This window comes from Bacillus rossius, chromosome 3 (genome assembly GCF_032445375.1).
Source record: "Bacillus rossius redtenbacheri isolate Brsri chromosome 3, Brsri_v3, whole genome shotgun sequence".
NCBI lineage: Eukaryota > Metazoa > Arthropoda > Insecta > Phasmatodea > Bacillidae > Bacillus > Bacillus rossius.
This window is the reverse complement of record NC_086332.1, coordinates 48,572,948-48,633,895: the sequence shown is the minus strand read 5'-3', so window position 1 is coordinate 48,633,895 and position 60,948 is coordinate 48,572,948. Positions and strand designations below refer to the sequence as shown.

The 60,948-nt window shown below is 39.6% G+C and overlaps 1 protein-coding gene across 5 annotated transcripts; it reads right to left on the bottom strand.

The window, feature by feature from the left end:
• Nucleotides 1–1,000: 1,000 nt before the first annotated feature.
• LOC134530636 (serine/threonine-protein kinase haspin homolog) lies at nucleotides 1,001–50,103 on the bottom strand. Of its 5 annotated transcripts, none has more exons than XM_063365649.1 (12): nucleotides 49,680–50,103; nucleotides 48,212–48,524; nucleotides 44,139–44,242; nucleotides 38,179–39,687; nucleotides 37,063–37,260; nucleotides 35,859–35,988; nucleotides 30,111–30,290; nucleotides 26,163–26,296; nucleotides 24,735–24,868; nucleotides 11,749–11,901; nucleotides 7,571–7,722; nucleotides 1,001–1,422 (listed from the first exon to the last, which is right to left on the bottom strand). In XM_063365649.1, the coding sequence occupies exons 2-12, from the start codon at nucleotides 48,520–48,522 to the stop codon at nucleotides 1,221–1,223; spliced, it is 3,207 nt and encodes a 1,068-aa protein (XP_063221719.1). In that variant the 5' UTR covers nucleotides 48,523–48,524; nucleotides 49,680–50,103; the 3' UTR covers nucleotides 1,001–1,220. The 5 variants fall into 5 exon arrangements, with proteins under 5 accessions (XP_063221719.1, XP_063221720.1, XP_063221723.1 ...); XM_063365650.1 differs by having other exon boundaries at nucleotides 37,075–37,260; XM_063365653.1 differs by lacking the exons at nucleotides 35,859–35,988; nucleotides 37,063–37,260; nucleotides 38,179–39,687; ... (1 more) ...; nucleotides 48,212–48,524; nucleotides 49,680–50,103 and adding an exon at nucleotides 31,976–32,236.
• Between the last annotated feature and the right edge of the window lie 10,845 nt (nucleotides 50,104–60,948).

Sequence of the window (60,948 nt, the reverse complement as noted above, 5' to 3'; positions counted from 1 at the left end):
CCTTGCTCTAGTTATTCTTCTAATGTCAATTTCCATCATACGATGATGTAGCAATATTTGTTAGCAAATTCTTCTTTGTCACATACGTTTTGGCTTATTTAATCACTTAATCCAGTTTGGTACCCCAATTACTGGTTATATAATTTAAATATGAATTGTTAAGAAACTCTTATAAAGCATAGCTTCCAAGTTTTGTTCTGACTAAAACATTCAAATAGAATTTCTAACTGTTGATTAAGTCACGATGACTGACTTCTTCTCTGAAGGCTATTCGCAAATTCCTCCTTGAAGACAGCAGTCAGTCACCTATATGGTGACCGTGTATACCTGCCGGCCAATCACAGCCATCATTACTTACTAGCATCAATTATACTACTGCCATACAAAACACAAATGACGTAATTTTCATGTACCGTTACAGCAATAACATATTCTATAATCAAAATGGTACTTTTATGAAGGTTCACTACTAAACATACTACATATAATAAATTAAAAACTTAATTTATGAATTTATGATCAAAAGAAATTAGACTTCCTATTGGTCTCCTAGTGTAACAACAAATCCTTGATAAACAAAGAGTAAACCTGAAGTTAATATATGCTATACCAAGCAAAATAGTTAGCGAAGCATACAGAACAAAACACTTAAAACATAATACAATGCTTCAACGATAAAATAAATGTATTAAAATGGTACCATAAATAGTTGTGTGATAGAAGTATTTTACCCTTAAAAATAATTTGCTGTGTTTTTACACTTTGACAAAAATGTGTTTCATAATTCAATTTAATTCAGGGTGCACCCTTGTTATACAATGTACCCACACATGGGATAGTAGTGAAATCATATTTTTAAAACACTTATGTTTCAAGTGATCACCTATTATTAATTGTATGGATACTTTATTAATGAAACAAAATTCATGTTTAATTTTTAAAAGGAACTAGTCCTAATTTTAATAAATCTAGAAACTCCTGATTGTAAAAAAAAACTCCATTTTAATCGGACGAAAATCGTACTTCTATTTCAAAGGTTAAGCTGTAGGGAAAGAATCATCCAGCTTAAGAATTGATCTAACAAATTATTCATATTTACATAAATTTACAAAACAGATTAAAACTAACACTGTGATACAAGATAAAATTTTTTTGTTGAACACAAAAGTTGCACTGACAGTTTTTCGACAATATTTGTATGCAGGTAGGCATCCTGGATACTACAAGTTGAGACATGTCTCCATAAAGTCGGCCGCACTGCTGTACAGCAGGCAGCAGTCGTACAAGTACTGCAGCTTCCTCTTGGCGTCCGAGTGCACTTTAGTCCTGGCCCGTACGTAGCGGGCCAGCTTTATCAGTTTGTCTGCCAGGTAGTGCAGCCATTGTATGTTTGTCTTAGGTTCAAACCTTTTCCAGTCATCTCTGAAACAAGCAAAATTTTTGTTTACAATACTAACAGATTTTTTTTTAAGTTAAGTTCTAGAAAGTTATTTAAAAAACAGTACTATTACTGCTCATAGTCACTGGGTATGCATTTATACATGGGGAAATGGTTTACTGTTGGGTAAAATATTTTACAAAAAAAAAAAAGTATACTCTGGTTAGTGTGTTTCAAAATTGCAATAATGATTTTGACACTCAACACATCAAACTGCACATGTCATTATAGACAACTACATTTTTGTGGTGAAAACTAATGGAAAATAATATGATCTTCATTTGATTCATATACCAGGAGGGATTTAAGAGGGAGGAAGGGACACTCCTCTCCTATCGGATTGTGTGAATATCAGTTTGAACTAAATTGAAAAAGAAATATCAAAATATTCTTGAGTATGAAAAACAAATTTGAATAGCAAGCAGTTTTTTTTTATTTGTATGACCCTTTAACAGTCATACTTGAACAAATACTTTCACTGTACATGGTTTGTGCAATGACAACACAATGAATATTTCAAGTTAATGGGTATAAATACTGAAAAATAACTACACACTAGGTATTTTTTCAAACTTTTAGAGATCAGTTTGAGACGGTTGCCAACTATTCGTTATTCAACTGTTCTAAATATTTAAAAAAAAAAAATTCAGATAGCAGATTACACCTATCCCTTGCTTAGCATGTCTTCAGATTGCGCGGATTCATTTAGCGCGATGTGAATTTTACTGCCCCAGTCTTGAATAGCACGTCTGTAAATATTTCAGTTAGCACAAAATCTCGGCAGGCAAAAAAAAAAAAAGTCGAGCACAACGCCACGAAGTCTGTTTCAACTTCTGTGAACAACAGATGTGCAGTGGGATACAGTTAGCCAAACAAGGGAGGAAGAGATGAGCGCGCAGGTCTGTCTACGCTATCGGCTGTTGTACAAACATCAGCTATGGCAAGTTAAATTGCGGCTATGGAGTGTAAAGGACAAACTGTTTTTACGTCCGCGCGTATGCCGCCGTGCCGTACTGTTGTCACCTGGCCACAAACCGGGCCATGAACTTAGTCTAGCCAGTAGCAAGGAATGCACACAAACAAAAGCAAAGTCTGCCCATTCAGCTGCCGGTAACTGTAAGTGCTTGATCACTCATAATGCATCGTGTTCAAGTATTTGAGACAAAACTAGAAGTATTACGGCACGCAGATTGTCATGAAGGCCACGCTTATGTTGGTCGCACTTTAGTTTTAAGCAAGTGAACTGTGTGCACAATCGTACAAAATAAGGACTCTATCACACGTTTATATAAGTCTGACGCTGTTGGTTGTACTAGTGGGAATATATTTCACATTAGATACTGGAACAGAAATTAAGAGATGATTGATCCATGGAAAAGATTGTTAAATGAATTTTCGAATAAAAAAAATAATCATTGGCCTGACAGGATTGGTGTGAACCAGGTGGTGATAGGTGAAAAAGCACTTTAATTTTTGAAAAATTAAAATTTAATTATCCAGACAGTAATATCGGTTTCACTGTCAGTAAGGGATGGTTTGGAAAGGTACGCGACGTGAGTTGAAGGTAACGTTCGGGCGGGCAAGTCAGCCAGCCAACTGACAATAAAGTACATAACCACGTATCTCCCGTAACGCGGTGTCGTATTTGTCACACAAAGTGCGATGGGAGGCATTTAAAGATAAACGGTGTGACCTATTTATAGTCGAGGGTTATTTAACGCATTTATATTACATAAAGTATATTTTCCTACACAATTTTAAAAACACATTAAATAAATTAGCCTTGTTATTTATGGGAAATAATGCTTCAGAATACGCAATTTCAAATAACATGAGCATTTTTAGGAACAAATTTGTCATGCTAAGTGAGGTATAGGTGTATTCTGAATGCTGAACTTCGGCCATTCTGTTGACTATACACATGTTTAAATAAAATTTGTCCCACTTATATTCTTTATTTGAGTAAATACACATTTATCTTGTGCACCCATGACTTAACCTAAATGTCGATATTTACATCAAGTTGTATGGAACAACTTCATTACACTTTGTATCCAACCTACAATTGAATATTCATTATTTCTTTTTGATATTTGAAATTTCGAATGTTCATGCAGGCCTACTTTTAACTAACACAAATATGTTTTTATTTTGCAACCTATGAGGATTGCAGACTTTTTCTGCCATTGTCTGAGGCTGCCTTGCTCATGGGTTCTAGCTGCATCGAAGGCTAAGGGTTCACCAATGTTTCAGTCGACATTGCATACTACAGAAGAACAAATAAAGACCTCCTTGGGTAAAAAAAAATTCAATGTAATCCGAACTGCGTCCAACTAATATTGTATGTACAACAAAGCATTTTGAGCATGCTTCACACAATTATCTGCAACTCGAGTAGCTTTGCATGTGGGAATAGAAAGTAATAGAGATGAGCTAGTGAAACCAAGACAGAAAAAGAGGGGCAGTGTAGAACAAAGAAGCCCATTATGTCACAATACACCACCAGACAGACCTGCATTCCAGGCGGGCAGTGAGATGAAAGTGTTACGTGAGTGGGGGCCAGACACATTTCAGAATGTGCCAAATCAAAGAATGCTGGCTCAAAGAGAGTCCACTGTGTCATATAATTTTTGTATAACATAACTTAATTCAATATATTCGTGCAAAGTTGTACACACAAACAAGTAGAGATGGACTAGTCTATATATTTTTAAGTCAAGCCAAGCTAAATTTAGTAATAATACCTTTGAGTTGAGATCAGACTTTACTAAAAATAATTAAGCCCGTAAAAATTCCATTGAGCTTGAAATACTAAGAATAAAAATAAATAATGCATGAAGAAACTTACTAATATAAATCATATTTTTACTTCATTATGCAAAATTATTCAGGCAAATATATTAAATGTTCATAGACCTAATATTTTAACATTTATAATGCTTTTAGCTTTTACTATTTAATTAAACTTTTTATTGTTACACTATACAATGGAAACATTAAAAACTGGCATCAAATAAATCAGGCAATCAAGAAAGTGTTAGCAACCAAGAAAGGTGAACTGGGTATCACTTTTCCTTTACTTTTACAATTTTCTGGTTAACATCTATGGCTGTAGAAAGTGTGCGTAACAATCCAAGGTCATTTTCCACTCGAGCAAGCACATCAGTCCATGAAAACGTCTGCTCGAGTTAGGTTCTAGTGCCGTTTATTGTCTTAAAATACTGAGTTCGAGCCACTAGTCTCGCTTGGTGCTGGCCACGGTCTAAGAAGGGGAGGTCTGGACACTCGCCAGATAAAAGTGACTACTTACTGTCTCCATAGTTCGTTCGACGTCCGCTATTCAACTCTAGCGCTAGGTGTCTTGCGGTGGAAATATATCACTAGGTGTTATGATGAATTTGTCAATTCTCGTGAAAAACAAACAAGAGGTAAATAACATACGATACGACGATAGTTTAAAATCATCGCCGGAGGACGCACAGTAACGTGATAATCAGGCATAGGGCCACGTTTCCGCAAACTATGTTAATATCTATAAAACTTAAAAAAAATACACTCGTTTAAAACGGTAATTTTATGCAAATTACTGAAAATATCGCAATGCCGTTTTGCAGAATAATCAGGAATCATGTAAGGAAGTAAAAATAAGTTTTTTTTTACTTTTTTATTTCCATGGTGGCCCTCTACTCCATAATTACAAACGTAGAGAGTTACGACAGTATTTGATGCACTGCAATGAATTTTAATATAAATACACTATATTCTAACATTTAAAATTAAAGGCTGAATCAAATTACATAATTTGGCTGATTTACGTATTTGAATAACAATACCAAACCTGCATTTACAATACATTATTTGCTACACAAATAAGTGCCATCGTCAATGTTTTATGTCTCATGTCAAGGGTTGACGCTTCAGCTTGGGTGCATAGTAGGGACGTATTTTTATTTTTATTTTTTATTTACATTGCATTACAATATCCAAATAAAAAATATATACTTTTTTATAAGTTGTCGAAAACAAACAAGACGCACACACACAGCAAGCAAAAATAATGTCTTCGACCACATGAATGCACAGGTATTGTAATGTAAATTACAAACGGCGATTACTCCTAAACGAGTTGGAATTCCGTATCTGCGCCTTTTGAAATAACAAAGGAAAGTTTAGAGCACTGAATAAAATTTTTTTGGGATTTTTATTATTTTTTTTAAGGAAGAGACCGCACTCGTTTTGCAAATTTTATATTTTAATAAAAAATGGTGTATTGTCAAACTACTTACAAACAGGTATTATCAGGGTTGTGCTGGTCATTAATAAAATTCGACATCATACATTCCATTTTTAAAAAAGTCGGGCCTATACAAAAATAAGTAATCTTTAGACTACATTCATACAAATAATAAAATTTAACTTACTATTCCAATGACGTTTCCGAACTGATCTTTGTGTTCCTTTTTTTGTGAGAATGTCGTCTTCCACAAAATGTTTTTCGCATACATAATGGGATCTTTTAATTACAAACTTGTCTCATTGAATTGCTTTCTGCCACAATTGCCTAACATTGTCATCATTGGGAACTCGGAATATTGCAACTTTCTCGTCCGACTTTGCCTGATAATTTGTTTTGCACCCAGGTGCAACACAATGGTTAGGCATTTTCACAATTAAAATAATATACGCTTATTCTCTTTACTAACAATCAATGCTCCTTGCTCACAATGAAGTTCCCGGCTTCCCGCAAATGCCAATGTGGAAACTGTACTTCGTAACCTAATTTACCTAATTTATGAAATAATTCCCAAACTTATAAAAAAATAAACACATCCAATTTAATACTGTATCGATATATGGAGATGAATGCATTTTTAACATTTAAATGAACATTTAAATGATTATTATGTTGAGTTGTTCATAACAACAAAGCTTAAAATACCACCGCAGAACAACCAGCGCTACAGGTCAGATGGTGGAGCGGAGCGGAACTACGGAGACATTAGGTGTGCCACTTTTGCATGCTGGCCTGGTTGGGGAGTGTCCAGACCTCCCCTTCTTAGACCGTGGTGCTGGCCATAGATGCTACTATCGAAGTGTGCAGTCTTCCTGATACTATCCATATCTATGGTGCGATAAAGTTATTTTTCTACGTTTGCAAAGGTAAACAATGAACGTTTTTCAAAATAAAAGCATTAAAACGTAGTTTAACAGGAGGAATATAAGAAAAAAAATTGTAAATCTTAAGACTTTTCCGCTTCTTAAAAACGTATGAAACGGGAAATTAATTATTTTATAAGTGTATGTTCCGGGAAAGTAAACCATTGTAAATATAGTACTTTCGGCGGGACCAACATTAATCGGCGTATGAAACGGGAACCTATCATCGAGGTACTACTGTAGTTGTATTTTGTACGATGGCGACTCAAAACTTAACTCAATACAAATGAACAAGCATTCTGGTATCGAAAAAATGTATCGAACTTACAGTTTCGATACTAGATACTTTGCGATACCGTCAAGTATCGAAGGTATCGAGGTATCGAAGTATCGAAAATCCCATCACTACTAGATAGTCAACAAGGTGTAAAACTTTCATGTTGCTATGTTTGTACTTAAAAACCAATAACATTGACGCTGTAGTAAAAAAAAGCACATTTGAGACATATGCTGTTAGAAATCTATGATGTACTGTGGGCCTTCAATTCCAAAATGAAGTCGATCTCCAGTGTTTGAAACGTAAATAGCGTTTTCAGTGCAGTTTAAATACATAAAAAAATTGTGCATTAAGAAACCTGCTGGAAAATGCAAATATGAGGTTTCACTGTAATGTGTTTGTGAAATAGTGGTAGGTTGATTTTATGCTAATTGTAAGTATCAAATAAATGTAATTTTTAAGAAAAATCCTACTGAGTCATATCTTGTTGGGTACAGTGCACTTTACTTTAGAGCTGAGTAGAGATGAAGCTGCTCACTGGACTCTGCTCAAGTGTTCGAGTCTAGGTCCATCTTAACAAAAAAAAAATTCCATAAATATAATAAAACTAAACATTAAACACGTGAACATCTGCCAAGCTTTTGATGCTCTACAGAACACATGGAGACCTCATCTACGTATGATGAAGAGAAACTCACTCGACAGCAACCCGCATCATGGTGTAGATCTGGAATTGGTAGTCACTGCACTGCTCCAGGGGCACAAACAGGTCTGGGTCTAGTGACAGATCGTTAAAGATCTGGCAGCCCTCAAACGTCATCCGTGAGAGAGTGAAGTCTATTATGGTTGCCTACAATCAATCAAACAAACCAATTTTACTTACATGGCTATAGTGAACCTACAAATCATTTGAGCTAAAATATATATAATAATAAAAAAAATGGAATTACAGTATGGTAAACCAATTACTTCCTAGTGAACGTAAGTTCAATTCAATGGTATTTGTAGTTATGGTAGGGTTCTTAGCTTGGTAGCTTAAATCAAATCATAAGGCATCAAGCTTGTGGGAAGGGTCGTTGGTCGGTAAAATTTAGAGGTGGACAGGAATAGCATTTTTACTTCGGGACGGGATTCAGTCTGGAAATACATTACATTTTCGGGATCGGGAGCAAGAGCAGTAAATTGTCTCTTAGCTTGATGTACAGAAAATTATATTTACTTTTAAAATGTGCGTATTTTTAAGTCTTTTTTTTTTAATAAACCATCTACATTTATAGTCCAAATCACAAAAAAAAGAAAGACACACAAATACAAATAATAAATAACATAAAATGTAATAAATACAAACATCTTGTGTCCTACTCTACTTTAAATTTTCATGAAGAAACACCAACTCTTCAACATGTTCACTTGTTAATTTTTCTCTTTTGGCAATGACATTATTGCCAGCACTAGAAAAAAACCGCTGGTATGCCAAGATAACTCAAGACAATGTTTTTGAGTGTTGGAAATCAAATTATATTATTTTTCCACCACAAAAAAGGATCCTCCGTTATGTCTATAACAGGTTCAAGTTCTGACCGAAGAGATTTGTTGAAGTAGCAGAGTGTTTTTGAGCTTGAGAAGCCAGCATGCCAAAATCCTCCCATAGAGAGCCAGGATTCTGTGGAGCAGGCCTTTGTGAAGCTGAAACAAAAACAGATTGAAAACATAGTCTAAAAAAATTGAATTTTTTATTACTGGAATAATTGGTTATTTATTAATGGTTTACTTACCGGTATGGTTATGCTCAGTCTTGTAGGATTGTGCCGGCTCTGCTGTGTAAGGAAATGGATAGCTGCATCCTTCTCATGCTTGTCTAGAAGAATGTGCTTGAAGCGGGGATCCAGCATCATGGCTGACAAATATGGTTGCTTTGTTTTGTAAGCAGGACACCTTGATTTAAGTGACAGTAGTAAATTGTGCCGAAATGTTTTCCCAGTTCCATGTTCATTTTCAGCACAGTACTTGTCCAGTTTGTTTGTTATTAAATAAATTATTGAAATAACAATTGAACTTATCAGTGTCCTTTCACCACCCACCTCCACTGTTGCCTGATAAAGAGGTTTGAGAATTTTCACATATGTATCAACCATTTTCCATTCTGAGATACTTAGATTGTCATGATTTTCCTTCTGAAAGCAAGTTCCTTGAAATAACTTCCTTCATGGTCAGTGACCGTTCAAGCATCAAATATTCAGAATCCCAGCGTGTTTCGCAATCCTGAATCACTCCCAAGTTCTGGCAATCTCAATTGATTTTGAATTTTATGAAGCATCTCCATGCCTGTAGTGCTATGCTTATAGTAACCAACTATAGATCTGCATGCTTTAACAAAATCTTGTATTTCTGCAGAAATCTTCTTTGCATCAGACAATACAAGCTGTAAAGTATGTGCAAAACATTGCTAGTGACTGAAGGGTTTTAATAATGAGACTGCAGCCTTCATGTTCCTTGCATTGTCAGTCACTAGAAATACAGGCAATGTGCTGCATGTATCACTCAGATTCCATTTCTGTAAGCATTCTTTGAATTTCTCGCATATTGCATAAGCAGTGTGGTCACCAGAGAAATGAAATGAACCTATGTATGAGACTGAATACTGAAATCTTGATCCATGTAGTGCATAGTAACTGACAAGAATGCAAGATTACTTCTCGACGACCACAAGTCTGTTGTGAACGCTAGAGATGACACAGTGGAAACGGCACTGCCTATTTTAGCATTCAAACTGTTGACAGTTTCTTCTTACAACTCTGGAAATATTTTCCTGCTGAATGCATTGCTCGATGGCAGACTGTACAGAGGCTGAGCCAATTTTAAAACATTTTTTAGGCCTCTTTCATCAACAATGCTAATGCTGTATGGATGACAACCATTTGCTAACCATTTACCTACTTCTTTTGTCAAAGCCGTTTGCTTGGGCTGATTTGTTGGTACATCTGATTTAACTGAATTTTTCTCACTTCTGCTTGATATTTGAAAGATGTGTATTTTTCCTGAAGAATGGCCAACTCATTTTTTGCCTTCGGATGTTGTGTTAAGTGTCTGTGCATACCTGTTGTGGAACCATATTCCGTTTTCAGGACAGAAGGGCACAAAATACATTGCACCTTGTTATTTGGTAATTTCTTAAACAACATCCAAATAGGCACAGAAGACACACCTGGTTCACTTTTGCTACTGCCTGGAATGCCAGGCTCCATCGTTCACACAAGTGTATAAACTACCCTTTTTTATTAAATGAAATTTACCGGAAATAATTATCACGCGTACTTTAAAAATACCACTTGTTTTTAATTGTTCACTTTCATTCTTACATAATACTAACTACTAAAACGTAGAACCTTCTGATGTTTATGAAAGATGTTTATAATGGCATAAACATTTGAAACATTTGAAACTATATTAGCGTTTCGAATATTACACATTTGGCAACACTGTTTATTGTTGCTCTTGTTAAGTTTCAAGACAAATTATAACCTAAAAATACTGCAAAGATGTTAACATTCGCCAAACTTAAAAATAATATTCATCTTTGAGTTCTTTATTTTTTGTGATGTCTTTGTACTTTGTTCGTTTAATACGTATAAGAAGTTATTACGGGACGTATGTACACATAACGTATTTTTTTTTATAATATAAAAATTAGTACGACGAAGGTTTTAAAATAATATTCATCTTTGAGTTCTTTATTTAGTCAGAGATTTATTTTAAACAATGTTTATGAACGAGTGTTGAATTTACATTAATGTTTATAATATGTATTTTATTTTTTGTGATGTCTTTGTACTTTGTTCGTTTAATACGTATAAGAAGTTGTTACGGGATGTATGTATACATAACGTATTTTTATAATATAAAAATTAGTACGATGAAGGTTTATACTATTTAAAAAAATTTGTTTTACCAAGGTACTATCCTGAAGAGAAAAATTATTTTCCCGACGTTCGGGAATGGTTTTTTTCCCGACTTTTATCCCGAATTTCGGGATCCCGTCCACCTCTAGTAAAATTGCAATAAAACTGGAATAACACAGAAAAAAAGTCTTTTAACCATATAACACAGAAATTCAAGTAAATACACCACAAAGCACAGAGATGCAATCAAAATCATGAAAATTATCAGCATTTTAAATCAAAACTCAATACTAATGATAAATACATAATCTTTTAAATACTAAATTCAATGAAAGTAATTTATTCAGCATGAAGTTTGTACTACATTTAATAAAAAATTAGAAAAAGTTTCCTTTTTTTTTTTTAACTTGAAACTGTTATTAGTTACTCATTTTTAAATTACGATGTTATTACATTTTTCAAAAACAAAAAACTTAACAGATTAATTATATTTTTTTCCGATATTACATATCATTATACATACTGTAAAAGTGCATCATGTGTCAGTCAAAATGAAACTGTTTTGAAAAAAATTAGTATCACGGAACATTTAAGTGTCATATATGATCAGTAATGTGCTATCTTTTTTAATAAACATATTTGATAAAAAATAAAACCAACACCAAAACTCTTGTTCTAAAAGCAAAATTGGCCTGAAAATAAATCCATAAAATCTTGTCTCTAGTCATGGGTTCAATCCCCCTAGAATCACACTACTATTAAAAACTAAATCGGTATTCAAGTGGTTATGAGCCCACTATCATCTTGGAAGTCTCATCAAGAGCTCTTCACATTTATGATAAGTAACTTACTTAAGTTCTGTATGTAGAAACCAGTGTTTGCGCACAACTACCTAAATAATTATATTTGAATAATTCTTTCAGAAAATACAATTGGAGAGTAATCTTATGAAAAAAATTGTACCACATGCACTTTACCTTTACTCCTTTGGTTTCTACGTGAACTTCTGTCCCGTGTATCCTGAAGGAAACAGCCTTGTCGTCAGTTGGAGACACCAGAACGTTGCCCCAATGAAGGTCTCTGTGTTCAAACTCCAACTCCACCTCTGCCACTGCCAGACTGCATGTCACCTGGAAACAAAGGTACTGGACTCCTGAGGTCCTGTCCCAGGGGACACTTCCAGCTTCCTTCCAACCCGCCCCATACACACTGGCTGGCCGGACAATCTAACCCTCCTTATCACTCAGATGGGCAGCTATTTCCCCCTACATGCCTCCCTGCTTCAGAGGGTGTGTCACAATGGCAAATCAAAGCCATAGTAATTCACATTCCAAATTGAATGGCGACAGCCACTTGCATGGATTAAAAAAAAACTGGAATGCAGTAAAAACCCTTGTTTAACCCTTTTTTTTAAATTTTTTAAAATGATATTTTAATCAAAAGCCCAGACTGAAGACAAAATTTATTTTGTAAATAAGCAAAACCAGAACTATTTTGCAGACAAGATATCTGTTAAAAGTGATGTCGTCCCAGGTGCTCCCGTGGCTCGCACAGGTCGTTATGCCACCTCGGTGCCTCACCGGTCGGCGTGTGTGGTCGGTGGTAGTGTCTCAAACGGGTGTAGGTCGATTGTCATGGAGAGCGGAGATCGACTCGAGCCCTAACGGGACCTGCCAGGACGCGCCAGTTGGCCTTCACCCCTCAGCGCGAGCAGTCGTGTGTGACTCGCGGAGTTCGGCGATCGGTGTTCGTGTGCGGACCGGACAGTCGTGTGCGTGCCGACAACGTTAGTCGTGTGTGTGGTCCAACCACTCCTGCCTGCCACGTGGCGACGTCACGACCACCGAGAGACGGAGTCTCATGCTGTGAACTAGCCCACAGCAACCACCCCTGTTAAAGGTTAGTTGGCACCCTCAGACACCACCCAACCACGCATCAACATCGGCAGGACGACAAATGGCGCCCAACGTGGGGCTCATCAAAATTGCAAACAATTCAGGCAAAGAAAACCCGTCAAAATTCCCGTCAAAACTACGGCAAAGTAGTCGAAAGGCGAGCCAGGACAAAGGCGAGGAAAACGCGCGCGCAGGACAAAGGGCGCGTCTGACCAGCGCCCTTAACGGGATCCAAGGGCAAACGAGGTCGCCCCACCCCCACCCCAGCAACGCGCGCGCTAGAAAGGAGCACCGGCCACCACTTTCCCCTCTCCGGTCCGCCGAGCGCGCACGTGCACCAAAGAAGCCAACTCCGGCCGTTCGGCACCCGAGCCTAACCGAGTGGAACCGAAGGCAGCCGAGTCGGCACACTCGTCCGCGGACCGCGTCCACGGACACATCCCGTCTCCCGGGGCGGCCAGCCACGTTCCACGAGGATGCAGAGAGATCCGGACATAGCCATCGACATGGAGGGATTGTGTGAGGACTGTTTTAGACCCTTTCCGGAGTCACTCGTAAATAACGAGAGTGCTCAGTGTCAGTGTGCGTGCGGCCGCGTCCGCGTCAAAGAGGAGCAGCCGGGAAGCGCCGCAAGGGGTACAACAAACACGCTGTGCGCAGCAGCGCACTGCCGCGCGCAGCCAGGCGAGACGGCCCGATGCCTACAGTGCGGGGTCACAAAACACCGCGCGTGCTCTAAAGTACGCGAGTTCGTGCATTTTCGTGATGGGTTGTTCCTCTGCGTCACCTGCGAGAGCACAATGATGCAAGCGTACCACGCACAGCTGACCCCCGCGCCGCGCGCCGCGAGTGGGCCGGTCATACTGCCGGAGTTCGCGGGTCACGCCCACGAGGACCCAGCTATGTTCTTGCGGGTATGCAAGGAAAAATTAGCACGCCATCACATCGCACCAGAGGAGTGGACAGAACGCGCCAGCAGCCAGTTGCGCGGCGACGCCCGAACCTGGTGGTCTCAGACAGGCGATTACGACACCGCGTGGACTGATTTTGCACGACGCCTGGAGGCACGCTTTGATGACTCGCGCGCATGGGCCTGTTGCATGAACGAGTTGTTCTGCCGAGCCCAGTCTAGCGGGGAAGGAGTAGAAGCATTTGTGCACAGGAAGCTGCGGCTCTACCGACGTCTAACACTACGCGGTAGGATACAGGATGTGCTACCGAACATTGTCGAGCTCTTGACGCACGAGGTACAGCCCTTCGTGCGTACTGCAGTGGAGAAGGGACTAGACGCTTTCCTCGCCCTCGCAAGGGAAGTAGAACAGGACCTCAAGGCAGCACGAGACGACCGAAGCGTCACGACGCCCCAAGTCCCACAGGCGAGGCCGACAAGACGCCTGGAGGACACCCTGGCCGTGGTGCGATATGTGCAACCCCCCCCCACCAAGGGAATCCCAACCCCAGTCCAACTTGCTACAGGAGGGGGGAGGGGCATCGCGTCCGAATCAGGGCGGCCAGGCGGCGCAACAAGCACGGGCAGGCAGCCAACGTGGCGGCCCTACCAGTGAACGTGACGATCATCCGCCACGCTGCCAATACTGCCCGACGCCCGAACACCACTGGCATAAGGTGTGCCCACCAGAGAGGCGCGATGGATGGCGTCAAGGGGAGGACCCGCGCCGTCGGGAAACTGCAATTAGGGGGCGACGACGCAGTTGGCCGCCGTCCCCGGACCTCACGCCCTGCCTCCGCCGACACACCGCCTCACCTACCACTCGCCAGTGGAGGCGGCCCACCGCACCCGATGACGGACATCCCCTCGTCGCCAGCGAGCGACACCATTCACCAGGCGTCGTCGGTGACCCGATCCACAGCTGGGGGGTCGAGAGACGCACCGTCTCACCTACCGTATCACCTACCACACGCCAGTGGAGGCGGCCCACCGCACCCGATGACGGACAGCCCCTCGTCACCAGCGAGCGACACCATTCACCAGGCGTCGCCGGTGACCCGACACACAGCTGGGGGGTCGAGAGACGCACCGTCTCACCTACCGTATCACCTACCACTCGTCAGTGGAGGCGGCCCACCGCACCCGATGACGGACAGCCCCACGTCGCCAGCAAGCGACACCATTCACCAGGCGTCGCTGGTGACCCGACCCACAGCTAGAGGGTTAGAGACGCACTGTCTCACCTACCACTCGCCAGTGGAGGCGGCCCACCGCACCCGATGACGGACAGCCCCACGTCGCCAGCGAGCGACACCATTCACCAGGCGTCGCCGGTGACCCAACCCACAGCTAGGGGGGTGAGAGACGCACCGTCTCACCTACCACCCGCCAGTGGAGGCGGCCCACCGCACCCGATGACGGACAGCCCCACGTCGCCAGCGAGCGACACCATTCACCAGGCGTCGCCGGTGACCCGACCCACAGCTGGGGGGTCGAGAGACGCACCGTCTCACCTACCGTATCACCTACCACTCGCCAGTGGAGGCGGCCCACCGCACCCGATGACGGACAGCCCCTCGTCGCCAGCGAGCGACACCATTCACCAGGCGTCGCCGGTGACCCGACCCACAGCTGGGGGGTCGAGAGACGCACCGTCTCACCTACCACTCGCCAGTGGAGGCGGCCCACAGCACCCGACAACGGACAGCCCCACGTCGCCAGCGAGCGACACCATTCACCAGGCGTCGCCGGTGACCCTACCCACAGCTGGGGACCCCAGCCAAGCACCACCGCGCCTGGGGCGGATGGGACAGAAGGCTGGAAACCTCATCCGCATCCCTGTCTCGCTGGATGGGAGGCCGGTGGAGGCGTTGGTGGACACCGCGGCGACTCACACCTACGTTGCGGCCCACCTTGTCCCTGATGCTGAAGTGACACCTGAGGCCGACACCATTCAGCTCGCAACAAAGGGATCTAGCACGGTCACGACTGGGCGTGTGGAGGTGAGTGTCGGCATAAGGGACTATGTGACCAGGACGTGCGCACTCGTAGTGCAGGACATCAGGGATGAGCTCATCCTAGGGTTACCCTGGCTAGTCCAGGAGGATGCTAACATAGAAGTCGGGGCAGGTAGGATGTATGTCGGGACCCAGGGGCGCTGGACCGTGTATGGGTTGTCACATCGCCGCCCACCTACCTGGACGGATCCTACCCAGCTGATAGGCCTACGCCACGGCGTACCACCAGACTATTGTGCCCTTCTAGACAGAGCCCTCAGGCAGCAACCGCAGGTGTTCGCGTCAGCTGATCGGCTGCGCCGCACGAATATTACAGAACATTGTATACCCATGGTACCCCATGTTCCTCCATTCACCAAGCCAGGGGGTTTCGGTCCCCGCGAGCTCACTGCCATCCAGGAACAAATCACAGAAATGCTGGGGGATGGGGTAATAGAGCCCAGCACGTCACCATACAACTGTCGCATAGTCATGGCCAGTAAGAAAGACGGCTCCCTGCGTTTCTGCATCAATTTTAAGCCAATTAATGACCTAACCATCCCGGCACCACCCCCACTCATAAATCTTACAGAAGCGCTCACCAGCATGGGCGATGCCCAGGTGTTTACGTCACTAGACCTGAAGTCCGGCTACTGGCAGGTGCCAGTTCGGCCTGAGGACCGCCCCAAGACAGCCTTCACTGCACCCGATGGGCGCAGGTTTCAGTTTTGTGCCATGCCGTTCGGGCTGATGGATGCCCCCGCGACCTTCCAGACCATGATGGTCCGCGTCTTGGACGGCTACATTGGCAAGTTTGCCGCGGCCTACCTCGACGACGTGATCATATGGTCACGATCGTGGGAGGATAATGCACATCACCTCGCATTGGTCCTTGAACGGCTAGCCACGCACGGACTGACGTGTGCGCCGCGCAAGTGCCATGTCGGCGCGAAGGAACTGGAGTTCTTGGGGCACCTCGTGAGCGCGGATGGGTGTCGATCCCTGCCAGATCAGCTGGCCCTGATAGAGGGGAAAGAGCCTCCCCGTACCAGAAAACAATTGCAGAAGCTAATGGGACTTTTAAACTGGCTCAGGTCATTCATCCCGAACTTCGCCACCATCACCGCACCAATGATGGACCTCTTGTCACCCAAGAGCAGGTTTCGATGGACGGGCGCGGCAGAGCAGGCCCTCGCCTGTGTCAAGCAGCAGTTCAGGGAGTGTCACACCCTGTCACGGCTAGTGCCCGATATTCCCCTATTCGTCCAGACAGACGCGAGCCAGGAGGGTATGGGGGCAGTAATCTACCAACAAAGAGCTGGAGAAGAGAGGCGGGTGATCGAGTACGCCAATGCCAAGTTTGGCCCTGCAGAGCGGCGGTACCACGTCAACGAGCAGGAGTGTCTCGCGGTGGTGTGGGCACTCAGGCGATACCGACACCACCTTGAGGGGAGACGTTTCACGCTCCGCACTGACAGCCAGTGCCTGCAGTGGCTGAACTCCGCCCAGGGAGGCAAATCCAAGTTCACGCGGTGGGCACTGATGCTCCAGAACTTCGCTTTTCGCGTGGAGCACGTCCCTGGGCGGGAGAACCAGCTGGCGGACGAGCTCTCCCGTCACCCGGATGCCAACACTGTGTTCAAGGACGATCAGGGATGGGACGACTTACTTCCCCCCTGCAACCCCCAGACGGGGTCTACAAGTGAGCCCCCGCCAGCAGCACTATACGCCACTACGGCCGAGAGGCCCCGCGACCCTGCGCCAGCTACCCTAGCCAACCTCATGGAGATTGTCTGTCTCGCACAGAGCCAGGACTTGGTCAGTCAAGCAGACCTCGCTAAATGCAGAGAACAGGAGCTTCCCCACCTACATAGTCTTGACGGGGTACTCCAGAGCCGTGTGCCCGGAGACATGAGCTCATGGCGCACGCACGTGCCGCCGGCAGGACGGAAGGCTGCCTTGCATTTTTATCATGATCACGACCTAGCGGGACACCCGGGGGCCGACCAGACCCAGCGGGCACTGCGGCAGTAGTTCCACTGGCCGGGCGTTGCAGGTGACATCCGCGATTATGTGCGAGACTGCCAACCATGCCAACTGCGCAAGGCCCGTCGGCCTGACGGGGTAGAGCAACAGTGCCCCAGGAGGCCCCATGACCCATTTCACACCGTGGCTCTCGACATAATGGGCCCATACCCCCGCACATCCCGCGGGAAGCGATTCTTGGTTGTAATCACGGATACTTTCACACGCTGGGCAGAAGCGTTCGCCGTCACCAATGTACGAGCTGAGACCATCGCCACTCTCCTCGATGCCGAAGTATTCCCACGATATGGGTTTCCCCGAGTGCTACTCACAGATAATGGCACACAATTCAAAGGCCGGCGCTGGAAGGCCGATTGTAAGCGCTGGGAGGTGGAGCACCACACGACACCCACGTACCACCCAAGAGCAAACCCGACAGAACGCCGCAACCAGGACATCAAAGTCCAGTTGCGGCTACGTCTGGGGGACGACCACACCCAGTGGGATGTGCTCCTCCCCAAGATATTGTACTGCCTCCGTCGCCGCCGAAACGTGGTAACCGGCTACTCCCCTGCGGAGTTGTTTCAGGGACGGGATCTCGCCCTCCCAGGGGAACTCCGGGTAGCGGGCGCTGCTGAACGAGTGCTTCAAATGCCTGTCGCCGAAAGACGGGAGGATGCACGCCGGAATCAGGCACAGTTTGGAGCCACTCATACCCCTCAGACCACTCACCCACCCCTGCCATTGGAGCCAGGGCAACAGGTGTACGTCCGATGTCACCACCTTTCCTCCAGAGGCAAGAAGTTTTGCGCAAGCCTGGCCCCTAAATGGTCCGAACCCCGTGAGGTAGTGAAGCGACTCGGGCCTACCACCTACGCGGTCACAACACGGAGTGGAAGAGCCGCCAAGGTTCACCGAGATGATCTCCGGTTAGTCCACCCCAAGGTTGGTCCGGGACACCTGCACAAAGGTCCACAGAGGACAAGAAGGACATCAGACAAACATCAATTCCCCCCATCACCTCTCGCGGCGACATCAGACACAGATCGTGCAACCATAGTATCACCAAGCCCAATGACACCAGCCACAGGTCAACCCCTCCTGTCACAGGCCATGCAGACGGCGAATGTGCACCATACTTGCTCGTCGCCCGAGACCCAGGCAAGCAGGGCCACAATGCCTGAGCTGGAGCACATGATGAGGCGCTTGGGTTACTGGAACTATCTGGGGTTAACGGCATCTGCCGTTACCCAGGGCATGTCCCCCCCTAAATGGCCAGCGGATGCGAGTCTGGAGAGATCGACATTTTCGGTGCGGGTTGACGAGCCTGAGTCCACAGGGGCAGACCAGCGAGGCGACGGGCAACCCAGCCAGGAGGACGGAGGAGTGACCATCGTCCCTCTCGATAAGGCCAACGACACAGGGAAAGCACCGCCTGTACCCAACCAAGCTGAGCCAGACGCCACGTCACAAACTCAGGTGGTGCGGCGATCGACCCGGCCTCATGTCCCCCCTGTCAGGTTCGGGATAAATGAGGGGTACCAACCACCACTAGGGGCCCGTGCTGGGGGCCGCACCAACCCTAGACAGAACCTTTTCCCAGATGCACACCACTGCTCAGTGATGAGGTTGCTACCGCATATCGCCCAGCCCAACTCCACTACATCTACCAACACCTCTCAGACACAGTGCACTCCAGAGAACTTACAGTGTACCTACGGAGGAAATGCCCCGAGGCAATGCGTGTGATGGAGGCTTCGAGGGGGCATAACGGCCTCGGTGAGGGGGGGGCATTTGACGTCGTTCCAGGTGCTCCCGTGGCTCGCACAGGTCGTTATGCCACCTCGGTGCCTCACCGGTCGGCGTGTGTGGTCGGTGGTAGTGTCTCGAACGGGTGGAGGTCGATTGTCATGGAGAGCGGAGATCGACTCGAGCCCTAACGGGACCTGCCAGGACGCGCCAGTTGGCCTTCACCCCTCAGCGCGAGCAGTCGTGTGTGACTCGCGGAGTTCGGCGATCGGTGTTCGTGTGCGGACCGGACAGTCGTGTGCGTGCCGACAACGTTAGTCGTGTGTGTGGTCCAACCACTCCTGCCTGCCACGTGGCGACGTCACGACCACCGAGAGACGGAGTCTCATGCTGTGAACTAGCCCACAGCAACCACCCCTGTTAAAGGTTAGTTGGCACCCTCAGACACCACCCAACCACGCATCAACATCGGCAGGACGACAAAAGCAAAAATGTTATAATGGTCCAGACCTCCCCACTAGCTTTATGGTCCGACTGTTACATACATACCAAATGCTGTAGATGGTAAAGTGTGAGTTCTGAATCGTGCTAATTATTAAATTACTTTACTTGGGAATGGCTCTATTAAAAAAATTTCGAAAATAGTTATTGTCTTTATTATTCTTTTCATTCAACACAAAACATGGTCGCCATTTCACAATGAAAAATTTACATGACGACAAAATTATCAGAAAAAAACCTCTTCACCTGGCCAAAAAAGTTAGTTCATCCAGTGGCGTCTCGTCAGGGCAAGCAAGGCAAGCAGTGCTTGGCCAGGCAGTTTCCAGACATTGTATTTTTTAAATAAATATTTTATTCAGAATAGTATTTTACTTTGGCTCGTGCAGTTAGGTGTATGTATTTTTTACACTATCTTCTTGGGACCCAATACTGTGCGCTGTGCGCTATAAGAAAAGAACTCGTTGACACATAAAACATGCTGTTTTAGAAGCGTTGCTAGGTTTAGAAGCGCTGGTACGACCGCTTTCAGCAGGAAGGCTGCCGCAGTAGTTTCCTTTCGGAAGGGGGGTGGCATGGTACAAAGGTTCAGGGAGGGGATTGGCTGTAAAAATATGTGGTAGAAGCTACGAAGGTAACGCTTTCTTACTGAACTGAAGCGAACATGGCCGAAGCAGACGGTGGAATTCTTCCGCCGACTGCTTCGGCTATGTCCGCTACAGTTCGGCACGGCAGGTGGCGAGGTGGCGTTTCAGTCGGCGGTCGTCTCTCAAGGCGCGCGCATCTCTCTCGCGGGCTGTTGGCTGGCAGTGCGTGGGGGATTTGTGGGTGTACGGGAGGCGGCCTAGCAGTGCCAACTGCTACCGACCGCGTCCCGCAGGTGACGGATACGGGATCCCAGCTCGAGAGTTGCAATCTCGCTGGGGTGACTGTGAATAACCAATAGCAGTCCGCGGACCAATGGCCGGCCTGTGGAGTCGTTATCACTGTTATCGGGGTGAAAGGTAGCCTGAATGCAGCTCGGCGTGTGGCAGAAAGCCGTTCCGTCGGCGAAGGCACCGCAGGGGAGCTCGATGTGCCCTAGATGCGAAGTGTAGACGAACAGCGGGCTGGAACTTGCGGAGCTGTGGACTGCTGCGCACGCAACGGAACTGAACAGCATCGTAACTCTGAAGGAAGAGATGGCGGCGCCTTCAAGTCGGGGCCCTGTTGGAGCCAGTGGTAGCCTGGGTGGCGCGACCTTCAACCGTCCCGGGATTTTGGTGGACAAGAGGGTCCAATTCGCAAGATACTTCATTCGCCTGAACGACTTACCCCCACCCTGGCTTGAAAGGTCGTTGGCTGTTGACTGGAAGAAGGAAGATGAAGATGGCGCTATGTCAGGCTGCCTTTCGCCCCGTGCGCCCGCAGTTCGAGCCGGTTTACTGGCTCGTCTGCCCACTTCTGTCTTAACTGTGGCTGCCTGGGCAGCTGGGCTGGGCTGACGAGTGACGTCACCCGCCCCTTATTTATTTAAAAAAATATGTCTATTTTTCTACCTGTGGAATAGTCAATGTTCAGTTAAATAGCACCATTTTGTACCTTGAAATCCATATTTTCCCGGGGGAGGATCCCCGGACCCCCCCCCCCCCTCATGTTTTGGTGTGAACGGAGTTGTTGCTTCCCCTCATGTAAACCTCACGCCTCGCCATTGAGTTCATCACTTGGAAACTAAATTTATTGAATGTCAGATGTTACTTCTTGTGAAGGTACTAAAATTACAGTCGCTTACAACTTACGGTGTGAATTCAAGAAACAGTTATCTTTCATTTCAGCTTGGCCCCAATATTCACTAACGTTCAAACTTGGCCTCTACTGCCACCAGTGGTCAAATGTTCTGGTTAAAACCAATGTTGGAACAAATATCCAAGAACACAGCCCAGACCATAGGTGTGAAAATCTCCGTGGCTCACATTAAAATACACATAAATTGGAAAGCTACCACTTAAAACACAACCGTTCCCGTCGACTTCCAGGCAATGACTAAACAATAGTGACCAACCGGGTTCGACTCATCCCTTGCTACTGAGAAACACAGTCATAAGTCAATCACAGAGCACATTTAAAATTCTAACCAATAACAACACACTTCATAATACAAAAACTATCCATGATTCTTTGCAGTTTTTGTCCATTGGACCCAAAATGTTTCCAATGTTTACTATTATAATTATTATACTGATATAAAATTATTACACCACCCTAGTTCTAGACAAAGAATAATACCTAACAATTTCCATGAAAACACATTAAAATTTAAATACCTACCAGGCAAAAAATCAAAAAAATTACATTCAGTGACTTTACCAAATAAAATTAAAGTAAACTATTTTAAAAAAATACTTAAAAACATGAGAATATATTTAAAAAATCATAAAAAAAATAAATTATTAGCACATGAATTCCTCTAAAACCGATAAACAGTTGTGATTTACATCACACCATAAATCGAACCAAGCATCATATCATAAAGACAATAAAAGTTTTATAAGTTGGGAGGGTAAGGCCTGCAACACTATAAGTGGTGCCCATCGATCCTAATGAGGTTCATATGAATTGAGCCAACATCAGCATTGCATTAAGCCTAAAAAATATACCTAACTGCTCTTGGTATTATAAAAAAAACTTTAATTAAATAACAGAAAATTTCACTTGATTTCTCTCACCATCTACGTCTCATCTGCTTGTTGTCATGAGCACACAGAATTTTTACCATCAACAGGCACGTAAGCACAGTTAAAAAGTGACATGCCTAAAAAGTGGTGCGTAACTATGCTCAAAGAGTAATAGTGACCATAAACAACTTACCTAATCTTCAATAGAAACCAAAATAAAAAAAAGATTGGATATGCAAACTGTGTCTGCTTTTTTGACTTACTAACTGTATTATATGAGACTGAAGTATGGTATTTGTAATCTGTTAATGCTGCCTAAACAATTATATTGATGTGCAAACATCTTTAATCTCAGTATACGGCATTTGGTAGGAGTAATTTCATGAAAAGGGAACGGAAGTGGATGAACGGAAAAGTGACACAAAGGTGGCAGACCCCACGTGTAGCAACATAAAACCATATGTTGTCACTTTCTTAAAAATTAGGGTACATACCAAATGTATTTGTGTGACAAATGAAACTTTATGATAGTGGAACTATCAGGGAATATATTTGGTAAACTAAAATAGTCACTGTAAAAAGTAATCCCGAGTTTTAAAAAAATGTAAGAAAACAATTACAAGAAAACAAATTCTCCCAACCACCAACTCTTAATAGTCCTGATGGCACAGTGGTATTACACGTGCTTGTTAACCTGAGGAACATGGGTCAAAGCTCATAACTGAGAATTTTTTTTTTTACTTTTTTTAATAACTTAATATTAATATTATACAATAATAGTTTAATCCACTCAATAAGGTTAAGGTTTGTTTATATGCAGTATTTACTGACTGATTTAAATCATTGAAGTTAACACAAATATACAAACATATACTTAGTGTTATGTTTTAAAATGTTTCAGGTTAATATTTTAGTACTTATAACATGTGCGAGACTTTATAGTATTAACTGTTTAATGAATTTTAACAAGATGGGCAGTATTTTAATAAAATTTCTTGTCAAAAATCAAGTTCAAAGCTGAGATCTATTAGACTGCAACTTATAGTTTGAAAAATACCTAAAAGATAATGCCATGTTTGTAATGATCTAGAGAACAAACAAAATGTTAAATACTTTTGATGCCATATTCGTCCCAACACAATTTTTCTGGCTAATAAATTATAGGTATTTTTAAAGTTGTTATTAAATTTTATCAAGACTATTCAAGTTTACAAAATGTATACCAGGATGGTTTCACTACCATAACGCATACTTTGGGAAACCAATATTCTTAGTACATCCCCTGACATTCACGAAACATGCACACGGGTGCATGTAGATTTGCAATCTTGATGACGTCAGCTTGTGGCTATATAGCAGTTTCTGCATGCATGCGATTGGACTTTCAACCTGTCAAATTTATGTTGTGTAATTCACACTTATTTAATTGCATTTCTGATGCAAACTAATATTTCCTAAAGAAGTATAACCTCAAAAACACAGGCAAAGATATTCCAGTCAAGAGGAAAATGTCATATGTTCAGCGTTGAATTTACATGTGACATGTTCAGTACTTCTTGTTCTGCTAGTCCTGAGAAATCAATAGTACTATCTTGTTACACAAAATTACAATTATTAAATGAAATTTTTTTGTACATTTATCATGATCAGCATTATTTTAAAGAATTCTACACTAAATTTGGTGTCCGAATTTCATATTAAAAGTTTATTTTCAACATGAGTACACATGAATTTGCTTGTTACCGAGGTTAGACGTTTACACATCACTGGCGAGTACTGAAAGACTAGCTCCGTTTTTTTTTTATCTCTTCATGCATGGCCCCAATTCCCAGTTTATTTTTTTAGTTATTTCAATTTACCTAAAAAAAAAAATTACCTTTCCTTTTTAACAAAATAATATTCTTCTACCTGAAAAATAAAAAAATTTAGCTGAAATTTAGTTACCAAAATAATTTACTTTGAACACTTCTACAGACAAACTCTTCATTAGATTCAGGAAAATGTGGTAAAAAGAAAGGAGGTGGAGGGAAAAACAACAAAGTTTACCCTTGAATTCTATTTACTATGTATTTTTACTTTGTATGTATGTAACATATATCTGTGTATGTGAAGTTAAAACTTGACACCATGTTTGTACTTTTAAAATAACATCCTCACATTAATAATCTAGCTAATGACACAGCTTTGCGACAATACCTGCTGGTACACTGACAGCCCCTGGTGCGCAGACGAGAAGACATATGCCTCGAGGTCCCTCCCAGCATGAGCCAGCTCCAGGATGATGAACAGCTGGTCGCTGTTGAACACTGTAGGGCTGTCGTTCTCACTTGCTGTTCAAAGCACAACCACAGGTTGCACAATTACAACACTGGACCAAGTTACAAGAAGTTACCAACATCTTTATGGAAAAATATTTCTCAAAACTTCCTCACCTTGCTATGGAATCTGTTACGGATGTAAACACAAGTAAATTTTTAGATGGGGATTCACACACACTAGATGGCACTCAATTAGTGCTCTTGACCAGTTTTTTGGTCACCCACCTACATTATTTCTGTTTATATAATTTTGCATGTCTGTGAAAGTATAAAAGTATTTTGATTTCCAGTGCTCTAATGATATACCATTAATTATTATTTTTTTTTATCATTGTTATTTGACTCACAATGCCTAATAAAATAATCTTTCATGTGCCAGGATGCAGTGACAAAATTTCTGTGTGGCATTGAAACATCATGACGTACAAAAAAGTAAGGTATAAAAGACATCTTAGATATGTTCAACATTGCAACCAAGAATGCAAAACTGCTGGATCAAAGTACCTTAAAATGTAGTCAGTGCAAGTCAAGCACAGTAAAAAAATTAAAACTAAAATAAAATTTTTATAAGAGGATGTTGTGATACTTCAAGTTTTACCAGTTGTTTACCCATATTAATGAGTGGTTAGGTTTGTTATATTAAACATATCACACAATTGTCATATCAGGGGGGGTTAGGTTAGCTTCATAAAAAAAAAGCCCACACTGTAAAATTATTTGGACAGTTAGATTAGCTACGTTAAAAATACTGTGAAATTGAGAGTAGTTGGTTGGGTTAGCTACATTAAAAATACTCTAAAATTATGTGCAGTGTTACTTAGGATAGGTTAAGTTACCTATATGTATTTTAAATTAGTAATACCTAACCAACTAATTATTCATTTACAGTACATAATTGCAACTGTAGTTAACCTAGCCTACCAAACATACTATTTTGAAATATTTTTAACGTGGTTAACCTAACCTTACCAACCCATCACACTATTTTAAGGTATTTTTAATGTAGCTACCTAAACGAACCAACCTTTAAATTTTATTGTTTTCTAAGAAGAGGATTTACATAACGTCTGTCAATGTTTAATGTTTTTATGTACTAGCTATATAAATACGTATACACATAGTCGTGGCTTAATACTGAAGTTCAAGTTGACTGCATGATGATTACAAAAACAATTTGCATACTATAAACATAAAGATTACAAGAATTTGAAATTACTGCCATGAATACAGGTAAAAAATCAATTTGTTTGATAATGCTATTTTTAAAAATAAATTTCCTGAAATGCACCCAGTTTTTGTTACTCACTTTTCTCATCAGCATACTGGTTCCACAGGTCTAAAAGTCTTTTTGGGTAGTGTCCTTGCACACACAGGCACCGTAGCACTTCAGAAAATGAAGATGTAGCATTTTCAATGCCATCTCGTAAGTTACTCAATTCCCTGCAAATAAAACCACAATGGCATCATGTTCTTTATTTGAAAATTTTAACATTGCAACAGAATGCAAAAAAACTTTATAGCTTTAAAATATCACATTTTAAAGCCGTAAATTTAGAATGATTGTAGTGAGTGCCGTTTGAAGATGCTTATTCAAATTTAAGGGAGTGCTTAACCCTCTGTTTAAAATCAACCATAGCATGGCTTTTTGCAAGTCGCGTCTTGTTTTCTGCATTGGAAAAAAAATTGCCTGGTTCACCCTATTCTGTGCTAGAGCAGATCAGTCGATTGAGAGAAAAAAGTTGTTTTCTGACGAACAAAGGGCAAATTGACATAAATTGAAAGCCCTTATTAAAAAGTAAGAATTTGTTTTCTGGGAGCAGCAGACTTGTGCCAGTTATCTCAACCTACTCAAAAGATGGTAACAACTGAGCAAAAATTAATACTGTACGTATTCATTCAAGTGTAAGTCTCAAGTTGGTTCAACCGGCCTTCGAAATTGGCACAATTTGAACATCAAACAACTATTATCTTGAAAACAGTATTTTCATCATTATAAAAAATACCAAGAATAATGCGTTAAATTTTCATAATGCACTTCCTATCACAGTGAGCGTTCTTTAATCCGGAATTCTTTGGACTAATTAATTAAAAAACTGCTATCAAGTGGTTTAGAACCACTCCAGTAACACTACTTATGCCGCCACCTGTCTCCCTCCTTTTTCTTCTTGCTAGTAAACATGACCTGGTTGTCGGAAGTCTTACTGGTTTATCTCACATATCCCTCCATTTTCACATGAATAGCTAAGCTAGAGTTTGACATCGTTCGGGTCTGCGGCCTTTTTAAGCCCGATATGCCACCGCCTAAACAAACCCCAGAACCCCACCCTCCATCCTTCCCCACCGCTAGGGCTTAGGACATGTGTTTGAATAGCACGCCATGGATGTCAAGAGGGCGCTGTAGCAGCAGTGCACCACACCCCTTTAACTAGAGATAAACATTGTAATTCTTATTTTTGCTTATTTTTCCCCAAGTGGCGTGTGACGGCAGATCGGCCGGGAGTGTTTTTATGTACTTTAATTAATTCTTATTTAGTAAGAGTATAAACACGGAAAGACGTACCGAACATGCATGAGGCGAACCGAAGTTCGCTGAAACCGGACTGGTTAACATTAATAATAATTTGTTGTAATTTTAGTTAATAGTTTTCATCATGCATTAAGTGTAATTTAATTATTAAGTGTTTCATGTCTTACCTGTAGCTTCCCGTGGCACGTAATCATAAATAGAAATAACGGTAATTGGTTCGGCGCGAAGACGCCATGTTAGGCTAGCGGAGCCCTGAGCTCCCCCCAGTCCTTTGTCAGCACCGACCGAGAGCAGACGCATCAGCACCCCGGGGACCTCACCGCTTGCCTGCACTGCTGAGTAATTCTGTTTAATCTTTAATCATCATAAATCCTTTTGTACGTTAGTCCTCGGGGCTTCTCTCGGTCGGGGGGACTGTTTAAGTAATTTTATAGTGTGACCACGTGGTCAGGTCGCACCTCACGTGCACCGATTCGTGCCGCGGGCATTGTGTAATATAACAAAGGTGTAGGCGAAATAGCAACTTAATAAACTAGGGCGTACAATTTTATTTGTATTTGTTTATTTCAACATCCTGAGTGTGACGGCGTGTGGGACGCCGTAAGAGCCGACTGTGTAGGTGAAGAGCGTACCAGACGCTGAGAGTGGACCAGTAGCGAGTACTAGGATTGGCTTTACAGGGGTTAAAATCACGCCTCACATGGGCGACGTCACGGCCCTGAAAAAGAGTCTCTCCCGGGTCCGTGCTCCTTGCACGGTGGAGCCCACAAATTAATCTTAGGACATGTGAGTCAGCAGGCACAATTCCTTGTTTAGAATTTTATTTTGGTCACAATTCTGTAAAAATGTAATAATGACAAGGAAAAAAAGAGAGGAGCTATTAAATAATCTGTTGTTTACTCAAGTCAGTGCTTTATGCCCCATACTGCATGCATCCTTAAAAATCTCAAAAAGATATTTTGTGAGTGAAAATGGGAAAAAAAAAAAAAAAACTAATTTTAAGAATTTGGAATTTTCCATTAGATATTTTTTGAATATTACGCCAAAACCAAACTTTAGTATTACATTCAAAAGTCAAGTAAATAAGCTTTCAAGTGAGCCTAATTTGAGCTACTCCATGCCAATGGTCTAAACACGAAAACAATCGTACTTTAACTGGAATGGTATGTTAAGCTGCTAAGCAGGTTGTATTTTATTTCGGTAATCATGTTTCATATAGTATCATGCATACTGCATAGTCATTTGAGGTATTTTGTTTGTTTCAAAAAGTTGTGAAGAAACTTGACCTTAAACTTAAAAAATTGGTCTTCTGTCTACAGTACTCAATACACAAGTGATATTTATAACTTTACAATCTTATGACAGGTTGTATATGGCCAGGCCGAATTTACATGTAAGAATGGTTAAATAATGACATGCATGCTTGTAAATCAGAAACTCAAAAAACTATACAGTTTTTGTGAGTATTTAAAATTAATTTTAAAAAACTATTTGTTAAAAAAATTTATTCTTAACTTACAGTACTCCGTGGATGCAAGCTGGTAACCAAAAATTGTTTAAATCATTGTGTGTCATTTTAAACTGAGCTGAACTAACATGGAACTATATACTAATATGAACGTAAACATACATAAAACCAAAACAATCAGAATTATCTGCATAAGGCTTGGTCTCACAAGCAGAGTTAATTATTTCATTTTATCATCATTACCTGTCACTAATATCTTCAACTGATATTTACTAAGTGTAATATTATGAGTGTAAAAAGTCATACAGGTGATGATAATTAATTACAAACACTTGCACAACTTTTTACACACATTATATTACACTTTGTGAATATCTATTGATACATTGATACTATACAAAAGCAAGGGAGGTATAGTGTTGAAATTGACAGAAATAGCCCTTAAATAATGGTAATGATGAGAAAATGAAATAGCCAACTTTGCATGTGAGACAGTCAAAACAACTGCATATTAACTCTAGAGAAATGCAAATTAATTTAAATCTTGAAAGTCTTGTTTTATAATTTTACTTCTTTCACAAAAACTTAAATCTGCAAATTAAAAAAATCTACCAAATAGAATAGGAATGGGGAGGTGAGGCAGTACTTTATTGTATGCTTAAAGTCTTGTTTAAATTAGTGCAGTATTCTTAGGTTATTTATAAATCAGCAAACATTTTAGACTGACAATTATTTTTTCATAATAAATTCGTAATTTAACTTATTTTCAAATTATTTAAGTGTTAATGTATTTAAAGAAAATTCATATTTACAAAAGATATCCCATTATAACTAAACTTGAATATGCATAATAATTTTATATTTTAACAATAAAAATTCACACCAGGAACTATGTTATTATTTCTACCTAATTAGAAAAGTCAAGCAGACATCTCAGACTTTGTGCGAGCTTAAAAAGTACCAAAGACAAATATAAAAAATTTTTGAAATTATATTTTTTTCTAAAGAACATTTTTTTCCTAAACCGTTTTTTTTTTTTTTTTTTTTTTTAATATTTGCGAAATCACAAGCAAGTACTAGAAAAAGAGTGAACGCCCACTAAAATGTCACAAAGGTAAATTAATATGTATCAAAAAAGACATTTTCATCTCTCCACTACATGTTCACAAGTGATTTTTACTGCCAGAGAAATCTTGCTAATCCTAAGCATGCCTACAAACACCATGGAACATATGAACTGGAAGGCAGCTGGCACTTACATAGCAATGACAATCTCCGACAGGATCTCCTCATATTTCTTCTGCATGGCGCCATTAACTTCTAGGTCACCTTCAATAGGAATGATTTTCAGAACTGATTGTCTGCCTTTGTAACCATTCTCACACAGGAACACTTCACCATACACACCTTCGCCTATTTTCTTGCACTTATTTAAATACCTGAAACAAGGTCACTTTATTAATTTTTTTCATATCTCTCAGCTTGGTTACCTTAAAAATAACTTGTTCAACACATCTTTATAAATGGTTTAATTTATAATTTTCAACTAAAGAGATAATATTTACTAAGACAAAGTAACTGTCGCAGCACATAGTTGGGATCAAATATCATAAACAAGATTGTTCCGAAACAGAAATGGAACCTTTGATTTCTAACGGACCTACAGTAGAACCCCGATTATCCGCGACTCGATCACCCGATTCGCGGATTAACCGCGATTTATGTCCATCATGTCCAATTTTTTAGTTACATATAACCAATGATTCAAAATGTATGTAAATGTTAAAATGCTTTGCAAAATGTATGTTGGTCAAAGTACTTTGGCTCAGTTATGTTTATATACACAGAAAGTTTTTAAAAAAATACTAGTACATACACACGTATGTACATATTTTTGTGTTCCATGTTACGTGAATAGATTATACACTGGTGCGCGATTCCACGTCCGCATGACCGGACTGTACACTTCCGCGCGCAGCACGGCGCCGTGCCACAGAGATTACCCGGCGCATGGAGACAGTCCATTAGTGTACGTTGTTGAAGCGTGAAGGTGGTGATAATTTTATGTATTGTAAAAGTGATCTGCATTCCGACGGATTATACCGTTGTGTTGTGCGGAAGTGTTGAGCGCAACATTTCATCATGTCATCAAATGAACAGAAAAGAAAGCGAGTGGTACTGTCCATCGACAGCAAAACAAAAATTATAGAAAGATTTCAGAGTGGAGAAACGATTGCAAACTTGCGACTGAGTTTAATGACGGTAACACAACACGGCGCGACATCATAAAAAATCGCGAAAAAATCCTTCAGTTTGCTTCACAGGCTGACACTTCAAGTGGATTAAATAAACGCAAGACGATGATAGAATCCACATTTAGCAGCTTGAACACTTGTTTGTTTGAATGGTTTCAACAGAAAAGGTCGGAGGGTGTACCATTAAGTGGCGTAATTTTATCACAGAAGACGTAATTTTTTTAAAAAAAACTAGGCTTGACAGAAGAACCATTTTCCTGTTATATTACTTCTCCGTTATTTTATTAGCACCGACTGTACGGAAGTGTGTGTGTTGCAACTAGTGCTTGGCACGCAAGAAAATTCAGCCTATCACTTGCTGACGCGGCGCAGTGATACGACGGTGTTTGTTTATTTCAAAACTCAGATAAGAGTGAACGGAGAATAGATATAACGACCCCTCACGGTTCCCGAGATTAGGGTCGTTATAGAGAGGTGGTCGTTATAAGATTTCCGACCCATCTGCAACACTAAGTCATAATAGGCCGTTTTTGCACTAATTCCACGTTCAGCAAGCTAAAAATAAAAAATCTAACATTTGAAATTCATACAAATAAAGGGGGATAAAAACACCGTGAATTATACGAGACAGAGACACCGTTTCAAAACCATCAAATCAAGTCTCAATGCACTGGTATGAAAAATCTTATCTCGAAAAGAATTTTGAAGGCAGTCGTTCTGTAAAACAATAACCAGCCCGATGGTGTTACTGACAACAGAGCAATGAGCTAAGTGTGGCAGCGTCGCTTACGGGCGATGAAAAGAATGCGTGACCTTGGCAGCTATCAGCTGTCTTGGGCCCTCGGACTGGCGGGCGGCTAGTCACACACCTCGGTGCAACGACTCGCGTGCCCACGTCTCCGCACACGAAATACTTAAAAACCACTGCTGCCCAGCACTAAGCAGTCCGCTTCTATGTCAACAACGCACACGCACACAAAGCATGTGTACATATGTAATCTCCGAATGTCCACAGATGGCTATCTGTGGGCTAATGACCTTTGAGGCAAGCATGACTCGGCTAACCGCGATTTTCAATTATCCGACTCACTCGTCCCCTTCATTAACACGGATAATCGGGGTTCTACTGTATTACTAAATTGATTGTTTAATTAACTGACGCCAACATTGAATCATTGAAGTCTATCCTTATAATAAACCACACTTTGAATACCACTGAAATGGCATACCTCTGAGAGTATAATAATTTATTAATGTATTAATGAATTAACTGAAGAAAAAAACAACCCTTGCTTTCTTTATCAATTATCAGTCCAAGTAAGTTACACCATGTGCTGGTTTGTAAATGTTATGTTATTTATCTCATATAAATCCAAGAAAGGTAGGATGCATGCGCTTCCTATAATTTATCAATTATCATGTTAAAAACATCTTAACTTATCAGCCTGGTGTTTTAAACTCTTTGTGGATCTTTTGTTACTCAAACAGGGTTTGCTTTTACTGAAAAGTAATATTGCCAGAAGGAAATTTTTTACTGACCAATAGCCAAAGGCTTGTGACATCTTTTTTACTTGCTTATGAGAGAAAGTATAATACTATATTAGAGGGTCGTCCATTTCTCTCTTTTGCTATGAGATAAATTTAATCAATCGTTAAGTAATAGGCTGGCCTTTACTGATTCTTTAGAAGGATGACTTACATTAATTTATTACATAGTACTCTTAACTTAAATGCAAGTATAAATAATTTCAGTTGCTTGCTTAGATGCAGCTAGCCAGTAGCAAAGGGAAGGTTTTGTGGACTGCAAAAACTTGAGAAGCGTACCATAAGCCCAAAACCGTAGAAACTGAAAGCTGAAATTCGAAGAAGGGGGATTGAAAACTGGAAGAAGAAAATTGGAGAGATGAATTCGGTACAGTAGTACTGGCATACAGAGGGGGCTGGATTAATAACCAATACGTGATTAGAAGAACAAAAGGCGCGAGAAACTTTAGCATGGGATGAGTCCAGGTTGAGTTAAATCCACTTTCTAATCATGTCGGTTAGCTATGGATCAGAGCATGTTGACGGCTGTGAAACATCCAATTTGAAACTAAAAGTATCCCAGGCTCCAAAATAATTATTAGCAGACCAGTGGGAAACTGCACAGTTACTACATAGGCCAAAGGTTTAGCATAGGGATGTGAAAATGGCTCCCTGCCGGGACTACTTTCGCAAGCAGTGGTGGAAAAAGTTACGATAAATCGGGCGGAAGAGTTGGGGGGAAAATGCCGCCATTGTGGCGATAAAACGGTAGGCAGGCGGGGAGAGGAAAAAAATGCCCGAGACGTTGGGAACCATGCTGTCACTGCAAGAAACTGTGATAAACCATCTCGAAATGCAAGACTGTGCTGTAAGGCACACTTAAAATAAACAGCAGTGCAGACCGCAGGGCGATAAAAGTGACACACGTGGGCTAGTACAGCGTGGTATGTGAGGCACTCTGACGTGGGCTCTCTGTGCATGTCACAGTTGCGCAGACTGATGCCCGTGTTATAGAGGTAGTGAGACCTGGAGAAAAAACAAATTGAAAAAATAATATAAGTATTAAAATTTCATCAAAAATATATTGTAAAAATTTTACTCATTGAATTAAAAACAATAATGGTACCATGAAATTAACTAAATGTGGCACAACACTTCATTGACATAGAGATCAGTAGAATTTAAAAGTGAATTCTTGCACACTATTTCTATTGTTCTATTTCTAAGAAGTTAACTTAATTTGGCTAAAACTGCAGTCAAAATAAATGTAATAATTAGGAAATTGTAATTGTGAATAAAAGACTGCCTTGCCAGGTGGTTGGTATGTTGCTATCAATGTTATACAAGGCCTTTGCATCAACACTCTCCATGTATGTGAAAACTATGTAGTTATAGTTTTCATTATGCCACAATGAACGGGCACTTACATTTTAAATAACATGGTGTCTAATTCAATATCAGTATAAAAAAAAATTAATTTTGAAAGTTTACAAATATTTTTAATTTTTATGTGAACTTGCATGAAAGCCTCATTCCAGTATGCTAGTCATAATTAACATATACATAAATACTTCAGTAATATAAAATAGAATAAAATATTATTATACTGTACAGGTAGGATATTTTGAAGCTAACTACCTGGTTAAAACCTTTTTTAAAATATTTTTTTTCCCCACATAACCAAATTTTACCTGCAAGCTTACCAAAATATACTGTTCAAATAATTCTGTATGAAAATTATTTTAGTAGGACTAAGCTGTGTTATTATTCCAGCTTACTTTGAAAAAGCTATTTCTACATAGAGATTGGAATTTCCTTATTTCCCAACTTATATCAATTCTAGACATTAGAAAAAATATATTTACTATCTTGAAAATATGACAGTGAAAGACATACCTACTATTGCTTGCAAAGTTGTTTAATTCATTTGCCTAACAATATTGCTAAGGAAAACACAGTTGCATATTATTATTGTATAAAAATTGGCTCGCATCACACTTTGAAAAGTGAAAAATAAAGTCCTAACATGTAGATGCAATTTTTAAATAATGTGGTTAATAAACACATGTATATTACTTCTAACATAATATGTATTTAGGTAATTACCATAAAAAAAAATTCATTATTTTAAAATATAAATAACTGTCAAGAAGCACTAATAGATAATTATGAATAAATATTCAATTGTATTACTGAACAAATATTTTTAATTGCATCAGGTTGTAAAGGAATGCGTATCTATATTTTCTGATGCTGATACTATGACTATGCTTTATCCACCATAACACATTTTTGTTTTTTGCAAATTTCAGATGTTAATGAAATAAAGATGATATTTTAATGTCTTGAAAATACTGTAAAGTACAGAGACAGCTTCATATAGTAAATGAATCTGTGTAAACATGTGCTTTAGTGGGCATTTTGTAACTACTTTATAGTAACAACTTTATGACTTGAAAATTGCATTGTTGCGAAGGCTTTGTTATGATCTCATAAGCAATGGCTAAGGTGAAGATCTTGCACGCTGTAAAATTTTCCTTGAGGTACCACCATTGATATGTGACAATGTGTTCCCTAGGAGATGAAGAGATGTTTACATACAATTATCTCATTCACAGGGACATCAATGGCTGTGCAATTAGCATGCAGACCTCACACCACTGTGATCTGGGCACGATCCCCAGAGGGTACAAGCCCCTTGCAAATATCATGAACAGTAGCTTTCACTTCTGAGTAAAGATCAAAGCACAGCTAAGGTTTCCACCAGGCAACTGACAAACCCGAAGCAATCTGTGAAATCGAACATAAGCAGATACCACAAAAGTTAGTGAATTGCTGACAAGACCCCAGCACTGCACACCAACAGGCCGACATTCATTGCTACTTATTGTCAGGAATATTTAGGGTATCTGCCTAACCCCTCAAATTAATTGGATGTCTGCTTGGCCTAGGCTGACTACAGATACTCTGATACAACTCCACAACATAAAAACCAGCAAAATAGAAATAAATTTGAAGCCAAAAAAATAAATATGTATTTTAGTAATCTTTTACATACACACAGGGAAAAACAAAATATTTTGTTAATTTGATAATACAGGATTTCATTAGTTAAATTTGTATCAATTTTATTTCACCTTTGCTTAAAAAAATATTTATAGTTTTTATTCCAGGAGAGATGCCTTTCCTAATGAATGGCTAGTGCATACCAGACTAGCAAGCACTTACGATCGGGTGAAGGCTTTCGAGAAAGCAATGGGCGACTGCTGGCCGCACTTTGCCAGTACCAAGTCTCGTGCCGTGACCTGCTCTAAGCTCTGATGCCTGAGCTCAGAAACTACCGAAGATACACTCGAAACTGCGGAGGAAAGAAAAAGAGACACTTAATATAATGACCTCAACATGCCAATCATACAAAATTGACAATGAAATATAAGCCTAAAATGGCTACAATTATTTTTTTCATTATAATGGTTAACGATTCAGTACTCCAGTCAAAATTATTCCTCTACCACTATACTTAAATGATTAAAATGAGGAAAGGTATGGGGGAACCCCCAATCTGAAGCATTTAATTACACCTCACATGACCTGGCTGCACAACACCGATTATCCCACCTCGGTTGGTTTTTTCTCCCTTTACTTGTTCTTTATGTGTATTTTCCTTATCCTCCCTCTCCACATGTTCTCCAGGCTACATCTGAGACCTTAACTTTTGAGTGGCTTCTCTGCTAAATATTTTTAACTTTTATGCCTGGTTAAGGGTTTTATACAATCCTGGGCTTGGAAATCTGTTAATTTAAGTTAATTTTAATTAACTAACACTGATTATTTACCTTATTTTTTCTTCCTGATTTTTGCAGAGATTCTGAGGTTGCAACAAGTGAAATTTTTGCAGAATTCTCAATTTTTTTTATTTTGTTGAGAGTAAACCTTATCCTCGTCATCCTTAACCTCGTCATACTTTTTAACCTATACTTTATGTTGGGATAAATAGCACATCTAGGAATGAACCATAACTAATTACACCTGAATGAAAGAATTTCATGCAGTTGGCTGGCCTGTTTTTGCTATTTTGTTTGTGTAAAGGTCAAATCAGAAGATCACAATTGCAAAGGGTCCAAGGGCCACAGTTATTTATAACAGTTGCAAGGAATTACATGTCTAAATGCATAGTTCTTTTAATAAATTACTAAAAGAAATATATAAGTTTCAGGCCTAAATTAAAATGAAATTAAAAATAAACTAAAACTTCATAAATACCTTGCCACTTCTTATAATATGTATACTATTCTTTTTATCCATAATATTCCTAAGTTACCTACTGAAGCATAGCCTTGCTGTCACATGAAGTTGCAGGATCTCAAGCTCTCTAAATACAATGTCAACAAAATGAGTGAATAAGTTTTCCATCCTCCATTGTAATGCCTACCTCTAAACTTACTTGACAATCTCTCGCAGTTCTCTGAAGTCTCATCATGGCTGCTGCTGTACACACTACGGAAGCCCGAGCTGCATAGCTCGCCGAGGCCTGGCTCCACATCTCGTACGACAACGTAATGAGACGGCCGTATGCGCCTGTGTTTGGGGGTACACTGCTCAGGTGGCTTACCATTACTTTCTGCCCATTCTGTAACATAACGTATTGTGTCTCGGAATGGTAGCACGCAATTTCTGATTTGATATTCAGTGCTGCCAACTTCCAAGCACACTCATTAGTAATCATATTTATGCATGCAGCAAAACACATATGAAGTCAATGTGATAAAATCTATGCCAAATACTACACACTACAAAATAATTAACACAGTAAAAAATTACCTAGTATGATTTATATTTACGATGAGATATTTGAATCTCTCTGGAGGTGAATTTATTTTAGCAAGTTGAAATGGTTTTTACAAAAACTGCTGTCATGCGTAAGTTATATGCAGCCAATAATAAACTGATTGTATGTGATTTATCGTACAAATTCTGATACAATATTTCTGTCATGTAAATAAGTTTCTGTTTTCTCAATAAAATAACTCGCCATTTTTCTTAACAGGACCACTAAATCAGTAATAATCACGGAAATTCTGTAATACTAAACGGTTCTTAGTAATCATTAAAGGTGAAGCATAATGGAATTTACGAACACCAAGTTGTTACCCACCAAGCAATTTGGACCCACTATAACCTTAGAGGTCCCAGTTCTTATGCCTTTGTGCATAACTTTATCATTTAAATATTATTAATTTTAATTTCCAAATGAATAGATCTCATCACTTAAGAGTATCTTATTTTCTTTATAGTTTTTATTATATTAGCATGATTCAAATTGTGTCAATTATGAAATCAAACTTGAGAAAAATATAATTCTCTTCACACTGATATTAAGCCTTTAGGCAATGTGCTTTCTCTGCTTACCAATTTTAATCTGCATGAGTGCCTTACTATACTACTTAGTTCACTCATTAACTGCTCATTTTACAGCTATGCAATCCACATCCCTAGCATTACCATTCTTATCTAGAACAAATAACTAACTTTGAGGTTTCAAACTTACTTGAAAATTCCATTCGGTGACACTCGGTGCTAAGCCTGTTTTGCAGCACAGCGCTTTGTGAACTGATGCTTAGTGTGCATACTGAAGGGACCACAGATGATGTCTTGCAAGAATCTGCAAGAGTGGTGGTTGCTGACAGAGCACGACCACCACTTAATGCAGTGCTGGTGCCATCTGTCATTTGCTGCGTGTCTAGAGAAGAGTAACCAACAGGCACGCAACTAATCCGCTGCAAGTCAGAAGGTAGTGATGTTCCTTCAGAGAAATTATTTCCGCAGGAGTTCCGAGTACTTGTTGAACGCTCCGAAAGAGATGCTGCACACGTGGACACATCGTTCTTACCTAAAAGTGGTGACAATGAGAGTCTCCCTTCAAACAGTAATGATAATTCCGCGGTCACATCAGCGCATGTCGGCATGTCTATCACACTTGTTTCAACTTCTTTTTCCTCAGACACCCTCGAGACATGAGTATAATCAGGTTCGCTGACTTTGTAAGTATCATACACAACTGGACTTCGACTTGTCAAATTAGTGTGAAGCCCTGGTGATAAACTTCTAAACGTTTGTTCACCATCCTCTTCTACAGTTCCTTCAGATTTCTTAGATTGCATGGAACTGGGACATTCATTGATAGGAAGGTGTTCAGACAAACTTTTATGAATCTGCTGCGCAAATCCTAGGAAAAGTACTTCTGAGTTAGAGGTTTGGAAAATGTGAGAACTCTCGTCATCACATAACTCGATTGTGGAATTTTTTGGTATCTGTTGCCCACATTGTGGTTCAGCTCCTTCAGAATAAACACTGTGCATGGAACAACTACTCTCCAAGTTTAAAATTTCTTCACAAGATACATGCTCAGCACATTCACAGATATGGTTTTGTTCAGCATTCTTGTTATTATTCGGATTTGGAACACTCTCAGCTGTTCCCAAGCTTTCAGTGATGGCACTGATGTTTTCTTGTCCAAATGTTTCTCCATTATGTTCGGCAATGTTTAAGTTTCTGCTAATGGACATGCTGACTATTTCAGGCATGCTGTAGATTCTTGGGCCACACACATTCTCTATTCTCTGACCAGATGTGGGTGTTTCTTCCATTTCAGGCACAAATTTGTTTTCTTCTTGAGATGTGTATGTATTACCTCTGTCATTTGTATGCTCTTTCATCTCACTATTTAGGAACTCATACTTCTTCCCAACACTCAATGGAGAAACTAAAAACATGTCAGTTTCAAAAACCGAGTTTACAATGGGAGTGCTAGTGATCTGAATGGTTGGCTGACTTGCAACTGCAGGCAATTGATCTAACACTTTGTTCTTAGACAGTACAGCAGAGCAACCAAGGTTTCGACATGCTAGGGACAGCTTTCCCTTGGCGTTCGTGGTGCTGGCGAGAGGTGTGCTGGGTATCCAGTCGGGAGATGCATTCTTGGGTGATCGGAACAACATGGACCATTCCGAGTTGCTGCTCCCAGAACAACTGTTCTGATTCACCAAAGCTTGTCTACCTGTTGACCATCACAAAAATCATTAATACCACAAATGTGTATGCACTTCTAAAGAGTTATGGCTAGTTCATGCCATTCTGATGCAATAAAGTACCTAAATTTTTTTATCCTACTTACGTCAATCTGGCGGTACGGGGTGCTTAGCGAACATTTGGATCTACCGCCGGTTCTTAATGTCACTACCAGTGAAAGACCATTTCTTTCCCCTTCCCCATGGTAATGTGACCATTTCCCCTCCTTTCCTTTCCCTTAAATCCCTTCCCCTTCACGCTGAAGTGTTCATTGTGTGTTCATCAGCTTTGTTAGTATCTTCTACTAGTAACACCTGACCAAAGTGATAAGAATATTTAGAGCTTTGAATATTGTTTTGAACCGTTCGGGGTTCATGGGTGTGTGGGCTGCATGTACTTGATGTAAATGTAATCTTCTCACCTCATTCAAAATGCAGTTTTGGATTGCCCATCAAAATTTCTGTCTACCATAATTTATTTTTCTATTGGGATTATGTTATTAACTTGGCTGTTTGTAAATGAGAGACAGAGGTCCAAGGGCACTCGTCCGGGTTACCAGCGACTTTACTTTGATTCGTTCAGCATAAAATACGGGTTTGTAATATGCTACTTGTCTTTAATGTATTTTTTGCTTATGTATGTCAATGACATTTGATAAATCTAGTTTTGAATTCTGGTCAGGTTTTTCAAACCAAGAGTAATGGTTAAACTGTGAGTAAGTGTAGGGCCAATAGTGTGTATGCTACTTGATACCATGTGTAGCAGGCTAGAAGACGTCTTTCATACTGCATATTTAAACATTTATATCAGCAGTTTTAACAAGGCCAAGTTGCGTAGCTGTGTACATTCACTTGTTTGTACATCTTTTTTGTGAAGCTCTTTAATTACAGTTTTTATTGGTTAAATTTCTTTGTACTTGTAACCTTGTTTGGCTTTTTGGAAACTTGGGTAATTAATTGTTTGAGGATTGCTGTTATTAAATGGATATCTAGTGTTAGGCAGTAAAGTCCAGTACAGTTTATTGCAAAAGCTTGCGAGTATACAATAGCCTGATAGGAAATTGTGCTCTAGTCTGAGTTTGCAATAATACGTTTTATTAATTTTGCAATCTTGTTATAGTTTGAGGTTATTCAATTGTGTATAGCATTGGGCAAGAGCTAAATAACTTATTACTGGAATTGTATGGTTTTAGCTTGTTTTCTTATAATGCTAGAAATTCGTGATTTAACGAGTAATTGTGTCACTTAAGAATTGGTGAAAATCAGTGTTTTTTTCTTAATTGAATGTAATAGAATTTGTTTTTTTGTGTACTGCATTTGGCTGATGCCTTTAAATTGATTTCTGTGATAACATAGATTTGTAACATTTTCTTGTAATGCTTTAATATCTTTGTACCTAAAGGATTTGGTACTTATGCCTTGTAGAAAAAGTAAAGAAAGAATTTGAAAGAAAAGATAATGAAATAAAATAATGTTCAATTAACATGATTGCTGATATTCATTGTATCCCGATGAATTTTGTTGTTACTGAGAATTCAAACACATAACACATAATTATCCCTACATCAGGGTCTAATAATCATGTAGGTCTTTGACCTTGAACTAGTTACATGTTCTTGCTTTGAAGCACAGCTCAGTTCAAATGAACTTTTTTTTTAATTTTTATTTTATTTTAAAATGTTTTGAATACAATTTATATACTAGGGCTATCCAGACACTATCTTATGTTTTAACTTTTGGCAAGGGGAGGGGCTACTGCCGCCATCTTGGTGTTTGGACATTGATGACAACACGTCGGTGCTCCTTCAATCTGCACAGACCGGTATGGTGTATCGTTGACTTGCTAATAGTGATTCAATCCTTTCACTTTATTTTGCATTAATAAGAACTAAACTGGAACATCACTCAATCATCTGGAATAACATAAAGACTACTAATAGATAAAATAGAAAGTATACAGAGTAAACAAATTAAAATAATTAATGCTAAGAATTTTCCAAATCCATCTTTGACACTCTTTTCTGATTGCAGAACTTTATTTGATGCTCTCTTTATTCAAAAATGTTACAATCACAAAATCAAATGCAATTATATACAGTAAAACCTCACTAACTCGACAGTCCGTGTAACTCGACAGTGTCAGCAGTGGCTTAGATTACAGGTATTTTGACTTTAAAGAACGGCGGAACAAGCCGAGGCGGGCGAAGAGTCGATCTAGTGCGCACCTTAAGACTGTCACAGGTCAATGGCCCGGGCGCCTATTGTTCTCCAGGTAGCTCGCTATTGTTAACTCACTGTTTCCACGCGTGCATCCCTAACCTTCAGCTTTCTCTTGTGCCTGCTCAGTTTAGCATTGGAGGTGAACATGATCGATTGTGTTTTGAAGTTGATTTCAGTATGCTATACTATTCTTCGTTCACTCTTACCTGAGTTTTGGAATAAACAAAGCCTCTTGTAAACAAACATTTTCATTGGCTGCCAGCCGCAGCACACATTATTTGTGCGCAAGAAATAGTTCCTTGGTTACGTACCCTTTGTAAATATGTTTACACTGCCTTTTTTAAAACAATTGTTGTTATATAGCATTATAGCGTTTCACCATTAATATCCAATACAGTTTAATGTGTCAGCAAGTATTTACTTACAATTATGTTAGCAGACGCCGTGTGTACAGTGTACAGTTGATGCCCGGTGCAACAGTTGTATTTCGGATTTGCGCGCGCACGGTTTGTTATGGCTGACGCCGGACCGAGTTTTGTAAAGCACAGAACAGGAAAGCCTTTGAAAAGTGCACAGAAAACTATTGTATTGAATGTTTTTAAAACATTTTCAGACAAATATCCGGATTGTCGTGTGAACGATATCGTGAGTTTAACTGCGGAATTTACGGGTGTTTCAAAGAGCAGTGTGCTTCGTGCAGAAAAGAATTACAGGACACTGGGACATTAACAACTCCCGGGAAGAAAAGGAAACGTGAGTATTCTGTTATCAAAACTTGTGATGATTTTGTGAAGACGGCTATTAGGCGTAAAGTGCATAGTTTTTTCTTCGCAAATGAACCACCTACGCTGAACAAAATGCTACGGTGCTTTCTGTTATATTACTTCTCCATTATTTTATTAGCACCGACTGTACTGAAGTGTGTGTTGCAACTAGTGCTTGGCGCGCAAGATGAATTCAGCCTATCACTTCCTGACGTGGTGCAGTGATACGATGGTGTTTGTTTATTTCAAAACTCAGCTAAGAGTGAACGGAGAATAGTTAGTTTATTTATTTAATTACATTAGTTTATTTTTAGTAGACGAGTGGATTAGAATCATGTCAGAGAAAAAAAAGGAAGCAAGTGTCCATTTCAATGGAACTGAAATTAGATGCTTTGAAAAGACTGGAAAAAGGTGATAACGTGAATGAAATAGTGTGAGAATTAAATGTTGGGCGGTCTACATTGCTTGGTTGGAAGAACAAAAAATCAGAGATAGAATCATGATGTTTAAAAAGAATCTGTACAGAATCCATTAAGGAGAGCAAAACAATTAAATGTTCAGAATATTGTGGTGGATTGATTCCCAATGATCAAAATTCAGAGATAAAAATTAAATAATTTGGGCTCCCCTTGCACACCCCAACCTGAACTAGAAACAAAATCTGGTAGCAAGGAACATAAGATGAACATGAGCTATTATTCCCCTGATACTGCAAACTATTTTAATTTTGGCAAAGGCAACCTACTCCCCAATGCTAAGAGCGTCTCAGAGTAAAATACTCTCACCAAAATCTGACATCGAACTACAAGAGACACCAGATGCAAGAGAAACATCCTTTACCAGCAATCTGTAACACCCAAAATATCAGGGATTCTGGTCTTGTCAGCATGCATGCTGTCGTAAGAGAGAAAGAGGAGAATGCATATCATGAGCTAATGAGACTTGTCCGGAGTTGTACAGATGTGTGGAATGCTATAAAATAATGTCACAGAGGATACCTCCAAAGATACCGTGAAAATATTTCAGGGACACTTCTGAAAAGCTATGAAGGCTCTGGCAGAATATGGGAGAATGTTGATGATATAAGTGCTGTGACAACTAAGACACATCAGACACACTGTATGGAGGGCTAATAGATGCCAGAAAGACAGCCATGAGCAGTAGCGCATGCTCTAAGGAGTGCCATATCACATTGTACAGATACAGCAGTAAGATAAGTCAAAGAAGATGCCAAGTAAGAAAGTGATCAATACTAACACAGATTAACAGAAAACTAATTACAATAATAAATATTCCACTGATCCAGGGAATGCGTGAGAAGTGAGATAAGCTATTCCTTTAACGGTTGAAAAATTTTTTTAACATTTTGCATACTAATTGGTCATAATCATTTTTAACCAACAGCTGACCTTCTTCAACAAGTCAGTGTGCTGACCCACTGCAGATATTTTACTTACGTGTGAAATATCGGTGGGCAGAGCCAAACCTTTGGGAATCACCACTAGAGCTTGTAATGCTGGAGGCAGTTGGCTCCCCATTTACTACACGCAATGGCTGCAGCCTGCAACAATAAATTAAAAACATTTCATAATCAGTAATTTTGCAGAGTAGCAGCTTCTGGAAAATAAGGCACATAACTAAGTGGCCTGCCTAGTCAGGGGTGTACTTGTGTCAGTGAGGTGATGATAAGTGTGACACACTGTGTTTCTAATGTTGTAGCCTCTAAAAGCATAGTTCGGAACTGGCGTGCAGTCTTCTCGTCATGCATAAGGCAACTATAATATTTTAGCAGTAACCGTAACAGCAGAGAAATTAAGATAAATGTGTAATGAAAGTCCCTTAAGTGCTTTCAAGAATCTATACCAGGTGTTTCATGCTTAACAATTACACTGAAAATGGGTGTTTTACAATTTTTCACTTTTCTAAAAATACAGTTTTAAAATTTAATCCGGAAACAGAATTACTCATCCGTCCTCAGCGTATTCTTAAATGCTTATTGTACAGACACCATTCTGCTATCTTGAGAAGTTTTCATGTCACTTAGTGTTTCTTCTGAAGCTCTGCAAACCATATGTGTGCCCAGGTAGGTGGGGGACCTTATCTGTAAAGTTATTTAGGTAAAGGCAATAACATTATATATATATATGTATTTAATAAGTGACTAAACAGTCATAAGAAGGGTAAAATGGGGTAATTTAGCAGAAAACTTTTTTTTTTTAATTCATGCTCATATTGTTAAAATTATATGAGAGTCCACAAATATACTAAAAACCAACATGTTATGTAAAATTTAAATTTTTTTTAACCAAAACAATTAAAATTAAAAAAAAAGGTAAAAGTTCTGTCATGTACCATGTTTATTCCTTGATTCTGGTGTCACAATCCTGTAGACATTGATCCTGTGGTACATGATGCTTGCTATTTTAATTTAGTATGCCAAAGGGTCCTGGAAGGATGTAACAAAAACTTGTCATAAAACAATGAATTATGATTTTGAATGGAAAAATTTCCATTAGATCTGACAATTATTTATATTGTGATATTCAAGTTTTTGTTTGACCGGGATATTTTGATGTACTAAACTTACACAGCAAACATCATGTACCATGGGATCAATATATACACAATTGTGCCTTCAGGATCAATGGATAACTTGAATACGTTATAAGGAACAAGTACCCATTAATGTAGCTCAACTAATATTTCACTTTTGTGATAATTTCTTATTTCCCAGAACCCTTTTCTCTGCAGTATTACCTTATACCAACATGCATTTGTAAAATAATTTGTGCTGCTAAAACTTTCAACTACTTTAGTTCCAACATAAAAAAAAAAGCCACATCCTCGCATCACAAACAGCAAAGATTGGTTACTGACAGAGCTGTAGAGCACGCCTGTAAATCTGAACACTGAAAGTTATATTTCATTTGAAGAAGAATTTGAAACATTAATTTTTTTGTCCTAAAATGTAGTCAAGGGAACAAGCCTATCATAGGTCATGTTTCAGTTGAATGTTCAGCTGCTGTCAACAGAAATGGCTGTCAAACCATTTATCCCAAAATGCTCTAAGTAATTGCCTATATGGCAGATTTTACTTGAGAAAAAAAAATTCTGCAAATGGTGTTTTTCAAAGTCCTTCTGGATTAGCCACTAATCTAGATAATTACCATAAGCTGGCCTGCATTAAGCACAAAATGAACAGAAACCATTTTTGTACGAAAAATTCAATTTTCTTATCATTTCCACCCCAGCCAGCACACCTGAGAACAGACGGAAGTGTAGAGAAGAAGCAAGAGCGGCAGAAAGAGTGTGATATTGCACTAACTTTTGAATATGTCACTGAATTCATGGTGCATCACGCTTACATACTAACACTAACGGATGCATGATATTTGATAAGAATTTATACAGAGTCCATAATAAGTGACTTTCTTGTGCATTTGTTTTAATGTGTTATTTTATTGCCACCATTTGTACAATTATTCCATGGAGTCTAGTCAAATGTAAGCCTGAGCACTTCTGCTGATGCATAAATTAATTTAAGATAGTACGTTACAATAATGTTAAATATTACATAAAAACATTATTAATTATTGAAAGTCAAGGAAAGGGAGTAATAATAAAAAGGGAATAAATCTGAAAAGCTCTCTACGTGTTATTTCTAAGAAATAAAAAAGAAAACATTTGCAATTTGATATAAGCTCTAAAAACAAATACTGAACCATTTCACAAAATATAACTTGAGTAGAAAAATAATTTTAAAAGGAAATAAAGAAATTTTAATCATAGGGTTTTATCAATTACATATTTCCATCATATTGCTTCTTGGAGCACACTAACTTACTTATCTATCTACAACATAATCACACAGCATTTGGTAGACTTTATTTTAAGATAATCCTCCATTTTTTTTTAATATCATCTTCTACGGCTAACATATCATAGACAGCAAGAGCATTAGAGTTGATTACGCACAATCAGATTAACTGGGAATTTTGGGACTGAAATCTGTCATGGCCTATACTAATAAAATATCCCAACCTTTGCCTGGAAAGATTTTGAGAAACTGTGGAAAGTCGAAATCAAAATGCTGAATCAGGATTCAAACATGGATTCTCTAGAATGAGAGTCCAATGTTTTACCATTGCTCAACCTTGCTCTTTTAATTTTTCTCTTCTTAACTTATAAATAATCTGTGAAGATTTTTCTCTGCGGAGAGATTGAGCACTTTTCCATTTACCCATCTTTTCTCTGTTTTTTAATGAATTTTATCACACAATTTTTGTGATTTCATAATTCTTCTCACTAGGCAATTTAGTTTCTTACAAGCCAGTAACCAATAAAAAAAAACCTTAGAGGAATTTATTATTAAGCAACATTAGTAACAGCTATGCAAAAATACCATTCTTCAAAAAAAAAATATTTTTTTTTCTCAGAGTACAGCCATTAAATTTATACCATAGCTGATGGTGTCTGGAATCAAACCAGGGACCGTGGTGGAAACGAGGAAGCCAGTAGCTAATAAAAAAAAAGAGTAAACAACTGAAAAGTTGTCCAAGTCAAAATGCTTGCTCACGATTTGATTCTAAATATAATTATTTATTTAGATGCCAGTATAGTAAATTTAGTTACAGTCTCTGCAACTAATTTAAACTAAAACCATGCTAGGTAAATGTAGAAGGTCACTGCTTTGTGGAACTTACAGAGTAAATTATTGAAATAAATGTTATTGGGATATAAAAACAATACTTTTTTTTCTGAAGGGCATTGAAATATTACAAGTGTTTTTTTACCTGGGAAGGTAGTAGAGGTAAATGTTCCATATCACGTATCAGAGTTTATCCCTTGATCCTGATGGCATTATCTTATGGAACATGATGCTTTGATGTTTAATTTAGTACGTCAAAAGGTCCTGGACATAACAAAAATATCACAATACAAACAAATTATGTCAAGTCTTGTGGAATTTAATTTTTTGTATTCAACTTACGATCATAATTCATTGTTTGATCACAAGTTTGTCAAGTCCAGGATCTTTTGATGCACTAAATTAAAACAGCAAGCATCACGTACGACAGGATTAATGTATACAATATCATGCCATCGAGATCGAGGAATTAACTTGAGTACATGTTACAAAACTTTGACCGTAGTAGAATCACGTTTATCCATAAATTACCCAATTGGAATAATAAATAAATGAAGGACTGATAGGGTTACCTAAGTTAATAACATGTTGAATCTTTATTAAAAATATAATTTATGTATTATTTATTTAGCTCACCTAACCTAACTAACCTTTCAATTTAGTTACCATTATTCACCTTAATTTCTAGAAACCACAACTCTTCAACCAAACCTTCACAAGTAAAACCTACTTGCAATATTTTAATACCCCCTTCAGCAAAAATAAAAAATAAAAAAAAATGGGATGCCAATCAAAATTATTTAGTTAGCTTATTTCACTTGATTCCAAAAACTATGACTTTCAACATTCACTGAATGCTAGATTACAAAAACTTAAACTTACAGTGTCCCTTTCAGAATTTTATCAAAAGTAGAGTTGGCTGAGCTTGGGTGAAAAAATGGAGATTTCTTGTAGTTATTAAGTGTCTCTTTAAACTTCACTCTTGGTGGTTGGTTTTCTTTCTTCCAGCTTTTCCCAGCACATTCCTTGCACTGATTCTGAGCAGCAGCTATTTTTAATTTCTTTATTTGATTGATAGTCAAACATTCAAATAGTGGCACATCACATTTCTCCAATTCTTTCCTTAAAACCTTTGGTATGATACGCCGTCTCCGTGTCTTCTTCTGAATGGCTCCTTTATATGTCACAGGCATGGCTTTAACAAAACAGATAATTAAAATTAAAACAAAAATACACAACATTCATTAAAAAATAACATACTAATTCATTTTTATATTTAATTTATGATGTACTTGGTACAAATCATAAAAATACCTACCATTAGAAAGACAAGAGATCATGAAATTGAAATATCTTGGAATTGGGCATCAGCCTAGTGGCAAGGGCATTTCACCTCAATTTAATTCCTACGCCCCTTTTGCTACTATCACTTTCACCTCAAGTAAGAATGTATCCCTCTTTCTGGTCTTCTCAAAACCCTTTGAAGCTTCCTCCTGTAGTCTCTCCTTTCCCTGTAAGTCCCTTTCTGCAGAAAGTTTTCTCCCACCCCCTTGCCAACCCTGTTCAGCATCAACAGTCTTTCTTTCCACCACCTGCTCGATCACAGGACTGCAAACAAACTCATACAGCACATGTGTCCCCACCATGGGTAAATGTTAGAACATCTGATCACAGTATTAAAACAAAAATTATAAAAATTGCTACCACAAATTATTTACAGAAATTTTGTCAATTTACTATTAATATTCCCTCATTTGCTTCAAATCCACATCACAAGTACAGAATGTCATAAAAACCATACTGGAAAAAAAAAAAAAAAAAGCCCTTTTGAGAGATTTCATACCCTTGTAACTTCTCTCCATACTCCAAATCACCAAAGACAAGTATTTCTCCTAAAGCAACTAACTTTCTCCACAACCTTGTACAAATCTACATCTCACTTTGGTTTACGGTAATTCTAAAGAAAAACCACTTTTCTGAAAAGAAAAAAGAAAAATTCCAATTTTTTTTTTTACATGTTTTAAAATATTTCTCTAAAAGGGTATGCTATTTCAATTAGTTAACTTTTTAAATGTGGTTTGGTAGGTTACATAACACAAATACTATTATATAGTGAGAGTAGGTTAACCTAATCAACTGTTCATACAATTTTAAAGTACTTTAAACGTCAGTAACCTAACCTAACAATTTTAACGTTTATACACTATTTTTAATATATCTAACCTAACAACTTTAATATTATCAATTACTGGAAAACTACTTGAAGTATCACAACCTCTTAGATTCTTAGATGTTAATTGAAAAACATTTCAGAAAAAATAAATAAATAAATAATATTCCCAGCACTAACCTAAATTTCCAAACCCGCTTTTGCAAGATATTTAATAAACACAATATTTTTTTTGTCATTATTTTTAAGTATAAACTTTGTGTTTACTATATTCATTTCTTCATGACTGTTTCAATTTTAAAGGGCTAATATTCGTTGATTTAGACAAATAAACGGTCTTTCTTTGATCACTACTAAATAAAAAAATAGACCGTAAGAATATGAAAACCCTGTTATAATTAATAAATTAAATACACAAATACTTCTTTCAGTTCCCGCAAAACGCAAATACAATTCAAATAAATAAATGCCAACAAAATATTATGACAGTTTAAAATTTGGCCTTAATTTAATGTTTAGCCATGATATTACTTGAAGAAACAATTTCGTTTAAGAAAATTATGTTTTGAGTGTACTTAAATCACGAATTTCAAATAGATTCGCTCAAATTCAGAGATAGCAAAATGACTGCACATTCTATCAGGATTTTTAATGTGTTGAGTGTCCTACAGCTTGTGCCAACAGCCATAGATCAATTTATTATTTTTTCGATTTTTTTTTAATAATGTTAACACTCAAATTTCTGCATTCAAAATTTTTACACACATACCTTACCCGGGATTCGTACCTATAAACCCTCGCACCGTCAGCTAGTATGCATCCAACTACACTACAGAGGTTGGAAGTTCATATTAGAAGAAGAAAATGAAAACAAACTGACGTCGACCCAAGTGTCTCCTCGACTCCTTCAGGCCGTTATGCCTCGTCAACGTCCTCTCTTGCAATACTAGTGCACCGACTGTGAAGTGCGACGGTCAGGGACGCACCCGCGTGCGCCCTAGTATGCCAGCAGGCTTCTTTTTGTGTAAATAATTATGCTTTTTATGTAGTTTTAAATGGTACCGAGCCTCAACAATTGTGTATATTATGTAATCGTAACTAATTAATTCATGTGTAAATTCGCTTTTTAATTAATTACTCGCTAAAGTTGTGTTAATATTTCTGTGATTTTTCTCAAGTGCTTATGCCGTGCTAGTAATGTAATCGCAGCCTGGCGCATCGCGGGGCGGGCCTCTCCCACGCCGGTCGATTTCCCCTCCCCCACCCCCTCCGCGGCCCTCGGGCCTAGGTCCATTGGCGGGCGGGGGAGTGCAGTAGTGTTCTGGGCGCACTAGAGAGCAGACATGCATGCCGCTCCGCGCTGCTCGTGAGGCGCGTCTTCTCAGCTCGCAGTCCGACGACAGTGAAACGTCGCGGGTTGTCTCTGCAGCTGAGCTGCATTCGTTGTATCGCTCGCCGTATTGAGTTTTACGAGTTTTCCGGGACGTCACCAGACGAACGTCATAGGCCGTGTACGCGCGGTTACGGACTGCCGAACCTCTCAGTCAGTACGAGACTCCTACGTGACGGACCGCGCACGCGCTGCGCATCATTACGGAGCAATCTTAACCGGAACCATTGTTACGGGATTAATTTCCCTGTTCGTGTCGGGACGTTCTCTAAAGACGAGATTTACTTCTGGGAGTCCGGGTCGCGGCGGGGAGGGTGCTCTTTCCGTGATGTACCCACCAGGCTGCGGCAGGTTCTCTGTGCAAAAATAAAAGGGGCTCGTGGAAACGAACATCACCGAGTTATCCTTGGAGCAGCCTATCGTTCTTCCTTTCCTTCTAAATTCCCTCCAGGTCCCGTATTTTCCTGTCCCGGCCACGTTGGCCTGGATTCACTCCTCACCGACGAGAGCTACACGGGCAAAACAGGACAATTATACTATCAGGAAATCAGGGACCTAAAGCCAAGGGACGTCAAAACCAAATACTTTAAATAGCACACAATTAATTTGATTAATTTTTTTTTCAATTTGTACTTTCAAAAAATTATAGAATATGCTTAAAAAAAGAAAAATTCTAGTTATTACACTAACAAATGAAGAAACATACATGTTGTTTCAAAGATATAATATAATATAATACAGAGTGATTTGTATAGACTTAGACAAACTGAACGGATGTGTTGGTGGACCCAATTAGAAAATATTTATTTAGCAAGAAGACTCTAGGAGTTCAAATTTTTTAAATATTTTTCGTAAGGTTTACATAAATTTGACTGCACTTAACCCATATAGCTTTTTTGTCACCTCTTTTATTTACGTTTGTTCCCTGATTCATCCTTTGTATATGCAAGTGGAGATTGATACAAAGGGGACACCTACATTTCACAAAGGGTTGAGGACCAACCCGAACATGCCCGAAGACTTCACCTTCGGCCAACTTCGTGACTTTGTTTTTATTTTCATAACAGCACGACCATGTTGGTGGATATCAAAAACACTTATTAATAATAATTGTGAGGTTAAGTGTTTAATTCATAGAAAGAAAGTGCATATTTAGTAATAATCTTAAGATTATTATTCACTGTTATATTACAAGTATTCGTTATGTTCAGGATCTTTCAACGCACTAAATTAAAACAGCAAGCATCAGGTACCTCGGGATCAAGTGAAAAACTTGGATATGAGATACTGAACTTTAACTAACTTTCTGATTTGCGTGTAAATTAAGAGATATGTATCATCATTTAGTTCATATTTTCTCTCTACAGGTTTTAAAGTTTAGCCTAGGTTGACGTAATTTTTTTCGTATCACGTGTCCAAATTGATCCCTTGGTTTTGTGGTACAAGATGCTTGCTGTTTTAATTTGTTACGTCGAAAGAGTATGGACATAACAAATACTAGAACATCACAAGACAAACAAATTATCTCAGGTGTTGTGAAATAATTTATTTTGTAACTGTTTTACATTCATACATAAATTGTAATAACACAAGTTAGTATGCCCATGTTCTTTCAATGTACCAAATCAAAACATCAAGCAAAATGTACCACAGGAACAATGTATACAAGATCATGCCTTCTGGATCAAGGGATGAATTTGAATATGTTATACGGAACTTTTACCAATTTCACTTTTGGGACAAGTATGTATCACAATATCATTATCACATTAATGATGACATTAACATGGCACATTTATGTCATTACCATTTCTGCATTATTATGTGACTAGCATGATTATATGGGGGTTTTAGTTTGGGAGTATTCTAATGCTTGTTTTGCACAAAATATGTTTGTGTATTAAACTAGCTTTCTGGTAACGTATTTTATGCTATGGCCATGCTTATTCTAGATTTAGAACATACCTACTACAGTATATATTTTACCTGTGGTATCATATTCTATACTTAAGAACAAGCCCTACCTGTACTAGTATAATAGAACACCATACTGAAGATATATTACATTTCATTATTATTTCTCAAGATATATATCTGATGTAACAGAAGCATATGAATGTCCTCCGTCCAAAAGTTTTTTTCCCAGTGTTTGTACTTTAAGAACATACAGGTATGTGTGAATGCACAGGTATTATAATGTAAGCTTTAAACCTTGATTACTTGCTAACCTGTAGAAATTTAAAGTCTGTTTTCAGGATAAATTCAGGGATATGACTAGTGTCAAAAAAAGTTCTTGTCTAATTTTTTTTTAGTTTGTGGAAAAGCCACAACGTAAGATTATTACCCACCTCTCTCCTAACAGCAAATAAAATGCACAGAGTAATTGTATTGTTTTGCGGCTTTTAAATGAATAAAGAAAAAATTCCGAAAAACTTTTTCTCACATCCTGACATGTATCGAAATATTTCCCAAGAGAATGTTGAGGTACTTTAAGTTGTTTATCGTTTTTAAAACTGCACAAGATTTTATTAAGTTTGTTTTAATCAACAAAAGTAAGAAGAGTAAAAATTATAACTTTTTTTTTTTACTTCCTGATATGTTTTTCAGTCATTACCCAAGAGAGCAATACTTGCAGCAAGAAACACATAACTCCATATGTGACAAAATCTGATTATGAGGCCCTTGTTTTTATTGAAGCAAGCTTTTTGCAAGCACAGCAGGGACTCGCACATGGCGGCACTTGCGATATCGCAATCATGAATGTTAAAACTATAAAACTATTGGTAGACTGCTTGATGTAACACAGTGCTGTCTTACAAAATGATTCCAAAGCATTTCAGGAAGCAAAAGGTATTTTGTAATTTTTATTTTCTTGTTTGCAAAAAATCTGATAAACTGTAAAATTACAATGAACACAAAACACTACTACTTAATTACTAAAACATTTTATAAAATCATAAAAATAAACCACCTACTTTTCTGGCTGCTTGTCTTAAGTTTACACAAAAAATATTTACTGTTCTGCCATTAATCTCACTTAGTGTTGCAGCATACAGTATCGCAAAATGCAGTCACCAATCACCACACGTTTATATTCTATACATCTACCTGAGAAACATTAAGAGCTAAGTGCTGTTAACTTTTGTTACCATTTGTATTTATAAGCAGTAGTAGTTTTTTTTTTTTAATTAATGTGTGTAGGTGCTAATTTTGCCATTGCATTAAATCACCCAAACACTCTTTGTGATGTAGGTATACAATATTTCCAATTTTTTATGTAACTGAATGTTTGGCAAATATTAAAAACAAAAACAAAATATTGAAAGCTGTGAATACATGAAGAACAGTATACATTTAAATAAGATAGGCCTACCAAAACTATTGAGCTTATCAAATTATACATATACTTACCAAATGAAATGTGTTGACCATCTGGTGTGTATCATGTTGCCATGAATATTATTTTTCTGCTATATAGTTTCTGTTAAATACTATGTATTACTTTATTGCTCTACAGTTTCTGTTATGGACTTTGTCTCCAGATTGCCATTTATATGACTTATTCTCTACATTCTCAGTACTTGTAATTGTTTCTGTTTGTTGCAGGTATGTAAGGAAATTAGAAAATGAGCTGAAACATTAAACTCTTTGGACACTCCATAGAAAAGAAGAATTATTTTCTGTTTAATGCTGGCATGTGAAGACATTAGAACATTTTCTTGTAGATTAAATTCTTTGGACATTCAATGAAAATGAATTATTTTGTGAATTTTTGTTATAATAGTGCTTTTTTTATTTCACTTAGAAAAAATAATGCTGTCATTTAAAGGAAAGAAAAGTGTAAAGATTTTTGCTGAACGTTCATAATAAATAATTTTACCTTTTGACATATCAGTTATCTTTAAAACACATTGTAGTTATTAGTATGTACAAGAAAGAAAGTGCAAGATTTTATGCCTTTAAAATATTAGTGTTTAAATATTCAATGTGTCTTCGTTTTTTTCATTCCACAGCACATAAATGAATTTTTTTTATAAAGTGAACATATAAATTTAAATGTAACATGTAACCTTTTATGTGGTATCGCTTTCAAGATACATTCACCCACTGTGTTGGTACATATCAAGTAAACCAACGAACAATTAGGAAAGCTACAATGATAGGGTTTTTTATACAGGAATGTTACGGATAAAATAATACAATGGACACAAAAAAAATTTAATATTTATGTTTTTTTTTCATAAAAAAATATTCTTTAGTGACAATCTAGGCTGCAAATGTCTCATACATTACTGAATTTCTATACTGAGCATTACCAACACAGAGCTTACACAGTAATATTTCCTCTTTACATTATACCATCAGGTGACACTACAAAGTCTCATAACATGCTATTGTTTTAAACAACCTCAGTATGTACCTTTATGGACAATTACTTTTATGGTGAGAAACATAATGTAGTAATTTGTGCATAAAATAATTGTTTATATAATTTACTTAATAGTCATGCAGTATAGCTGCACAGTATGAACCTCACAAATATAATGAAACCAGTTTTTAGTGAATGACCACAATATTAACTCTCAGCATTTTCACACACATGTCTTGAAATATTGTGGTAAATGTTTTATAGACTTTCTCACCTCTAAATCTTTTTTCTCTCGTTACCCACACATCCCTGGGTCATCTTTGCGGAGCCGGGCTTATCCCAACCGCCTTAGATTTAACCCTGCCACGTGACCACGCCGCAGGGTCGACAATTATGGAACTCGCTGACTCCAGAGGTAAGCGTTTTAATTTAATGTAGCCGTGCATATGTCTGCTGGCCCAAACAAAGACATTAAAGCACTTGTAGATTCACGGCTCGTAGAGCCTGTTCGAGTCGTAATTCAAAAACTTACGGGTATGGCCGACTCCATGCAAATCCCCAATAAGACTGCTGTTAGATGTAACGTAAGCACATAATGAAGCAATCAGAAACTTTTGTCAGGGTAAAGTATAAGGTATAACGCATAGTGTAACACCGCAATGCATAGCATGCCAATAATTGCGAGAACAAATTGACAGTGATTTCCAGTGCCCCCTTACCTAAGTTAGGCATCAGCCAACCATGCTGCCTGAGGAGTGTGATACTACTTCTCTAGTTAGTAATTCAACCACTGCCACGATCCTAATGAACAAAGCTGGGGCCGACGACCCACCAAACAGCTGCATAAGTTAGCCTGGCACCCTCCCGGAAAGAAAATAAAATTTTTAAGCTGTAAATATATAAAGGTGATTTTGAATTTTCCATGAAAAACAATTGAAACATGCTATAGATACAACACTAAATATAATTATCCTGAAACATGTTGAATTCAGTAAAGTTCTGTTACATAGTTGAACAGTGACGAGATTCTGCAAGATAGGAATAGCCTCTGTCCTTAAGTATGGGCGGTGGGCCTTCACTAATCAAAATTCCCGCGCGTCTTGTTAAAAGAAAAACAAAGTCCCGAAGTTGGCCGAAGGTGAAGTCTTCGGGCATGTTCGGGTTGGTCCTCAACCCTTTGTGAAATGTAGGCTTCTCGATACAAAGAACAATGATGGCACGAATCAATGCCACTTTTGCAAAATTGAAAGAAGAAATGACTATACGTAACACAACGGTATAAATCCGACATGTGTGTCTAGTGTGTATTAGAAACAAAGGAAATGTTTTTGAATAGGATTTGTGGCTTTTTGTTTAGTAAATTATTAATTTTATTCTTATTTTTTGTGATTAATTTTTTTCTTTTTATCTCTATTTTTTACGCAAGCTGCTGGAGTTTTATACCAGTTTAGTAACCATTGTAATAAACAATACTTGGGAAGTTTCAACTGTTTAATTGTGGTGAGTTGTATTTAATTAAATTTAAGTTTACCTTTTTGTGTGTATTTGTTTCCAATTTTTCTAACTTTTTCAATGTTAGCCTACTGACGCCGACCGCCAATGCTCCTCTGTCGCATAGACCGCTATGCCTCATCAACGTCTCGCAACAGCGTGTGCACCGAACGCGCCCGTGCGCGCAGCAAAGTGCAGTTCGTGCGACGAGGCGAACGCCATACAACGAGTGCTACACCGGCGCAAGGATCCGGCCGGGTGTGGCATATCCTTCCGCCGCACTACAACAAATTGTTATAATTATGTTTTTCCACAGGATTTTATTAAACATTATTTTTTATTAATTAATAATTAAGTCTTTGCAAAATCATGTTTCACGGTGCGATTTGTCCCGAACCTGGCCGGTTCAGTTTCCCGCGAAATTCACACGTTTCCGCGGGAGGGCTGGCGGGGGAGGGGGGTCGTGCGCGGCGACACCGCTAGTGTCCTTTGAGAGCTCAACCAGGCCGGCAGCCTGCGCGCAACGCGGAACCTTCAAACTTTGCATTCACCGACATGTAGTTTTCCATAGTGTAATTTCTTTTCAACCTTTTGTACAGTTCCGCGGTCGGCCTAAATTTACCATGAGGTACTTAACTTAATTCAATCAGTGCTCAAGATGAGTGTTCCACGTCATACGTAAGTACTGTGGGGAGATTATGTGGTTTCACGTCGGCGCTTCACGCCCAACCTAACCTACCGGCTATTTAGTTTTGGCCCGCACGGGGCAGCCAGCAGGCGACACGTGCTATCAGACTTAATAACGATTCAGTCCCTGGGACACACCTAGACACCACGTAGAGTCGCCGGAGACACGGGCCTACATGCTGCTAGCCCAGTTTATCAAGTGTAATGTATTAGTGGAATAGTTGTTCGCCTAAGTGTAATTCGTCATGTCAGGGCTTATGTATCACCGTCGTACGGCAGTGCACCACCAAACTTAACCCAGAGCTAGGTATTAGTGTAGTGTATTGTGCTTCAAAATATCGTGTGCCATGTCAGAGTGTCTTTTGTAACTTTCGCATCACGTAAACGAGTCTGTCCCTCACGCGCATAAGAATCGTGAGCCGCCACTGAGGAAGTGAGCTGCGCGTGTGACTAGTCGCGTCGGGCAAACCGTTACGGCCAGAACGGGCAGCACCATGTATTGGGCTGTGCTGTATTAAATTCACGAACTATCTGAAGAAGTTTTGTGTTATTATTCAGGCGTCCCGAGTGGCCTCAACAGCTCGGGGGGCCCTACTGCGTTGACCCCTACCTCTAGCCACAAGGCCGAACCTTCCCTGAGATCACGAACCGGACAACAATTACGTTTAAATAATCAGAGGTAGCGGGGGCGGCGTCACTACATCCATTTGTATTTGTCCTGCCATGCTAAATACCTACTATATTCACCTAGTATTTGACGTGTCCCGGCAACAGCATCCAGTGCTGGAGTGGCTTATAGTGGGGTGAACACCCTCCTGGGGTGTGATGTTCTCGGTCATCACTGTCGAACAGCTCCTGTAGGCAGGCAGTCTGCCAGGCAGAGCAGGGCTGCGGCTTTCCCTCTTGCTGAGCAGCAGGGTGGAGGAGGGAGGGAAAGGCCCTAGAATGTAATCCTCGAAAGGCCGCTCCAGGGGGAGGGCCCTAGAGCATAGTCCTCAAGAGGAAACTCCAGGGGAGGAGGGGTGCTGTAGCGTAATCCGAAGGGCCACTCCAGCAAAGGATTCCAGAGCGTCATCCCAAAAGCCACACTGGAGGGGAGAGGAAAGCAAAAAGCAATAAACCAAATTCAAAATTACTGCTTTATTTTCCTAGATTTCTCTGGGGTAAGGATCTCTGACTAGTAATTTTTTCCTAGCCTAAGTTAATTCTAAGTGTGTAGGGGAGGGTCCAGGTTAGGGGAGGACCTACGTGTGTCTCAGGCCGAAGTCTATACACTCTACCATGCAGGTTTTTAACCATGCAGGACTAGGGCGTGTGCATCGTGTGCTTATTGGGGTTTACTGGCCAGCCATGGCTGCAATTGGCGCCATGACTGACGCCCCATTAGTCGCCTAGCTTAAAAGCTAGCTAATGTGACCCAGGTAAAACCTGCATAGACACAGGGAAAACCCTGGGCCGGTTCATGCGGGGATCAAATATCATGCATTAAGCAAGCAGGTGTCTACTGGACAAGAGGGAAGAAGGGTCCAGGTAAGAAGATTTGGAGGGGCTGACAAATCAACTATGCTGGAGTTGGGTGCTTGGGCCTTGCGGCCCGCATTTAAAGGTTGGGAACTCCTTGGTTATTATTAACCAGGGGCGCAAACCAACCTCGCCACCCTAAATCCCCGAGACGGTTGAAGGTCACGCTGCTCGAGGCTACTACTGCCAGACCTACAGTAGCCGCAGCTGAAGGTCCCTGATAACTTCCTTCAGAGTTCCGATGCATTTCAGTACCGTTGCGCGCGCAGCAGTCCACAGCTCCGCAAGTTCCAGCCCGCAGTTCGTCTACACTTCGCTACTGTGGCACATCGAGCTCCCCTGCGGTGCCTTCGCCGACGAAGCTGCTTCCTGCCACGCGCCGAGCTGCATTCAGGCTACCTTAGAGATGAGCCGATGGTTCACGAACCATTCAAATGAATCGGTTCGTGTCCAAGAACACTCAGGAACTAGTTCCCAGAAAAAGAACCGTGGTTCACCAGCTCAGCAATCGCGGACAGTGGGAAGAACACTGAAGGAGAGGTTCGCTGGTTCGCTAGTGGTTCTTTGTTCCTTCTCCTCCAGAACTCTCGGCTATCGCGTCCGGCGCGGACTCGTGGTTCTTGGTTCATCCTTCTTTCTTCTTGTCATCGCTGGACGCTGATTCGCTCCCCACGATTCTTTGCCCCCCCCCTCCCCACCAACCACCCGGAGGTCGCCAGGATACTGTTTCACTGTTTTTAGCTATCTCTCTCTCTCTCTCTCTCTGTTTCCCCCAGATATCTGCTTACACTTCTCTCGACTCTCGCTCGTGATGTATACCGATTAATCAACTCGAGCGATAACTGTGACCAACTTCACAGAAGAGCGTGGAGATAAATAACTCTAGTGTCGTTAGTATTATTTCTTCAGCGTGTTTCTGTGCATTGTGTTACAGATCAAAGTAATGTATTATTAATACACTTTCCTCTGGTTAAGTACATACTTATACATTAATATAATTTTTATAAATTTTACTGTTATGGTAATTTGTTTCAATTAATGAATATTGCCAAAATTATTTTTGCAAATGCGAATTTCAGTTATAATGTTAATTAATTTTAACACTGCAGAATTGATATCAACAATTTTTTTTCCAGAGTTTCATTTTAAATTTAAATGGTTCTAATATATATATATTTTTAATTACTGTGCTTACGATATGTTGTAAGCCTTTGGTTTTTTTTTTTTTTTTTTAACGTTTCTGAAACCGTTCCTCAATCTTTCGCTTATGAAATAGTGAACTTTTTCTCCATGCTGTTGAAAGCAATGATTTTTACATAAAATTAATTTTACTAAGTCAAACCATAACGACAGTCATTTCAATTTTCAAACAACAGCCGGAATCGATGAGTCAGTATAGTACAGAGAAATATGAGAAAAGAAAGACTTGAGCATTGAGCATTAGAAAGAACCGACTCGGTGAGGCGAGTGCCGAAGCCGAATATCAAGAGAAAACGAGCGATTCCTTCGAGTTGTACGAGTCTTTTTTTAATGAACCACTGAACCATTTAAAAGAACTGGTTCACTTTGAAGAACAAATTGGTTCCGAACCACTCACTGGAATGAACCGTACTGCCCATCCCTAGGCTACCTTTCATCCCGATAGCCGTAATAACGATTCCACAGGCTGGCCATTGGTCCGCAGACTGCTATTGGTTACTCACAGCCACCCCAGCGAGATTGGAGCTCTCGGGCTGGAGCCCCGTATCGGCCACCCGCGGGATGCAGTCGGTAGTGGTTGGCACTGCTAGGCCGCCCCCCGTACGCCCACAAATCCCCCACGCACTGCCAGCCTTCAGTTACCCAATAGGGCGCAGGGAACTCCCAGCCAACAGCCCACGAGAGAGATGCGCGCACTTCGAGAGTCGACCATCGACACTGACTAGTACAGTACAAGCCAAGCTTATATACAAGTCGGTTACTATCATTACAGTCAATATTTACAGATTTAG

Excerpts from the sequence above, each read along its gene's own strand:
- LOC134530636 (XM_063365649.1), bottom strand. The coding sequence starts at position 48,522 with ATGCCTGTGACATATAAAGGAGCCATTCAGAAGAAGACACGGAGACGG. Across the intron at positions 44,243-48,211 it reads AAAATTCTGAAAGGGACACT|GCTGCAGCCATTGCGTGTAG; the intron begins GTAAGTTTAAGT and ends TTATTGTTGCAG. Across the intron at positions 35,989-37,062 it reads ATTGTCAAGTAAGTTTAGAG|TTTCGAGTGTATCTTCGGTA; the intron begins GTAGGCATTACA and ends TTTCCTCCGCAG.